Here is a 72,089-nt window from a genome sequence, read left to right as displayed (position 1 = left end):
CCATCACCAATTGGAAGTTGTGGGGGTGGAGTGTCCGATGGTAGAAAATACCCAGGCAGGTGCTTAGTTTTGGTGGGGCTGATGGTAAGGCCCCACCTCTTGGTGGCAAGCTCCAGGTTCAGCAGTAGCACCTCGAACTCCTCCGAGTGAGCAGCAATTAGCAGATCATCGGCATACATAACGTGGTTGAGCAATAGGGAGGCATCCCTTGACCGCACCCGGGCATCGATCAGCCTCCCATTGTATCTGTACCAGATGGAAATTCTAGCGGTACAGGCATTGATGGCTTCACGAACTACGTGGTCCAAATATATGTAAAATAATGTGTGAGCCAGAGGACATCCCTCTTGCACCCCAAGGTGTACAGGGAATGGCTCTGACTCACGGCCACGTAGTTTGATGCAGGGCCGCTCACCATCATGAAGGTTCTTAAGGATGGTGAGCAGTGGGTGAGGGACTCGTAAAGCATGAAGAACAACCCAGAGGCCAGGCCTACTGATGGTATCATAGGCCTTGAGCAGGTCAATAAAGCACACACATGGACTAAGACGCACACATGGGCCTACAGACACGCAAAGAAATGGACTTACACTGACTAACAATGGAGGCATGCACACACAGCAACTAACACACATGCACATGGATTTTGACACACACACATATGGACTCACACACACAAACACATCGACTTACACACACACACATACATATGGACTGTCACACACAGACATCCACTTGAGATATACACACATGGAGTTGCACAAACATATATGGACGTGCACACATACAGCGACTGACACACACACACCGACCTTCACACAGCAATAGGTGGACTCAAACACACATTGACGTAAACACACACATATGTACTTACACACACACATATGGACTAAGACACACACACATCAACTTACACATACATAGACTGAAACACACATAGCCCTACACACACATACACATATGGACTGTGACACACTGATATCTACTTTAGATACATAGACATGGATTAACACACATATGGACTCGCACACAGACGCATTGACTTACACACACACACATCGAGTGACGCACACATGTATAGACTTACACACACATGTGGACTAACACACACACATATGGACTGACATACACATCGACGTACACGCACACAGATCGACTGACACACATATGGACTCAGACACACACATGGACTCACACACACACACATCGACGGGCACAGCAATCCCCGATGATGGCACAGCTGTCAGTATTGCAGTACTACGTATGAGTAAATAGCGTGACGTGAGCGATGGAAACAATAGAAATGTATTGAAGAAATAAGCAGAAATCACATACTGGCAGTAGACTGTGGCAGCGTTATAAAAGCGCAGCAAAAAAAGGGGAAATTGAGCAACCCAAAAATCCAAAAAGAGTTTTGTGTACACAAACATAATTATTGTAACATGTCAACTTGTTTCATAATGGTAAACAATGAACCTGAGTTGTTATTTTCATAAAAAACAATATTATTGTAACATCTGTGAACTTGTTTCATAATGTTGAACAATGAAGCTGAGTTTGTATCTGCACACAAACATTATTATTGTAATGTTTGTCAACTAATGTGTTTAACAATAGTAAACAATGGGCTTGAGTTGTTAGCGTAAGAAGCAAGGAACTTTGTACTTACCATAGGCCTGTTGAGGCCTTGTGCCATGCGTAGCCCCCGTCCTGGCCTACATTGGCGAGGCGGTGGAGTTGGCACTTTGGCAGGCTAGAGGCTGGGCCGCTACCCCCCCTCCCCAGCATCATCTGCCAGTGCAAGAAAAATGCTATGTAAGCAGTAAAATATTATTATATACGGAGTCTGTAGTATAAACTGGACGCATCGTGTTGGGGGAGGGGGGCGAAGACGACATGACACTGTGAATAAATATCCGCAGCGTGATGTTTGTATGTGTTGGCTGTAAAACGCATAAAAGAAAATGTCCCCCGTGAGCTGGAGCGAACGCGCGAATCACTTAACAGGGTCCGCCCCCCCCACGCAATTGGCGTCACTTGGTACGGTCGATGTCGTGCAATAAGTAAATAATGAATAATAAAATCGGCACAAATGTGTTAGTTCAACTACTTTAAAGTTTACGGATGGGAAAACGGAATAGCCTAATCCCAGCACAGGGCTTAGGGCGTGCCGCCTGGCAAATAATTTCGGTCTTAAACCCCACCGTCCGAGAGCCAAATCCCCCGCAAGCGCGAGCGCACGGAGACTTTTATATATAACTAGCAGAAGTACCCGGCGTTGCCCGGGTGAAAAATATATTTCTTAATAACCTTACATATATACACAGATACTAAGGTATTGTCAAAGCCCGGTGGGCTTTGACAATACCTTTCACCACTCACCACTCACAACTCAACCTCACCACTCATCCGCACCACTCACCACTCCCACTCACTACTTACCCTCACCATTCACCCTCACAACTCACCAATCTCCCTCACCAATCTCCCTCACCACTCACCCTCACGACTCACCATCACCACTCACCAATCACCAATCACCAAACACCCTCACCACTAACCCTCACCACTCACTCTCACCATTCACCCTGACCATTCAGCCTCACCACTCACCACTCACTCTCACCATTCACCCTGACCATTCAGCCTCACCACTCACCACTCACCCTCTGCCTCACCACTCACGCTTACCACTCACCCTCACCACCACCACTCACCCTCACCACTCACGCTCACCACTCACTCTCTCCCTCTCCACTCACCCTCACTACACACTAATCACCCTCACCCTCACCACTCACCCTCACTACTCACTAATCACCCTCACCACTCACCACTCATCCTCACTACTTACTACTCACCTTCACCACTCACCTTCACCACTGCCCCTCACCACTCACCCTCACCACACATCCCCACCACTCACCCCTAACCACTCACCCTCACTACTAACCATCACCACTTACCCTCACCACTCACCATTCACCACTCACCCTCACCACTCACCATCACCATAAACCCTAACCACTCACCCTCACCACTAACCCTCACCACTCACCCTCACCACCAACCCTCACCCTCACCACTCACCCTCACTACTCACCCTCACTACTCACCATCACCACTCACCCTCACCACTCACCCTCACCACCACCAATCACCGCTCACCACTAACCCTCACCACTCACCCTCACCACTAACCCTGACCCCGCACCACTGATCACTCACCCTCCCCACTCACCCTTCCTACTCACCACTCAACCTCACCACTAACCCTCACCCCTGACCACTCACCCTCCCCATTCACCACTCACCCTTCCTACTCACCACTCAACCTCACCACTCACCCTCACCACCCACCACTCACCCTCACCACTCACCTTTCCTACTCACCACTCAACCTCACCACTGACCACTCACCACTCACGCTTACCCTCACCACTCACTCTCACCACTCACCCTTACTATTCACCACACACCCTCACCACTCACCCTCAACATCAACACTCGACCTCACCACTCACCATCATCACAAATCCTAACCACTCACCCTCCCCACTCACCCTCACCCCTCTCCCTCACCACTCTCCCTCACCACTCACCGTCACCACTCACCACTCACCCTCACCACTCACCACTCACCCCTCACCATCACCACTCACCCTCACCACTAACCCTGACCCCTCACCACTGACCACTCACCCTCACCACTAACCCTCACCATCACCACTCACCCTTACTACTCACCACTCAACCTCACCACTCTTCGTCATCACTCACCCTCACCACTCACCCCTCACCCTCACCACTCACCCTCACCACTCACCCCTCACCATCACCACTGACCCTCACCACTCTCCCTCACCACTCACCACTCACTCTCATCATTCACCCTCACCATTCAGCCTAACCACTCACTCTCACCACTCACCCTCACCACTCACCACTCACCGTCACAACCACCACTCACCCTCACCACTCAACCTCACCACTCAACCTCACCCTCACTACTCACCATTCATCCTGACCAATCACCACTGACCAATCACCACTCATCACTCTCCACTAACCCTCACCACTCAACCTCACCACTCACCCTCACCACCCACAACTCACCCTCACCACTCACCCTTCCTACTCACCACTCAACCTCACCACTCACTCTCACCACTCACCCTTACTATTCACCAGACACCCTCACCACTCACCCTCAACATCAACACTCGCCCTCACCACTCACCATCATCACAAATCCTAACCACTCACCCTCACCACTCACCCTCACCACTCACTCTCACCACACCCTCAGCACTCACCCTCCCCACTCAGCCTCACCACTTAACCCCACCACTCAACCTCACCACTTACCCTCACCATTCACCCTCAACACTCACCCTCACCACTCACCCTCACCACTAACCCTGACCCCTCACCACTGACCACTCACCCTTACCCTCACCACTCACTCTCACCACTCACCCTTACTATTCACCACACACCCTCACCACTCACCACTCACCCTCAACATCAACACTCGCCCTCACCACTCACTTTCATCACAAATCCTAACCACTCACCCTCACCACTCACTCTCACCACACCCTCAGCACTCACCCTCCCCACTCACCCTCACCACTTAACCTCACCACTCAAACTCACCACTCACCCTCACCATTCACCCTCAACACTCACCCTCACCACTCTCCCTCACCACTCACCGTCACCACTCACCACTCACCGTCACCACTCACCACTCACCCTCACCACTAACCCTCACCATCACCACTCACCCTTACTACTCACCACTCAACCTCACCACTCTTCGTCATCACTCACCCTCACCACTCACCCCTCACTCTCACCATTCACCCTCACCATTCAGCCTCACCACTCACCCTCACCACTCACCCTCACCACTCACCGTCACAACCACCACTCTCCCTCACCACTCAACCTCACCACTAAACCTCACCCTCACTACTCACCATTCATCCTGACCAATCACCACTGACCAATCACCACTCACCACTCTCCACTAACCCTCACCACTCAACCTCACCACTGACCACTCACCACTCACCCTTACCTTCACCACTCACTCTCACCACTCACCCTCACCACTGACCCTCAACATCAACACTCACCCTCACCACTCACCATCATCACAAATCCTAACCACTCACCCTCACCACTCACTATCACCACACCCTCAGCACTCACCCTCCCCACTCACCCTCACCACTTAACCTCACCACTCAACCTCACCACTCAACCTCACCACTCAACCTCACCACTCACCCTCAACACTCACCCTCACCATTCACCCTCAACACTCACCCTCACCCCTCTCCCTCACCACTCTCCCTCACCACTCACCGTCACCACTCACCCTCCCCACTCACCCCTCACCATCACCACTCACCCTCACCACTAACCCTGACCGCTCACCACTGACCACTCACCACTCACCCTCACCACTAACCCTCACCATCACCACTCACCCTTACTACTCACCACTCAACGTCACCACTCTTCGTCATCACTCACCCTCACCACTCACCCCTCACTACTCACCCCTCACCCTCACCACTCACCCTCAGCACTCACCCTCCCCACTCACCCTCACCACTTAACCTCACCACTCAAACTCACCACTCACCCTCACCATTCACCCTCAACACTCACCCTCACCACTCTCCCTCACCACTCACCGTCACCACTCACCACTCACCGTCACCACTCACCACTCACCCTCACCACTAACCCTCACCATCACCACTCACCCTTACTACTCACCACTCAACCTCACCACTCTTCGTCATCACTCACCCTCACCACTCACCCCTCACTCTCACCATTCACCCTCACCATTCAGCCTCACCACTCACCCTCACCACTCACCCTCACCACTCACCGTCACAACCACCACTCTCCCTCACCACTCAACCTCACCACTAAACCTCACCCTCACTACTCACCATTCATCCTGACCAATCACCACTGACCAATCACCACTCACCACTCTCCACTAACCCTCACCACTCAACCTCACCACTGACCACTCACCACTCACCCTTACCTTCACCACTCACTCTCACCACTCACCCTCACCACTGACCCTCAACATCAACACTCACCCTCACCACTCACCATCATCACAAATCCTAACCACTCACCCTCACCACTCACTATCACCACACCCTCAGCACTCACCCTCCCCACTCACCCTCACCACTTAACCTCACCACTCAACCTCACCACTCAACCTCACCACTCACCCTCAACACTCACCCTCACCATTCACCCTCAACACTCACCCTCACCCCTCTCCCTCACCACTCTCCCTCACCACTCACCGTCACCACTCACCCTCCCCACTCACCCCTCACCATCACCACTCACCCTCACCACTAACCCTGACCGCTCACCACTGACCACTCACCACTCACCCTCACCACTAACCCTCACCATCACCACTCACCCTTACTACTCACCACTCAACGTCACCACTCTTCGTCATCACTCACCCTCACCACTCACCCCTCACTACTCACCCCTCACCCTCACCACTAACCCTCACCACTCACCCTCACCACTCACCCTCACCACTCACCCCTCACCATCACCACTCACCTTCACCACTCTCCCTCACCACTCACCACTCACTCTCACCATTCACCCTCACCATTCAGCCTCACCACTCACCACTCTCCACTAACCCTCACCACTCAACCTCACCACTCACCACTAACCCTCACCACTCACCCTTCCTACTCACCACTCAACCTCACCACTGACCACTCACCACTCACCCTTACCCTCACCACTCACTCTCACCACTCACCCTTACTATTCACCACACACCCTCACCACTCACCCTCAACATCAACACTCACCCTCACCACTCACCATCATCACAAATCCTAACCACTCACTCTCACCACTTACCCTCACCACACCCTCAGCACTCACCCTCACCACTTAACCTCACCACTCAACCTCACCACTCACCCTCACCACTCACCCTCACCATTCACTCTCAACACTCACCCTCACCCCTCTCCCTCACCACTCTCCCTCACCACTCACCGTCACCACTCACCCTCACCACTCACCACTCACCACTCACCCCTCACCACTCACCCTCACCACTAACCCTGACCCCTCACCACTGACCACTCACCACTCACCCTCACCACTAACCCTCACCATCACCACTCAGCCTTACTACTCACCACTCAACCTCACCCCTCACTCTCACCATTCACCCTCACCATTCAGCCTCACCACTCACCCTCACCACTCACCACTCACCACTCATCGTCACAACCACCACTCACCCTCACCACTAACCCTCACCATCACCACTCAGCCTTACTACTCACCACTCAACCTCACCCCTCACTACTCACCATTCATCCTGACCAATCACCACTGACCACTCACCACTCACCCTCACCACTAACCCTCACCATCACCAATCAGCCTTACTACTCACCACTCAACCTCACCACTCTTCGTCATCACTCACCCTCACCATTCACCCTCACTCACCCTCAACACTGACCCTCAACCCTCTCCCTCACCACTCTCCCTCACCACTCACCACTCACCCCTCACCATCACCACTCACCCTCACCACTAACCCTGACCGCTCACCACTGACCACTCACCACTCACCCTCACCACTAACCCTCACCATCACCACTCACCCTTACTACTCACCACTCAACGTCACTACTCTTCGTCATCACTCACCCTCACCACTCACCCTCACCACTCACCCCTCACCACTCACCCCTCACCCTCACCACTCACCCTCACCACTCTCCCTCACCACTCACCACTCACTCTCACCATTCACCCTCACCATTCAGCCTCACCACTGACCCTCACCACTCACCCTCTCCACTCAACCTCACCACTCACCCTCACAACTCACCCTCACCACTCACCACTCACCATCACAACCAGCCCTCACCACTCAACCTCACCACTCAACCTCACCACTCACCCCTCACCCTCACCACTCACCCTCACCACTCACCCTCACCACTCACCCCTCACCATCACCACTCACCATCACCACTCACCCTCACCACTCTCCCTCACCACTCACCACTCACTCTCACCATTCACCCTCACCATTCAGCCTCACCACTCTCCCTCACCACTCACCCTCACCACTCACCATCACAAGCAGCACTCACCCTCACCACTCACCCTCACCACTCAACCTCACCCTCACTACTCACCATTCATCCTGACCAATCACCACTGACCAATCACCACTCACCACTCTCCACTAACCCTCACCACTCAACCTCACCACTCACCCTCACCACCCACCACTCACCCTCACCACTCACCCTTCCTACTCACCACTCAACCTCACCACTGACCACTCACCACTCACCCTTACCCTCACCACTCACTCTCACCTCTCACCCTTACTATTCACCACACACCCTCACCACTCACCCTCAACATCAACACTCACCCTAACCACTCACCATCATCACAAATCCTAACCACTCACTCTCACCACTCACCCTCACCACTCACTTTCACCACACCCTCAGCACTCACCCTCCTCACTCACCCTCACCACTTAACCTCACCACTCAACCTCACCACTCACCCTCACCACTCAACCTCACCACTCAACCTCACCACTCACCCCTCACCATCACCACTCACCCTCACCACTAACCCTGACCCCTCACCACTGACCACTCACCACTCACCCTCACCACTAACCCTCACCATCACCACTCAGCCTTACTACTCACCACTCAACCTCACCACTCTTCGTCATCACTCACCCTCACCACTCACCCCTCACCACTCAACCCTCACCACTCACCCCTCACCACTCACCCCTCACCACTCACCCCTCACCCTCACCACTCACCCTCACCATCACCACTCACCCTCACCACTCTCCCTCACCACTCACCACTCACTCTCACCATTCACCCTCACCATTCAGCCTCACCACTGACCCTCACTACTCACCCTCTCCACTCAACCTCACCACTCAACCTCACCACTCAGCCTCACCCTCACTACTCACCATTCATCCTGACCAATCACCACTGACCAATCACCACTCACCACTCTCCACTAACCCTCACCCTCACCACCCACCACTCACCCTCACCACTCACCCTTCCTACTCACCACTCAACCTCACCACTGACCACTCACCACTCACCTTTACCCTCACCACTCACTCTCACCACTCACCCTTACTATTCACCACACACCCTCTCCACTCAACCTCACCACTCACCCTCACAACTCACCCTCACCACTCACCACTCACCATCACAACCAGCCCTCACCACTCAACCTCACCACTCAACCTCACCACTCACCCCTCACCCTCACCACTCACCCTCACCACTCACCCTCACCACTCACCCCTCACCATCACCACTCACCATCACCACTCACCCTCACCACTCTCCCTCACCACTCACCACTCACTCTCACCATTCACCCTCACCATTCAGCCTCACCACTCTCCCTCACCACTCACCCTCACCACTCACCATCACAAGCAGCACTCACCCTCACCACTCACCCTCACCACTCAACCTCACCCTCACTACTCACCATTCATCCTGACCAATCACCACTGACCAATCACCACTCACCACTCTCCACTAACCCTCACCACTCAACCTCACCACTCACCCTCACCACCCACCACTCACCCTCACCACTCACCCTTCCTACTCACCACTCAACCTCACCACTGACCACTCACCACTCACCCTTACCCTCACCACTCACTCTCACCTCTCACCCTTACTATTCACCACACACCCTCACCACTCACCCTCAACATCAACACTCACCCTAACCACTCACCATCATCACAAATCCTAACCACTCACTCTCACCACTCACCCTCACCACTCACTTTCACCACACCCTCAGCACTCACCCTCCTCACTCACCCTCACCACTTAACCTCACCACTCAACCTCACCACTCACCCTCACCACTCAACCTCACCACTCAACCTCACCACTCACCCCTCACCATCACCACTCACCCTCACCACTAACCCTGACCCCTCACCACTGACCACTCACCACTCACCCTCACCACTAACCCTCACCATCACCACTCAGCCTTACTACTCACCACTCAACCTCACCACTCTTCGTCATCACTCACCCTCACCACTCACCCCTCACCACTCAACCCTCACCACTCACCCCTCACCACTCACCCCTCACCACTCACCCCTCACCCTCACCACTCACCCTCACCATCACCACTCACCCTCACCACTCTCCCTCACCACTCACCACTCACTCTCACCATTCACCCTCACCATTCAGCCTCACCACTGACCCTCACTACTCACCCTCTCCACTCAACCTCACCACTCAACCTCACCACTCAGCCTCACCCTCACTACTCACCATTCATCCTGACCAATCACCACTGACCAATCACCACTCACCACTCTCCACTAACCCTCACCACTCACCCTCACCACCCACCACTCACCCTCACCACTCACCCTTCCTACTCACCACTCAACCTCACCACTGACCACTCACCACTCACCTTTACCCTCACCACTCACTCTCACCACTCACCCTTACTATTCACCACACACCCTCACCACTCACCCTCAACATCAACACTCACCCTCACCACTCACCATCATCACAAATCCTAACCACTCACTCTCACCACTCACCCTCACTCTCACCACACCCTCAGCACTCATCCTCCTCACTCACCCTCACCACTCAACCTCACCACTCAACCTCACCACTCACCCTCACCACTCACCCTCAACACTCACCCTCAACACTCACCCTCACCCCTCTCCCTCACCACTCTCCCTCACCACTCTCCCTCACCATTCACCGTCACCACTCACCACTCACCCCTCACCCTCACCACTCACCCTCACCACTCACCCTCACCACTCTCCCTCACCACTCACCACTCACCCTCACCATTCAGCCTCACCCTCACTACTCACCATTCATCCTGACCAATCACCACTGACCAATCACCACTCACCACTCTCCACAAACCCTCACCACTCAACCTCATCACTCACCCTCACCACCCACCACTCACCCTCACCACTCACCCTTCCTACTCACCACTCAACCTCACCACTGACCACTCACCACTCACCCTTACCCTCACCACTTACTCTCACCACTCACCCTTACTATTCACCACCCACCCTCAACAACAACACTCACCCTCACCACTCACCATCATCACAAATCCTAACCACTCACTCTCACCACTCACCCTCACCACTCACTCTCACCACACCCTCAGCACTCACCTTCCTCACTCACCCTCACCACTTAACCTCACCACTCAACCTCACCACTCACCCTCACCACTCACCCTCACCATTCACCCTCAACACTCACCCTCACCCCTCTCCCTCACCACTCTCCCTCACCACTCACCGTCACCACTCACCACTCACCCTCACCACTCACCACTCACCCCTCACCATCACCACTCACCCTCACCACTAACCCTGACCCCTCACCACTGACCACTCACCACTCACCCTCACCACTAACCCTCACCATCACCACTCAGCCTTACTACTCACCACTCAACCTCACCACTCTTCGTCATCACTCACCCTCACCACTAACCCCTCACCACTCACCCCTCACCCTCACCACTCACCCTCACCACTCACCCCTCACCCTCACCACTCACCACTCACTCTCACCATTCACCCTCACCATTCAGCGTCACCACTGACCCTCACCACTCACCCTCTCCACTCAACCTCACCACTCAACCTCACCACTCAACCTCACCACTCAACCTCACCACTCAACCTCACCCTCACTACTGACCATTCATCCTGACCAATCACCACTGACCAATCACCACTCACCACTCTCCACTAACCCTCACCACTCAACATCACCACTCACCCTCAAAACTAACGACTCTCTCACCACTCACCCTCAGCACTCACCCTCAGCACTCACCCTCACCACTCACGCTCACCACTCACCCATCACCACTCACAACTGCCACTCACCGTCACAACAACCACTCACCACTCACCCTCACCACCACTACTCACCCTCACCACTCACCCTCACCACTCACCCTTCTCCCTCAACACTCACGCTCACCCTCACCAATCATCCTCACCACTCACTCTCACCACACCCTCAGCACTCACCCTCCTCACTCACCCTCACCACCTAACGTCACCACTCAACCTCACCACTCACCCTCACCACTCACCCGCACCATTCACCCTCACTCACCCTCACCCCTCTCCCTCACCACTCACCCTCAGCACTCACTCACCCTCACTACTCACCCTCACCACCACTACTCACCCTCACCACTCTCCCTCACCACTCTCTCACCACTCACCCTGACCACTCACCATCATCACAAAGGGTGAGTGAGGGAGAGTGGTGAGGGAGAGTGGTGAGGGTGTATATATTTGTGTCTATGATGACAGCAGTACATGCTGACGTTTTGTATGTTAAATGTAAAAGCAAAATGTGTGAATGTGTGTGTCTGTGACACGCAGTTTGTTAAAAAAAAACATGTTTAATTACAGAGTTTTATTTCCATAGGTATGTTATGTTTGAAAGTTTTCAGGAGTGTTTAATAATATTTTTGCCCAGGTAAACGCCGGATATTTCCCATTCGTAGCAGTTTATAGCGACTCTATAAGCAACTTATTTTAAAGGGGAACAGGGCGATTCTAAATGAATCTACAACCATCGATTCCTGTGCGCGATTCAGAAAATCGATTCTTGGCGCGTCGGGTTTAAAAGTAATTACACAGTTGTATTTTCATTGGTATGTAATGTTTGAAAGTTTTCAGAGGATTTTAAATGTATTTCCCCCCCGGGCAACGCTGGGTATATCGAGTTTATAGCACAAAAAGTCTTCTGCTGACACGTGTGGGGTGTCGAGGCCTAGTACCGTGCAGAGCCTCCGGCCTCGCCTAGATGGCCCACCCGTCTGAGGCTAGGGGCTGGGCCGCTACCCGCACCCCCCCCCCCCCCCCGCGCTACAAAAATACTGTATAATCGCTATAATTTTATTATCTACCGACCCTATAATAGTAAGTGCACACATTGGAGGGGGGGGGGGAAGTGAAACTTTGATGTATTTACCTCAGCGTCGCATGTTAATGCGTGTGCATATTTTTAATGGGAATTAAAAATGGCGTCCACCCCGCAGCGAAGGCGTCGCTACCCGTTGCCAGGGGCAACCACCGTGGTCAGCGCCGGTCGGCAATAGTAATAGTAAATAAATAAATAAAGAGTAAATAAATAAAGAGAAATCACACGAAATCGATAATCGGACCGATGTAAAGGCGACGGACGAAAAATCGGAAATGCCTACGTTCACCGCGGGGCCGGGGGCGTGCCCACCTGCAAAAATTTTTCTTCCTAAACCCCACGGCCCGAGTGCCAAATCCCTCCAAAGCGAGCGTACGCAGACGGACAGACAGACAGACAGATGGACAGACAGACGGACAGACAGACAAAAAGTGACGTTTATAGGTAAGATAAGAAAAAAAAGAAAGAAAAAAGAAGAAGAAGACTTTCGATTTAAAGCTTTCGTGACTGCAGGGATTCATCTTCTTGGTTCTTTCGGTAAAGTCACGTAGAAGGGAAGTAATAAAATAATAAAAATAAAACATAATAAAAATAATTCTCACGACGTTTCGGCCACAACGCAAGCAGCCGTCCTCAGGTGAGGACGGCTGCTTGCGCAGGTGAAGACGGCTGCTTGCGTTGTGGCCGAAACGTCGTGAGAATTATTTTATTATGTTTAATTTTTATGATTTTATTACTTCCCTTCTACGTGACTTTACCGAAAGAACCAAGAAGAAGAAGAAGACTATTGGGCCAAGTGATGTTTGTGAGCACCTATGAAGGCTGGTACGGCACACGAGGGGTGGGTGGCCAGCTCAACGCCCAACCGCCTTTGTCTCCCCAGTGGCGATGTTTATTCACCGCACCAGGTACTCGTTTGAGTCTGAGTCGCCTTAGAGGAGGCCCAGGACCGGTTAAGGTAATCGTCACTGGTGTTGTCCGTGAGCAGGAATCTAACTCGGGTCGCAGGGTTTGAAGTGCCGCGCACTAACCGTTGCGCACCCCTCCTCACGAGACACACACACAGACACGAATGCAGACACGGAGACAGACAGAGACGCACATAGACGCAGACACAGGGATACAATCACACATACACGGAGACAGACACAGAGAAACACAGACACACAAATACACTCACATCGACACTCCTCCCTCACCCACTGATTGCAGTGGCACCACCACTAGGCCCCCACTCGCCACCCACCCAAATCACGCGCTTACGCAGCACAGCACATGAGGAACGCATTCGATCGATCGGTGTCCACTCGTTCTGCGAACATTTGCTCGTTTTACTAATTGGGCTAAATTCAAATTGCTCGTATAGCGATTTCTCGTAAAAATAACGGTTGTCAAGTCATACACGTGCCAAAATTGACCTCTGTGGAGGAGGCTTGTGAAGGACGATACTGGGCAGTTGGAGGCAGTCGCCCTCCAGCAACGGTGGAGGGCAGAGGAGCGACGCTCACAACAACGAGCGGAGCGCCAGGCAGATAAAATGAAGCAAATTGGCACAGTAGGTGCATCTACTGGTCATCTCAGACAGTAAACCCATGGCACCTGGGTCTGTCCCATGACCCCCTGTCAGCGAGCTTTCAACACTTCGTGGCCTGAAAGTGCACCTGGCCTGGTACACGCCCCGTGGTGACGTCACCACCACTTAGTGGCGAATTGCGGCTGTTGTTTACGTATAAGTGTGTAATGTGAGGTTACACCTGCATGATAATGATGGTCTCTGCCGGTCGAGGACTGCCTTACACGGAAAATACAGTAGGGCCACAGTACTAAGCAGCAATTAATTAATCGAAATGTCACAAAACTAATTGACCCCAAGGGATAGGAAAAACTCGATCCTCGGTAAGAGCAGGCTCTGTTTCCGGCCTACCCTGACTTTCTACACTTTGAGTCCTGCCCCCCAAGTCACGAATGCAGCAGCATGTTAATGCGCCTACCAGGTGCTGCAATTGCGCTCCGCTTTGATGTTCACTAAATGGCGGGCGGCTGCGCTGGAGTGCAGTAGGCCCGACGTGGGCCTACTTCATGCGCTATCACACGCGTACACACTTTATCACCCGACACACGTGTCATTATCCAAAGGTCAGGCTCAATACCCTAAAGGCCCACGCACCCAGAGTCCATACAATGCACAGTACGTGCGATGCATGTGTCGCGGCAGTACAAGGGAACTCAGATCCGACACCGCCACTTACTTTGAAGTATTCCTGGACCTCCAGTTTAAGGCTGAAGTTAAACGTACAGGGTATTGTGGTGCATTTGTGGAAAGCACTTCATGTGTATTGGGTGCAACCTTATGTATTTATTTGGCAAATGGAAACCAATGCAGCTTAGCGAGCACTGCACGGACATGGTCGGATCTTGCAGTACCCGTCACAACGTGCCAGAGAATATTGTACATGCTGCAGCTTGGTCATGTTTTTCAGAAAAGTCCCATAGAGTAGTGAGTTGCAATAATCGAGCCTGCTATGCTACACGCCACCGTGTTTGCTATGTCATGACTCTATAGTGGCCAAATGTGTCGTAGAGCCCTGATATGAAAATTCAGGACCTGACAATATTTTGCACGTGGTGATCAAACGACATTCTGGTCAAGTATGGTGCCGAGGCTCTTTAGAGGAGTAGAACACTGAATCCTGGAGTCATCGACCACTACACCTGATCCTCCCATGGACTCTCTGCCGCGAGGCAATAACATTGCCCTTTTGCTCGATGGCACAAATGAGGGGTTCACTCCATAGTGCGCTGCGTTCAGGCCACAATGCCCCGTGTCTACCCACAAATGCCAAGCTCATGCTTAGGCTGCACTGTGGCCGCCTCAACGATAACAGAGAAGGGTGGCTTCCAGCTACTCTGACATCTCTCTCTCTCTCTACGTCATACCCGTTCTCAAATATGTAGGCAAATATGACCGTTCCATTTGTAATGATCGAAATTAACAGCACTCACCTCAAGCCAATGCGCTGCAAAACGATTATTCAAAAGTAGGCGAATGTCTCCGATTGGCAGAAAGAAGCCTCCACGGTGATTGGTCGGGAGGCAGGCTTTTGAAGTGATTGAAAGAAAAGGTTGAACGGAAATAGACGGGAAACAGAGTGGAACCCAGAGGCGACAGCTATCAACCGTTAGAGGACAGGGATTGGCTAAGGGGAAAACAGTGAGGGGAGATTCGAGAAAGGGGGCTCGAGGGATATAAGGGGAGAGCACAAGAGGAGGGGACCTTCAAGGGAAGGGACGAGCTTCAAGACCAAGCATGAAGCCCGGACCTAGTGTTCTAATTGTGTTCAACAAAATAGGCACCGAGTAGTCTGTCGTCCGAGTCATTTTACAGTTAACCCTGTCCATGATATTACTCAGAGAACTGTGCATGAGATACCCCAGTTGCATTCAAATAACGGGGTCCATTTTGCCTATGTAGTGTTGTAAAGGACGGACTTCTAAACTTCTTAATGGCACACACTGTTTATTATCTTAACACACAGTCTCCTGACCCTGCACAGCTCACACTCACTCTTCGCTCCTATTCTACGAAGGTACAGCCTTCGGACTTCTGTCTATCTAATCTTCTCGCTAGCCTAGCGTCCTCCGGCTGGGACCTAGGGGAGGCACACTGACCCGCCGCTGGCCCGGCGGGTCCCCGACCTCTGGTCGTTTAGGACCTCCGCCCTCACAAGGGCGGGAAGGCTGGGAGCCAGGGTCCTATCCAGGACCTATCTCCCCTGACCACTGGTTACACTGAGCCCCAGCCCTGACAAGGGCTGGAAGGCTTGGTCCAGGGTCCTAGCTGTCTTCAGCCGACTTGGGTCTTCGTGTAGCAGAACTAACCAAGAGCTCTCAGCGCTCTGGCTTTTATACCTGTTCGTGGCCGGGTTGTCCAATCCCCGGCCACCTTGTGGAACCCTCCGATTGGTCCTTCCCAATCTGGCGTTTGGATCCTACCTCACCCCATTTGACCCTGACCGTTTGATTGAGCGGGAAAACCTTGTTTACGATCCGCTCTCTCATTTTGCGAACAGCGAGTAGTTAACACCACTACACCTACATGACGTTATTAGTTGTGTTGAAGGTAACACGAAAACACGGAACAGGTGTGCCACCACATGAAGGATATCGTGTGCCAAGATAGTCTCAGGCTTGTTGTAAATGTGCCTTTTTCCAAAAATTTATATTAAGAATGATTCTGCCCAAATGTTTTTTTAATTGATCTGGATGTAGCGTGGGGGCGTGGAGGGGGGTCACCCGTCACCCCTCACCCTGCTCCCTCTTGACTCGCCACACAAAAATGCAGAGGAGGGAGAAGCCATAAAATGCAATAAAAACCCCGGTGCAAGGGGGGGGGCGAATGAGACTCTGGGAAATCTCCACCGGGCTTCAAAGGCCGCCATAAAACACGGACAAACAGCAGGGGCGGTTGGACATTACAACGGGCAGTTTTCTTTTTAACAACGGTAAAAGTTCGAAACTTAGCGATAAGAATAAGTCGACATTTAAGACTGCCAGTACACTCACTCAGATTAAGAATCAGGCTGCAGTCTACATTAGTGGCTTTTATTATTATTTTTATTTTACTTTTATTCACCTATTTTAAATATATTTTTTCTTCTACGTTACTTTACCGAAAAAAACAAAGAATATGAATTCTGGCAGTCACGAAAGTTTAAGTCAAAACTTAGTTATATCTTCAACCTCAGGATATCAAAACATAACTCGAGAATAAGAAGCACGAATCCCTGGCGACACAGACGGGGAACAAAGGTTAATACAACCCTCGGAATACCTGTGGTAACAACTATGGTATATCACAAATCTTGGTTAAACATAAACCAAATAATAATTATGAAGCATTATACCTAGGGTCATTCAGAAGAGATACAAGGCAACATAGGTAAATCACGCACGACCAAGATAATATATATTCCATAGGATCAGAGCATCACCATCTGCCTTCGTCTTCCAGCAGCTGACAACACATGGTAGTAATAAATCACGTATGAAGGATGGGCACCTCCCCTTGAGATAGCAAACACAATAAAAAAAATTCCAAACCGCGACGGAAGGGCTGTAAACTCTGCTCAAAACATACCTTGAGCTACTTGCAGAGTCAAAACTGCAGAAAATTGAAAAACTAGTAAAACACACTTAGGGGCAATTGAAAATCATCTGTTTCCACAGATGGAAAGATGGCTGGAGAAAGGGGACAGGAACCAGGCCTTGATGTGACTTAACAGATTATTTAAATAAATTAGAACACACACACCCGGACAAACAGTTGCCCCTTTGTGAGGAGGCGAGCCGAGGTGGAATATAACAATGAGCAGAAACCACACATATCAGTACTGCGAGTGGCAAGCATTGGCCTCGAGATCAACCATGGGTGTCGTGTCTCGCAGAGAAAAGGGATGATGTATTGTTAAGAGCCGAGTTCGGCATGGACCGACAAGTACCACTAAAAGTTGTATTCTACATTGAGTGCCAGCGAAGCTGACAGCTGCCCGTCCAGGGTAAAGAGCATGGAGCAGTGGAAAGAGCCTGAACCAGCGCAGCCCTGAAGGGGGGGGGAGAGGCACCCCCGGGTGCCCGCGCAAAGCTGGCAGCTGCACGCCAAGGGAGAGAGCACGGAGAGAGCACGAAGAGAGCACGAAGAGAGCACGGAGCAAAGGAGAGCGTGACCAGCAACCAAGATAGAGTGTCGGCGCAGTGACCAGCGGACAAGCTGCGAGCGCAATCGGGCACCGCCAAAGGCGAGCATTGTGCCGACTTAACAATCATCCAGCAGTAGAGAAGCCTGGAGCTGCCACCAAGAGAGAGAGAGAGCGCCGTGTCTATGACACACCTACACACACACATCGCCCAGCAGGGAACCGAGGTATTCTCGGTACAAGGAACGCCCCACCTCGGCGCCCGCTTAACGCAAAGAGTTGAGCATGAAGACAATACACTCACACATTACGCACATATCGGGACTCATAAGATTTTTCCAGAAGTTTTCTTTGTGTTTCGAAAAGGGTGGCCATCCTAAGGTGGTGCGTTAACTATAAGCTAATCGTGAAAAATATTGCTCGGTCCATTGAGCTGCATGAATAAGTATTTTAGTAATTCGGTTACCAATGATTAGGTTACCAATGAATTAATTGATGCTAAACCTTTATAAGCATCGATGTTACGAATCTACACACTCGCAGGAATACTATTGTGTTGAGATTTATTTATTTTGATCACGTAATCTTGCCCACGAATTAATTGAAGCCCATTGATAAGCATCTATTAGGCAAACAGGCACACTACCGCACACTATTGTTCCAGAGTATTTCGTTAATTCCATAATCTTACCAATGAATTCATTGAAAACTACTTTTGCCTTGGGCACATGTTTCTCTACTGCTGGCTGGCGGCATGCCGAGGATGGCGATGGAAATCCCGCAGGAGATCTTCCATGTGGCCGGATGACAGAGAGAGATGAGGGCAAGCAGCGACGCAGCCAGGACCCAAGAATCCACACGCGAACCCCGAGCCCCGGGTCCGCTCCCCCTTATATCCCCCCAGGCGTGGCTAGGCCCCGCCTGCGGCCACGCCCTCTCGTGGAACCTTCGAACAGGTTCCCGGAAGATCTCAGCTAACCCCACCTGTTACCTTTGCCCCAGATACCTCTCCTTCTCTGATTGGTTGTTACTTTAACCGTGCCCGTACCCGTGCTTCCCTTTCCCAGCCAGCAGATGTCACCATGTCATTACATCACCCCTCCCCCCCCCCCCCTCATTAAAAAGATGGCCGTCCCGGCTAATACTAACAAATTTCCAGGCAAAGGAGACCCCAGTACAGCAATAAAAGATTTACGAAGCAACGACTCCGGTGTTTAAAAAAAAAGGCAGAACAATCCGTAGGAACAATCAAGAAACACTTAACAAGGAGAGAATAACGCGACAAAAGAAGAATTGTGCGAAGGAGAACAAGACGGGGGGAATATAAAACAAAACTCAACAACCAACCACAATACCCCCCATCCTCAAGCAACACCCAGGAACAATGAATCAACGGAATCACAAGCATTTAGACCGAGTTCACGATGCCGGTCCATCGACGGGGACAGTCTTCCTCTCCTGCCCGGGGGATGTGCACACCACCAGAACCCCCGGAGAAGCAGGTGGCAACATCAGCTGCACAGGCACTGCAGGCTCGGCGGCAAAAGGCGCACAACTCAAAGACAATGCACCATCAGAGTATGAGAGCTCGGGGTAAGCATTTACACCATTGGAACCTCATTTGCCAGTAAAAAATATGATAATTGTTTTTTTACCCTTCTATGGCGTCATCTGGTCCAACCCATGTGAGACTAGGCTCTAAGGAAAGCTGTCTCGGGTGTGGACCAATCAACTTCAAGGACAGTGCATATATTATCAGAGTTATGTTATTTGTTTGCATTATGGCTGCAGGTATTGTGGTCTATGCAAACAAGACTCCTTATAAAAAAAAGGTGTCAGTTTTGTTACCAGATAGAAGGGTAAAAAACCAATTATCATATTTTTTACTGGCAAATGAGGTTCCAATGGTGTAAATGATGCCTTGTATAAAGGTGTCAGTTTTTGTACCAGTTTAAAGGGTAAAAACCTACTACTATATTTTGCCACTGGTAAAGGAGGTCACATCGTGTAAATGCCCACCGTCAGGGGTTTACAACGGCCCGCCCCGGATGAATATGCGCTGCTTGACGATTAAGGCAACCGGGACAACGCCGTCAGCGTTCCAATGCCAACCCCCTTTTCGATATATCACGCGGAACGAGAATTCCTGGAGAATTTCAAGCCAACGCGAAAGTTGGCCAGAAGGTTGTTCAACCTTCAAGGAGTACTGAAGGGTCGCGTGATCCGTGCGGACAATTAATTATCTGCCGTAGAGGTAAGGCCTGTACTGTTGTATGAAACAAACCATGGCCAATAGTTCTCTGCGATTTACACAAGAACGCTGTTCTGCGGGGGACAGGATGCGGCAGCAATACGCGACAACTTTTTCTACCCCATTCTTAACCTGGGACAGGACGGCACCTATGTCCATATCGCTAGCGTCTGTGTCAAGAATAAATGGCAGGGACAAATCAGGGTACTCGATTGTGGGCGCGGACAAACGCTTTCTAAGGGCTTAGAATGCAGCCTCTTCCACTCCCCATTGGAATCTCTGGTTCTTGGCTGCCAAGGCGTGCAAGAGCTTGGCAACCGTGGCAAATTGTGGTACAAACCTGCTGGTAGTACGACGCAAACCCGTCAAAGCTGCGCACATCTCCCACGGACTTGCGGGTTGGCCAATCACAAACACAAGCCGTTTTCTCGGGATCTGTGGCTATGCCCTATGTGCTAACAATATGACCCAAATAGCGCTAAGAATTCTGCAGCAAATTACATTTCGCTGGTTTAAATTTCAAATTGGCTGATCACATTCTAACAAAAACATCTTCGCAGCCGACGGAGATGTTCGTCAAAAGTGCGGCTGAACACAATGATATCGTCAAAATAAATGAGATACGAGTCCCACTGCAGGCCAGTCAAAACGAGTTCCATAAGTCGTTGAAAGGTGGCCGGAGCCGAATTAAATCCCATCGGAAGGCAATTAAATTGGAAGAGTCCCTGGGGTGTGCGGAATGTGGTGTTGGGCTTTGACGACTCGTCAAGGGGAAGCTGCCAAAGCCCCGATGACAAATCGAGTGTAGAAAAAAACGTGCACCGGACAAGGCATCCAGAGAGTCGTCCATGCGCGGAAGCGGGTATGCGTCGGCTACGGAAACTTTGTTCAACTTATGGAAGTCAACGTAAAACCGAATACTTCCATCCTTTTCTTAACAAGCACTATGGGCGCTCCAAGGGCTGGTAGATGGAGAAATAATATCGGCGGCCAACATGTCGGTTGACCACCCATTGCACACGTTCCTGTTCTAGTGGACTCAATAAAAACGAGTTCTGAGGAATAGGGCCGGCCTCCCTCGTGGCGATACGATGTTGCAATTAGAAGGTACGGCCAATATCAAATTCACTTTTTCTGAGCACGTCAGAGAATTCACACAGGAGCGATCACAATTCAGCTCGCTGCGCCGAAGACAACTGCAAATTCTCCTGACATAGCACTTCTGCCCACATCCCGTCCACAAATCCAGTCTCTTCCACTGCACCACCCCCCCCCCCCCATGCATCGCCATTATTCTCACAAAATGCGGTCGTAGCGTTAGACAATACTGTACCCGCTTGAACCGTAACCGTACACCGACCCACATTAAGCACTTCTAAGAACGGTGCTATGTCGGGGTGAAAGACCGTCTGTGCACCAACTAGCACCAATCCACGGGTCGCCGTATTCGACGGAGTCAGAAGGATGCCGCCTTCGGGTCAACCTTTCCCAACTGTTTGCGATAGCGTAATGGTACAAGCACCTGTGAGCCCAGCGGGATCTCCACCGAGTCCCTAACAAGGGCTTGGACCGCGACACACGCTGCCGTACTCACATGCGGTGACGCCAAAAAAAACTGTTTGCGACCCGGTGGCATTTCCACACAACCCTGATCAACCAGGATCTTAACAGGCATTTTTCTTAGAAAATCGGTACCAAAAGACAGGGTACTGCCAGCGTTTTAGAGATTAATACGGGCCCGACCACAACGATCTCGCCAATTTCAATGCGGGCATCCATTTGTCCAACGATGCCCATGCTACCACCATTCGCCATGACACAAGCATTTACGAACAGGTCGTACTTGTCGTGCAGACATCAGCAACAATAAAACAATAACATCGGAAATAATGGTGGCCGAGGCTCCTGTGTCCACCAAGACACGAACCTCAACACCCTGAATAGAGCCAGATACCGCTGAGGAACCCGCAGCTGCCGTGACCACCCAACGTGCCAATTTCCTCCACTGCATCCCCAAGCTAATCCACCCATGCCCAACAGGATTTCACTGTCTGGTGTCAATGTGTGTGTCATGCCGAGGGGAGATGACCCCTGAATCCTTAGATGTCTGAGATTGCAAAATGGGTCGGGTGTCTGATGTGTCTCGACTCGCCTGTTGGGGTTGAGATTGAGCCGTCAGAGGAGCAGTGAGTGTCGGAGTCGTGGTCGGTGTCCAAGGACGGTTCTGACATCCTCGCGTGAAGTGCCCCGGCTGGCCACAGTGAAAGCAGGTGAGGGCATCTGCGCCATACAATCTTCCTGCTGACGCGGTCTCCACCTCAACTGACGCCGCACAGCATCTCCTCTCCTCCGATTCAACACTGGGAGCGCAGCAGCGATGTCCTCCGAAGTCGCATCAGGCGGAAGCACCACGACTTTCCATGGTGACCACCCTTTCGGCTCCCTGCCTCAGCTGGGGTCCCCTCGCCACGCCGCCATTTGAGCCCATCGCTGCAGATTCTCGTGGGCCTGAAGACACCTGCGGCCCACCGGGACATCTGTATGTCTTCATCAGACACAGGTAAGACCACACCAATTTATCGCGCCAGTCCCAACATTCTTTCCATGACGAGCGAGTCGAGGGCTTCAGGATCCACTCTTCGGGCAAGCTGCTCTCGCCAGCGCCAACAGCACGCTGCGGTAGGTGAGAGGCGTCTCAGCCCCCCCTCACCTATGCTGAAGAAACTTCCTGCGCATGTCGGAAGGCGGCTCGTACACATCCGCCATCTCAGCATAAGCACCTTGAAGTGTGGCCTTCTTAGCAGCGGGAATAGCTCTGAAGACAGCAAGAGCATTGTCGTCCAAAACAGTCGGCAGAGCAATTAGTGTCTCATCTTCTGTCCAATGTACCGATCGGAAAGCCGCTTCAAATCGCTAAGTGAAGGCGCTCCAATCGCCTCCTGCCGCGACGAATTTTGAAATGAGGTAATCTGCGAGTACATTCCGTTCTTCTGTCCTCGTTCCTAGCGGCGGGTGCCGCATCTTGCGTATCACGCTTGCTTCGTAAAATTGCGGACTCTGTACGCGTCTCCATGCTGCGGGAAATGGTGGCGTCTGCCTGCGCGACCTCCTCACCACGTGTAATGGCAGCTGTCGCACATACGAAAGTTCCCGCCAGGACGTCAACTCCGGACTCCTGGTCGTTCCTTCCCGGCGATGGGAATCAGAGTTTGATTCCCACTCATAGCTAACATCGGTGGCAGTGAATATATGAACCGGTCCTGCACCTCATGTAGGTAGATTGAGCCTTAAATGATTACCTCTTGCAGTTCGTATACATCATCGTTGGAGAGACGATGACAGCCAGGTGCGGTACTTGCCATGAGTAGGTGCTGGGTATGAGCACTTGCACGAACAGAATATTTTATCTTGATTTGAAGGATATTTTATGTCGGTGTACTTTGTTCGAGCATGTAATGAGTACGTATATTGTGTGTGTGTGTGTACTTTGTGTGTAATGTGGGAAGTAGTAGTGCAGTGGTTAGTGTGCTTCACTACAAACCCAGACACCCGAGTTCAATTCCAGATCATGGCCAACATCTGAACCATTCCTGGGCCTTTCCTCGGTCGACTCAGCGTACAATAAGTACTTGGTGTTGTGCAAGCACAGCCACTTGGATGACAAAGGCACCTGGGCCTGATGCTGACCACCCACTCTCGTGCCCCGTGCAGGCCTTCATAGGTCCTCGCTAATAGCAATTGCTCCAACAGTCTTTTATGGCTATACAGGAGAGTAGGGGATCCTTGCCTCTGTAATGTGTGTATATTATGTGTAACATGTATGTGTTTCTGCAGAATCTATCGCATGGAGAAAAGACCCTCGGACACAGCCCAGTGCTAAAATGCACAAATGCGACAAGTGTCAATACAGCACGGATCGCCGTAGACATTTGAAGCAGCACCAGAGAACACACACGGGCGGGAAGCCCTCCAAGTGCAGTGTGTGAGAAGACATTTTCTCATTCACATGCTCTTCAAATTGCTGTACATGTCGGATTATGAAATTTTGATAAAAATAATAAAAATCAAAAAAATGTAAAAAGGCGTAATTTGCACGAAATATGCTAATATATGTAATTATATGCATAAATTATGATAATCACGGAGATAATCGTATTAATTTATGCGAATGCTTGCGATTATGTTAATGTGTGCAGTTATGATAATTAGGCTTAGCTTCGTTATCCAGAGTTGTATCAATCGGGATAAAACGATTATCGTTGATTAAACATTTACGGATTATCTTAGTGTGTTTATGTTATGTTAGGTCTCCAAATTCATATCTCATCGCAGGATACAGTTCTTATGAATAAGACAGTTTTGCATGGACTTAGAAAGAAACACTCGAGATACTTCTGTGTTAACAATTTGTATTCTAAACTAACATATTACACTCTAATATGCAAAGGCAAGAGTATACATCAATAGATTCATTGGCGAGATTATGCAATTAACGAAACTGAAGGGCTAACACTCTTCTAACAACCATAATTTCTACTTTCGCGCCAGACATCTCAGTAGTTCCCCCATGTATCGAGCACAACCGGCGACTGGCAGAGTTTTAAAACAGGCATGCAACGATATTCATATGACGGGCAATAAAAACACTTATTGTACCCCGAAGGCGAAGCATACGTCAATCGATTCGTCGGCAAGATTATATTTGTTAACGAAATGTTTGAGACAATGGTGGTTGAGGGCGTGTGTTTGTGTGAGGGCGTATCTGGCTCTGCTTTAATTAATTCTTCGGCGAGACTCTATGACAAAGAAACAGGTTTGACACGATATTCTCTCTCTGTAAACGTGTCGATTCGCAATGAGGATTTTGAGAGTTTTAGTTAGCATCGATGAAACTATTGGTCATTTATGCGATAAGAGAAACGAAAATAAAAAGGCAAGAAAAAAACTTCACACTCTTATAACCGACGGATTCTTAATTACTCAGAGGGCCACGATTCCTCGTGGCCAGCTGGTGTTCCAACTTTATAATTAGTCTTCTGATGATTGTCTAGGGTGGGTCCCATTGTGAAAAAGGTGGATTGTCTCTTGGATAAATTCTTGCATGCCCCGCGGGAAGTAGATGTGTGCGTGTGTGTGCATGTGCTTCCTTGAGGTTGTGAGTGGGGGAGGTGATACGACCGACTCGGAGATTTTCCTCTCGCCCGTACGGGTTGGAGCCGCGACTTTCTCCGCTGAGAGATGAGCGGCGTTGGCCCGCTGCGGTTTGTGGAGAGGCTTGCCTGCTGGGTGGTGCCCGGCGGCGCTTGGCGGTGCTTGGCGGCCCTCGGCGCAGGCACCTGTATTCTGTGACTCTGACGGCGTGGTGGCGCGCGCGTTCTCTGCAGCTCTGACGGCACGGCGGCGCTCGTTCGGCAGGCTCTGACACTCTCTCTCTCCACTGCTGGATGACGAGTCGGTTCTCGTTGGTGCTGGTCGATCTGTGTGTGCGTATTGAACACGGCGCATGCGCTGGCACTGTCCTCTTCCTCACGGCCGTTCGATCAGGCTTTCTCCACTGCTTCGTGCTCTCTGCTTTGCTCGCTTGGTCGACGTTTGGCGATTTCCGCCCTTTCTCCAGGTTGCTTACTGGTTGTCGCTCTGGCGATGAACGATCCTTCGTTCATTGCTGGGTGGACGTTGGGTGTCTTTGTTGGCTCGAGAGTGATAGCTGGAATCTCCGTCAGTTTCACTCGCAGCTCGGCGGCTTAGGGTAGCGATTCTTCTTAGGTGGTGCAGACCTCAGCTTGTCAATGCACGTCGCTACCCCGCGAACATCGTCATTCTGGATGACGAGAGAGCTCCTTCGTAGGCGGTGGCGAGACGAGGTGGGGGCTGTGCCCCGGTGGTACCCCCGGTGGGATACCGTTGAAGGGATTTTGCCTCGGCTTATATCGGGAAAATCCACTCGGTTTTTTTTCCGAGTTGTTCAAAGGCCGGAACCATATAACTTTTTTTGTTTGTGTGTGTGGACACATCTGCGTCCGTGTGTGTCGTGTGTGTGTCGTGTGTGTGTGTGTGTGTCCGTGTGTGTGTCTGTATGTGCGATTTATTGGAGGAATAAGGTTCTTCAAAGACACAGCTGTCCGTAATAATTCTGGAAGGAGGGGGGGGGGTTCCTCGCGAAACGGCGTTACATATGAGTCATCAAACTAAACCAGACTGACGATTCGCGTTCGCACCGAGATTGCATCATCATACTGGGTTTTTGGGTTTAGATTATGAATACTATTGGTCGCGAAAGCCTACGCGTTCAGCGAGTTCCATAATCCCTTCCCTCGCTCTGGGCGTTTATCCTTTGTTTCACACAGCTTTAAGTTGTTCGTTTGGTTTGGAAGTTAAAATGAGACTCACTTTGCTTAGTATTATTGTGATTTGATTGTAAGTGATTCAACGTATGTTGTAGCCGTGTTCACGGTATTTCCATCGTGGTTTGATTTCTTTATGGGGAGATGCTATTTGCTCGTGTGCGCAAATCTTGCTATCCGTGCTGCGGGGAGACAAAGACGGCTGTGCCCCATCGTTGGAGCACACTGCGCGTGTTTTATTTTTTTATAGAGGCATCTGTTGATTTCCTTTCTCGAGCCGTTGCCCGCTCGCCATGAACTTTCATGAGGGCCATTTCCCGGCTTTGTTTGTGCCTGCTCTGTGGCCTTTTGAAGCGAGGTGTGGTGCATCTGTTGTGGAAGTGGGGGAACGGGTTTTCGCTCGTCTTTGTTTGCTACCAAGTTGCCACCGGTGGCTGTTAAAAAGAAATATAGTATTGGCAGAATTATTCTTAAATATAATTTAAAAAAGGGGTATAGATACAACAATATCCATCAGAGAACACACACGGGTGAGAAGCCCTTCAAGTGCACTGTGTGTGGGAAGGGGTTTGCACGGTTAGAAGCCCGAAAGAAGCATGAGAAGACCCACATGGAGACGGATGTGGAATCGAGAAGTAAAAGTCAAAGTGCTGCACTGATCCCATCTCGCATGAAACAAGAACTAGAAGACAACCCCAGCTTGGCAACATCACCAGCAGTGAAGGTGGAATGTGAAGATTTGACTCCAGAACCCGGCCTCCAGGTGGATAAAGACAACGTGAAGCAGGAGAAGCAGGAGAAGCAGGAGGATTTTGAGGGAGAGCGAGGTGACTCCCATAGAGTTTGTGGATGTGGAGGTGTGGGTGGAGTTTTTGGGGGAACGGTCCTGGAGCGGTTAGCGTGCTGCGCAACACACACACACACTTACAGAGTGTACACAGTGGAGGTGAAAAAAATTTGTGAAACTGAAAGTGCTGCAATGAGCCTATCTCTTGTGAAACAAGAACCAGTAGAAATTACATCTTGGCAACATGGCCAGGAGTGACGGTGGAATTTGAAGATCAAGATTCGACTCCAGGAACCGACCTACAAGTGGATGGAGGCAGCGTGAAGCAGGAGAATTCTGATATCCAGGAGTTTGTGGAGGTGTGCGTGAACTTTTTGGACATAGCTGAGGAGGAGCCGGTACAACGGTGCATCCTTTTGGGACATGATTTAGAGGGTTTCGGTCTTTTCCCGAAACCCTAGCTAGCATGGCTGTGGTTTATATAGTGGGGCCCCTGTTTCACGCGACGCCCCAAATGACCATGTGTAGAATATAACAAAGACCACTGCCCGTATATTCCAGATTTATAGTGTTTACTTAGAATTAACATTTTATAAGTTATAAATTGTCAAATGGTAACAGGCCTGCTATTTCTCCGGAGGAGTGCACACATCACGAGCAATTATACCAACCCAATTGGTCTTCGCAACAGCACAACAACCCGACGACCACGGCTTCACAGATTTCCTCCACCACGAGCAATCCCCAAAGGCACGCACAAAGTATCACCCGGCTCTGGAACAGACCAAACAAAACGTTCCAAGTACCACCTCAAAGGATCACCTCCCTTCCTCCCCACATGTCCCAGCTGTCGACACCCCGCAGTCCTCACTAAGCGTTCCCTTCACGGCAGCAGCAGGTGGTTCCCCGTGATTCCCCACCCCTGGCTCCAAAAACAATTGTAGCGGAGACGACCCACTGGTGAATGGACCAACCATCCACTGCAAAACCCCAGTCAATCGCGCCCACCGGCCAGCAAGTGGTTATCACCCCCAGGCTGGACTCCAAGGCGATGGTTGTGGAGACGACCCACTGATGAATGAAAGATGGCATCGACTCAGGGGAATCCTTGGAAGCCATTGACTACCTCTTCCCAAAATTTCCCCCAGCAGGCATTGAGGGATGACTGTTTCACCTCATCAACGAACTCCTTAATGTTTATGAAGCAGTTTGCAATATTGTCATTCTTCCAACATTGTGTCACCGTCAGTTGACTCGCTTTCCATGGCGTCGAGGATACCTGCAAAAGCGCGCTGCATATAATAGCTATTACAGCACTACGCTTTGACTGCTGCACAACACTAAATTTACAAATCGAATTGTCAAATGTGGCTGTATCCTGCACTAATCTCCCACTTCAGAATATATGTTGAAGGAAGACGTATAATGGAGGAAACAAGGTTGTTCCAAAACATTGGTCAAGGCCTATGATACCATTAATAGGCCAGAGCTCTGGGTTGTTCTGTGCTTTGGAGTCCTTAAGACTTTTTAACACGTAGGCTGTCGCGCCAATATCCATAATATAGGCTTTTTGGATTAGATAGCGTAAATATGTCGTTAAACCCACCACCACCCGACACAATCAGCAAGGCCTGTCACGTAGACAGAACACGCCAATTCGTCACTAGTACAGCACAACGGTGTTAGAGAGCCAAGCCACATTTGCAATCTGAGTATTACGCTTCGCCAGGAGGACTTCTCCACAAATCTGGCTGTTGCCTGATGAAGCTAGTTGTAATTATTGCAGCTTATATTACTCGACCAGAATAAGCTGCAACGCCTCCAAAATCACACTGCCCGAGTTGTCTACGGCCCCTGCAACCCTCACCCTGTTCATCCTTCGTGCCCTTCATTAACTGCCCATTTATAGCAAAATTACCTTCAATATCGCTTGCCTCTGCAAACCCCACCATAACACACAGCTACCCACTATTCCTCTGCTGATGCCTTACACTTAAATAAATCGTAAACAACTTCGCAGTGCGTCGCAGAACCTCCTTGAAACTCCCAGGACAAGGACTGTAATTTCTTCTCGTCGTTTCTCCATCACTGCCCGTCATTTAGAATGTCATCTTTCCACATCCGTAACGATACATTATTTGCATCGTTCATAAAACATCTAAAGATACATATCTTCAGCTGGACATTTAACTCACTGGCCCATGCGACGTGATCTGACATTAAGCTCCGCGCCTAAAAATTGCATCTGTGGTCCGCAACATTGCCACACTAACAAACTCACAGACTAACACACTCAATCACTCACTCACAATCTGCAGAGCCAAGGTGAACATACACACAAAATATACAACGGATATTGCCAGGGTCCGGAATCCAACCCACAAACTCTTGCATACCAGGCAAAAAAAAACGTAACATCTCACCACCCCGGCTCAATCACGGTTTCCATTCCTGAATCGGGTGCCGTTCTGCATGGAGGTTGTATGATCTCCGCCTGTTCTACAGAGTGGACGTTGTATGACCTCCCCCCTGTTCTACAGTGTGAGTGGAGTTTGTATGTTCTGCTGTTCCGCAGAGAGCAGTTTGTATGATCTCCCCTTGTTCTATAGTGAGTGCTGTTTGTATGATCTGTGTTCTGCAGTGATTAAGTGGAGTTTGTTTGATCTCCCCGTTCTCCATGGGTTTCCTTCACATTATCTGCTTTTCTCCCATAATAAGTAAAAAAAACCCATCCACATGTAACTCTGCGGCATTGTGATTCGCAGTGGACGCTCTGTGACCTCCTCTATATCATGACGGGGCAAAGGTCTTTGTACGTGAGAAGACATTTTCACTATAGGGCCATTATCATTGACAAAGTGACTGTCCACGTAGATCTGCTCTTTGTCCGACCTCTTGTTTATGTCCGTTGCACAATCCTAAAAATCTGCGACTAGCATATGATTGTCTATGAAGTATCTGTGTGGAGAGTCCAAGGGTCTGGTCTGAGTCCATGGGTCTCTGTGTGAGTCTGTTAATTAATGATTCCTCGCAATTTGCAAGCAACTTCGGATCAAATGCATTTATTTTAGTGTTTTTATTGTGTTTATCCATACACAATGGCACTGACGACAGGAACTCCAACACCTTCACGATGAGCAGCAACAGATAGCAAAAGATGACATGTCTTCAGAGGAGGGAAGGGATCCTGCCCCAAGTTCACTGATGAAGGAAATGATGGCAAAATGGGCTGAGTTACACAATTTTGTAGAAAATATCATCCAGATAAGGCAGTAGTCAGCAGAGCAGGCGATTTTCATAATGATAATGCATTGAGTCATTTCAGAAACATCTTAAAACGGAGGCAGAAACAATCCTGTCTTGATCAGTTTTTAGTAAAAAGGCCCTCAAGTGAATCACAGTTCGTGCTAGAAAAAAGGCAAAGAAAAGAACCCCAGAAGGGCAGTTACCCGTTTTATGGAGGGGGGCTCCCCTTCCAAGCAACACTAACACCTCCTCCTCCCCTCCTCACCACCTTCCACTCAAGCCATCCGCTCTCCTTACTACAGGTAAAGTGAAATTCAATGTTCATTTATTATATTAATTATAACTGTTTTTTGTATGCTTTTATGTACTGTACTGAATTTTAATATTGTAAACTTTGTGTAAAAATGGCCCATAATAGGAGCATCCTTGGGTGGGGAACTGATTAATGCTATTTCCATTCATTCTTATGGGGAAAATTGATTCGGTGTTCGAGCAAATCGGTGTTCGAATACGGTTTTGGAACGAATAAAGTTCGATCGACGAGGTACCACTGTATAACACTGGTCTAGGGCCAAAATGCTTCCAAAATAAATAGTCCAACTTTACTAATTCTGGGCCAGTGAGAATGAAAATGATGCTTAAACTTGTTGATTGGCTCCAGTTTTTAAGATATGCTACTGGGTCAGTATATACAACCCTTGACTTGGGAATGGTGGAGGATAAGTGAGTTATTAAGGGAAGGGACCTACATTTAAGCCAGAAATGACTAAAATACATCTTTGACTGGATCTATGAATAAATATATGACTGGGTTTGGACAGTACTGGCTTTTGATTTAAAGCTTTCGTGACTGCAGGGATTCATATTCTTGGTTCTTTCGGTAAAGTCACGTCGAAGGGAAATAATAAAATAATATAAATATAAAATATACTGGCTTTTTGAGCAAAACGATGAATGATGCAATCTGAACCTGGTATTACGTCATACATATCACGGATGACGCAATACTATACGAAAGACTTGGTTGCAACATGTCACTAAAAGATACATTTTTTGCACTCCCACCGAACTGCGGAGTAGTGAGCGACGAGCATGGCGATCGGTTTCACCAGGACATTGCAACAATAGAGAAACGCTATCAGGGACAATGGAGGCCATCGATGCTTGCAGACTATTGCTGGACAGTGACACGAGATGCTCCATTTAATGAATACAAGAGACAAGCCAAGAAGCGCTGAGTAGACACTGAATAAGAACTAAACTATGTACTTATATAAACACAAGTGTTTTGCCTTGTTTCATAATAAATGTTATTTATAAAACCCTTTTGCTGCTTTTTTAAGTGTTACATGAACAGGACAGGTGACATGTTATACTGGTAGGAACGAAGTGGACCAGACCACCAATAGATTAATGTGTCCGTCCGTCCGTCCGTCCGCGTTTGTCCATCCGTCCGTCCGCGTCCGTCCGTCCGTCCGTGTATCAACATCGCCCCCTACTGCAAACACTTGGCATGACCCTGTCCGACAAGATGGCCGCCCGCTCCCCCTGCGATCTGTGAATTAAACAAGATGGCCGTCGCTTCCGGCACATCACGGCAAAACTTTAAACTTCGCTTCAAAATTACTTTACTGAAACGCAGCACGTTTATTTAAAAAATTACTTTACTGAAACGCAGCACGTTTTTTAACACAGAAACAAGAAACATTTATTAACACAGAGACGAGATACATTTAATCGCCTTATTTGTGCACGAAAAGCATGGCGCGAGGCCTAGTGCGGCAGGCTTCACGAGGCCTAGTGCGGCAGGCTTATTAACACAGAGATGAAACGCAGCACGTTTATTTAAAGAAAAAATACTTTACTGAAACGCAGCACGTTTTTTTTAACACAGAGACAAGAAACATTCATTAACACAGAGACGAGATACATTTAATCGCCTTATTTGTGCACGAAAAGCACGGCGCGAGGCCTAGTGCGGCAGGCTTCGCGAGGCCTAGTGCGGCAGGCTTCGCGAGGCTTAGTGCAGAAGGTGGTGGTGGGGGGTGGTGGTGGTGGGGGGTGGTGGTGGTGGGGGGTGGTGGGAGTGGTGGTGTTGAGGGTGGTGTTGGGGGGTCTTTAAATCTCACAGCGTTTCTTGTCAAAAAAACACTTTTAATTAACGTTACACTAGAATACAGTAATTTTTTCTTTAACTCCTCTATACCCGGTCGATATCCCTGTACCGGTACTAAGTATTATTCCTACCAGCCCACCCCGCAGGGTCCTGTTACTGGTAGGAACGAAGTGGACCAGACCACCAATAGATTAATGTGTCCATCCGTCCGTCCTTCCGTCCGTGTATCAACATCGCCCCCTACTGCAAACACTTGGCATGACCCTGTCCGACAATATGGCCGCCCGCTCTCCCTGCGATGTGAATTAAACAAGATGGCCGTCGCTTCCGGCGCATCACGGCAAAACTTTAAACTTCGCTTCAAAATTACTTTACTGAAACGCACGTTTTTGAAAAAAATTACTTTACTGAAACGCAGCACGTTTTTTTAACACAGAGACAAAAAACATTTATTAACACAGAGACGAGATACATTTAATCGCTTTATTTGCGCACGAAAAGCACGGTGCGAGGCCTAGTGCGGCAGGCTTCGCGAGGCCTAGTGCGGCAGGCTTATTAACACAGAGATGAAACGCAGCACGCTTATTTAAAAAAAAATTACTTTACTGAAACGCAGCACGTTTTTTTTAACACATAGACAAGAAACATTTATTAACACAGACGAGATACATTTCATCGCCTTATTTGTGCACGAAAAGCACGGCGCGAGGCCTAGTGCGGCAGGCTTATTAACACAGAGATGAAACGAAGCACGTTTATTTAAAAAAAAATACTTTACTGAAACGCAGCACGTTTTTTAACACAGAGACATAAAACATTTATTAACACAGAGACGAGATACATTTAATCGCCTTATTTGTGCACGAAAAGCACGGCGCGAGGCCTAGTGCGGCAGGCTTCGCGAGGCCTAGTGCGGCAGGCTTCGCGAGGCCTAGTGCAGAAGGTGGTGGTGGGGGGTGGTGGGGTTGGGTGGTGGTGGTGGGGGGTGGTGGGGGGTCTTTAAATCTCACAGCGTTTCTTGTCAAAACAAACACTTTTAATTAACGTTACACTAGAATACAGTAATTTTTTCTTTAACTCCTCTATACCCGGTCGATATCCCTGTACCGGTACTAAGTATTATTCCTACCAGCCCACCCCGCAGGGTCCTGTTCATGTAAACTGTAAAGCAACCATAAACACATGAAAAGACCGAGGTTTACCATGTGAGTTAAACTATCTACACAATATACATAGACGTAAAATGTAACTTTAATATATTGTGAACAGTAGCCAATCAGTTGTTTTAATTGTCATATTTGAATTCAGCACAATACTCAATATTAAACAACGCATCTCATCTCTGAGGAAGACGTCTAAAACATTATGGACCAGTGTAATCAGGCGAGAGCAGGAGGCAAGCCTCGCGTAGCTAGGCCCCAAGTTGAAATGTTCCAACCTGAACATCGATTTCATACTTGCTGCTACTCAATTGCTATCCCTGCGAGAGAGATAAGAAGCGAGGCTGTATCTAGGCAGACGACAACAACAACAACCATCTCCATCACCACCACGATGTGAACATTATCGGGTCACACGGCAACAGCCGAGCTCCATAGAGACTTCTCGATTTCACTTCCTGGTTCTCGGGTTGCGTGACGTCATCAGCGCGAGCCGCGCTCAGTGGAGGGTGAGGGGGGGGTGAGGGGGGGGTGAGGGGGAGGTGAGGGGGGGTGAGGGGAAGGGCGAGGAAGCGGGGCGAGGAGGCGGAGCGAGGGGCGGGGCGAGGAGAGCTTCCCCCACTACGACGTCACCCGGGAACTCCCCCCTCCCCCACGCGCCTCCGTGTGACGTCACGAGATCCCGGAACCAGGAAGTGGAGCAGGGAGTCGACTCGTGGCTGTGTTCGCCGCTTAATTTGATCCGCGAGGTAAAAGTTCGCATTGTTGTTGTTACGTTAATTTACCCAGGAAAGCCTCGCTTATTCTTTCTTGTGTCTGAATAGCAATTTAGTAACTGTGAATCGATGTCCAGGTTGTAGTATTAAAGCATCACAATGTGGGGCCGACCCCATGCAGGGCTCGCCTGCTAAGGGCCATCCATTTAGTACGTATATGGGGGAGGGGTGTTAACCCAAATGCGTTTGCTTGCGTATGGGGGGGGGGTCTAATCACAACGTACGCATAGGAAACGGAGGGGGGGAGGGTGAAGCCTCAATAATTTGTCGACATTGGCCTTCAAATGAGACAGTTCAGTTTCTTCAGCTGTCAGACAAGTACTGCCGGGAGAGGTGGGACTGTGGGAGAGGTGTCACTCGTGTGCCACCGTGCCCCTGACTGCAGCTATCACGCAGCTCAGCAGTGAGTCCTGACATAGTCTGGCGGCCTGCCCCATCCTCCAATCTGGCCTCACCGCAGACTGCCGCTGGCTCAAGGTGTTAGCTGCCGCGGTGCTCTCTCTGTTCGTGCTGCTGCTGCCCGGACCTGAGTACTGACACTGCTCTATACATCGAGCGACTGTTACAGATGTTCAGTCGACGCACGTGTTTTTGAATAACCAGTCAGGATGGATAACACGGTCAAGTATAACTGTAAAAAGCTGTGTGAAGCTCGGTCGCAAGCTAGTAAACAAGAACACGTTAATATTATTATTAATCCTTGATCGTTTATGCATGGATTAAATATAGGCCGTTCTATAGGATTCGGGGGGTGCGTCAAGCGTACGTACGCAGTTGGGGGGGGGGGTGTAAAAAGTACGCGTGCGTACAGGGAGGGGGGGAGGGATCAAGTTGACATATTTTTGCGTACCTACTAAATGGATGGCCCCTAGCTTGCCCGCTGATTGGCTTTGCTTGTAATTTGTCTCGGCCTGGCTTACTGCTTTACCTCACCGAGCAGTTTCTCGCCGAATCTCAAGACTTTTTTCCCAAGAGGTTCCTGCCAAGTTTGCCCCAGTAGGGGGATGTTTTACCGAATGTCGGTAATCCCAATTGAGTAATGTCCCGGTTATTATTTCAGCAGTGGGAACTTTTGGGCAAAACCAGCTACGTTGTTTGTAGGGTTAGCTTCAAGAAGACACCAGAAAACCTGGAAGAATCCCACGCAACACAGGGAAAGAACATACAAACTCCACTGTCTCACACAGGATAGAGACAAAGATGCACCCTATAGCTTTAACATACTGTTGGGGCAAGTGCTGCTAGCGACCACCTATGAAGGTTGGCATGATACACCAGGAGGTGGGTGGCCAGAACCACGCCCGATCGCCGTTGTCTCTGGCCGTCTCGACTGTATGTGTATCATTTTGTCACGAGCATGTGAGAGGCGAATGTGGGGAGCGGTGGCTCAGTGTTAAACGCATTTTGCGACCAACTCCGTGGACAGAGTTTTATTCCCACTCATAGCCAACATCGCTGGCAGTGAATATATGAACCGGTCCTGCACCTCACGTAGGTAGATTGAGCCTTAAATGATTACCTCTTGCAGTTCGTATACATCATCGTTGGAGAGACGATGACAGCCGGGTGTGGTACTGGCCACGCTACATCCCTTCTTGCCATGCCAGCATGAGTAGGTGCTGGCTATGATCACCTGCACGAACAGGATATTTTATATTGATTTGAAGGATATTTTATGTCGGTGTACTTTGTTCGAGCATGTAATGAGTACGTATATTGTGTGTGAGTGTACTCTGTGTGTAATGTGGGGAGCAGTAGTGCAGTGGTTAGTGTGCTTCACTACAAACCCAGACACCCGAGTTCAATTCCAGATCACGGCCAACATCTGAACCATTCCTGGGCCTTTCCTCGGTCGACTCAACGTACAATAAGTACTTGGTGTTGTGCAAGCACAGCCACTTACATGACAAAGGGCACCCGGGCGTGATGCTGACCACCCACTCTCTCGTGCCCCGTGCAGGACTTCATAGGTCCTCGCTAATAGCAATTGCTCCAACAGTATTTTATGGCTATACAGGGGAGTAGAGGATCCTTGTCTCTGTAATATGTGTATATTATGTGTAACGTGTATCTGCAGAATCGATCGCATGGAGAAAAGACCCTCGACACAGCCCAGTGCTAAAAGGCACCAATGCGACAAGTGTCAATACAGCACGGATCGCCGTGGACATTTGAAGCAGCACCAGAGAACACACACGGGCGAGAAGCCCTTCAAGTGCACTCTGTGTGGGAAGACGTTTGCAGAGTCAGGAACTCTTAAGAAACATTATAGAACACACACGGGTGAGAAGCCCTTCAAGTGCAGTGTGTGTGAGAAGGCATTTTCTCGTTCACATGCTCTTCATATCCATCGGAGAACACACACGGGTGAGAAGCCCTTCAAGTGCACTGTGTGCAAGAAGGCATATGCTAATTCAAGAAATCTTCCTTTTCATCAGAGAACACACACAGGTGAGAAGCCCTTCAAGTGCACTGTGTGTGGGAAGGGGTTTGCACGGTTAGAAGCCCGAAAGAAGCATGAGAAGACCCACATGGAGACGGAGGTGGAATCGAGAAGTACAAGTCAAAGTGCTGCAGTGATCCCATCTCGCGTGAAACAAGAACTAGAAGACAACCCCAGCTTGGCAACATCACCAGTAGTGAAGGTGGAATGTGAAGATGAATATTTTACTCCAGAACCCGGCCTCCAGGTGGATAAAGACAGCGTGAAGCAGGAGAAGCAGGAGGATTTTGAGGGAGAGCGAGGCGACTCCCAGGAGTTTGTGGATGTGGAGGTGTGGGTGGAGTTTTTGGGGGAGCGGTCCTGGAGCGGTTAGCGTGCTGCGCAACACACACACTTACAGAGTGTACACAGTGGAGAAGGTGAAATACATTTTTTTGAAATTGAAAGTGCTGCAATGAGCCCATCTCTTATGAAACAAGAACCAGTAAAAATTATGTCTTGGCAACATGGCCAGGAGTGACGGTGAAATTTTAAGATCAAAATTCGACTCCAGGAACCGACCTACAAGTCGATGGAGGCAGCGTGAAGCAGGATAATTCTGATCCCCAGGAGTTTGTGGAGGTGTGCGTGAACTTTTCGAACATAGCTGAGGAGGGGCCAGTACAACGGTGCATCTTTTTGGGACATGCTTTAGAGGGTTTCGGTCTATACCCGAAACCCTAGCTAGCATCGCTGTGGTTTAGATTATAGTGGGGCCCCTGTTTCACGCGACGCCCCAAATGCCCGTGTGCGGAATATAACAAAGACCACTGCGGCCGTATATTCCAGATTTATAGTGTTTACTTAGAATTAACATTTTATAAGTTATAAATTGTCAAATGGTAACAGGCCTGCAACTTCTCCGGAGGAGTGCACACATCACGAGCAATTATACCAACCCAAATGGTCTTCGCAGCAGCACAACAACCCGCTGACCACGGCTTCACAGATTTCCTCCACCACAAGCAATCCCCAAAGGCACGCACAATGTATCACCCGTCTCTGGAATGGACCAAACAAACCGTTCCAAGTACCACCTCAGAGGATCACCTCCCTTCCTCCCCACATATGTCCCAGCTGTCGACGCCCCGCGGTCCTCACTAAGCGTTCCCTTCACGGCAGCAGCAGGTGGTTCCCCGTGATTCCCCACCCCTGGCCCCAAAAACAATTGTAGCAGAGGACGACCCACTAGTAAATTGACCAACCGTCCACCGCAGAACCCCAGTCGATCGCGCCCACCAGCCAGCAAGTGGTTATCACCCCCAGGCTGGACTCCAAGGCGATGGTTGCGGTGCTGACTCACCAGCACGGCTGGGGAGGAGGAGTTTCCCCGTGGTCGGCACAGTCTCACGTCTCCAGCACGGCAGCCGCATCGAGCAGGATGAGCGGAATGGAATCCCCACCCCTACAGTCTCCGCAGCGTACCCTTTATTGAGTCGCACCCTTGTTTTTTTTTTCCATATTGATTAGCACGGCATGCCCATGAGTCCAAACCCTCGTGCTCCCGAGCTGATCTAATCCCCCGCACACCTGCAACCCAGAGGTGTGGACTCGAGTCATGTGACTTGGACTCGAGTCAGACTCGAGTCATGAATTTGATGACTTGCGACTCGACTTGGACTTGCATAACAATGACTTTGTCCCACCTATGAGATGTGGACTCGAGTCATGTGACTTGGACTCGAGTCAGACTCGAGTCATGAATTTGATGACTTGCGACTCGACTTGGACTTGCATAACAATGACTTTGTCCCACCTATGAGATGTGGACTCGAGTCATGTGACTTGGACTCGAGTCAGACTCGAGTCATGAATTTGATGACTTGCGACTCGACTTGGACTTGCATAACAATGACTTTGTCCCACCTCTGCTGCAACCACTTTCGCACAAAGCCACCCCCGCGCGTCCCTCGCTCAATCAAAAGACACCCTGCCCCCAAAGCTATCACTCTAACTGCCACAGCCAGCATGTGTGAAATTGCGTCCAGAGAAGATGTGTAACCGAGAGTTTGAGACCGATGTTCCATAGCATTCACATACAGGTGTAGATGTCATCCAATTGGAGATGAGCTTTCTGTACTTATGATGTAATTAATTGCAGAAGAAAATTAGTCGATATGGAATGCATTATTTAGGGGCATATTTTGATATGTATGAAATGATTACATATACATTTTAACTGTTGGACATTGCTATTAAAATGACTGCCAGGTGTGGCCGTGATGTTTTTGTAATTGCTTTTTAAATGCACTTTAATACAAAAAAGTTAAGCAATTTCATATTAATATAAAAAATATTTAATGTCAGGGCTACCTGCTGCACTTGTTTTAGTTTGAATCCATTTGAGTTTCATTTTAATGGTCTTAGCCTGACATAACTTTACATTTTATACGATGGTAACAGCAGGGGTCTGGAAGCCTATTGTACACCCCACCTGCTGGCTATGCACACTCGCCATGCGCAGTGTAGTTATGGTTTATAGTGCAGTGTAAAGCGTGCAGCACATAGTAAATAATAGTGTAGAGCAGTGAAATACGCGGTGCGCACAGTTAACCAAGGGCAACTGAGGGCAAACAGGTGCATGTGAGGTTTGCACGGACAAACTGGCAGTAGTAAGGGACAAAGCAGGTGCAAACGGGTTTAACTGGTTGTGCACATTGAGACCAGATGTGTTACCAGGGAGACGGGAGGTAAAGGTTGATTGATGGGCCAACAGGCGCCAGCCTGGTGAGAGCTTAAAGAGACGCACGAGAGGACTCGGGAAATTAGCAGGGGGATATAAGGGCGTGTGCGTGAGCGCAGCAGGGAGTTGTTGCCGTGGACCAAGAGTGAAGACATCTCGCCGCTGCCACTCCAGCTGTCAACGGGACCTCAACCCTCACGCCGTTGCCGGGCGGGTGTTTGCTGATCCTCCCGCCCAGGACAGACAGGTGAGCGGGTCTGAGGAGAGCGTAGGTTGGGGCAGCGGTGGAGATGTAGATTCGCTGTGTGCGGAGACGCTTTGTGCGGAGATGCTGTGTGCGGAGTCGCTGAGAGCAGAGCTACTGAGTGCAGGATAAGTGAGGTGCAAGGTAGATAAGAGTGGGGAGAAGTTAAACAAGTGACCGTATAGATAGTTATAGGAGTGCCTACAACTGGTGCAAGAATAGGTGAATAAAGTGTAAGCAGGTGACTTGTTACAACGTGTCGGTGTGATTAAGTTTTGAAGACCCTACATTTGGTGTAAGAATTGCCAACGAACCCTCGCCGTCAAGTCCCAAGTCGGCAATGAAACTTAAAAACCCACCTGTTGCATCCAACGATGACGCCGAGCAAGATGTCCCTCCAACAGCTCCGGTTGCCGGAGCTCCGAGCGCCCGCTACGATGACGGGCTTCAATCGACTCAGGAATGCATGGTGAGTCCAACCAGCCACCTCCGCAGAGCTGGCTGGACATCGCCGGTCACCTGGGGAGGTTTCTGTCGGCCGCCACTCATCTTTTAGAGCGGATGACTTCTGCGACTTCAACTGGACACCAAGACGCGCTTCCCACTGCTGTCATGACTGAGGCGACTGGAGCGCTGGACCTTCCCACCATTTCCGGGACTGCAGCCATGTTCAACTCATCCGCCATTTCTGGCGATTGGCCCGTGCTGCAGCAGCAGCCGCCGGCTTCCAAGGTGGAAGTCGTTCCCAAGTTCCAACAGCTGCCGCCGGTGCGTCAGTTCACTGCTACAGGAGGAGATGGGACGGCTTTTCGTCGTCGATTCGAGGCCGCCTACATCTTAGTGGGATGGACATCCCAGGAGGCACTTCAAGCTCTTCCCACGGCCCTCGACGACAACTCGTTAGCCGCCTTTTTCACCATCCCCGAGTTGGATAGAGCGACCCTCGCGCACGTCTACACCGAAATGGCCACTATTTTTGATCCCCCGTCTAATGTTTGGAGACGATTCAGGCTGCGGAAATGGGGTGAGAGCGAGACGCCGCTGGCATATCGCAGTGCTGTCCTCAACCTTAAAGACTGGCTGGCGGTGGCGGCCGGTGCAACGAAGCCGGACGTGGACGAGCAGGCGTGTGCCTCCTTCGTCCCGTGAACGGAGGGAAGGAGCGCTGGCCTGCGCCCATCAGCACGGGAATGGCGCCCCAGGCTGAGCCAGCCGCCTGGGCATCCTTACCATACCTGCTACAGGTGCGGCTGCACGGGCCACATCGCCGTCGACTGCCGTTGCGGGACCGGAGGATTCTCTCTGCATCCATCCTCCGGCTTCAACAACATCTCCCGCAATCCACAGCCGAATCCGGATGCATCAGACACACGGCCGTTTTTGTCCCATCCATCTAGCATAGGTCGCGTGCGGACTCATCTTGTAAAACCGCATCCCGTTGCGACTCGCACATGGGGTGTGTGGTCGTTAGCGTATTGGCCACGCGGCGTCGCGCAGTGGAACACACTGGCTCATCGCGTAGTGGGCGCCGCGGCGGGTTCTTCGACTATTATGGGGTTGGCGTCCTCTGGTCGAGCACCAATTGGGTCGAGGCTCAAAAGAAAGCCGTCCCTTGGTGTGGACCAATCAGTTTCAAGGACAATGCATATATTATCATAGTGTGTTTTTTGTTTGCATTTGACTGCAAGTATTGTGGTTAATGCAGACATGAATCCTTGTTAAAAGGTTTCAGTTTTGTTGACAGAAAAAAGGGGAAAACCCCTATTATTATATTTTGGTACTAGCAAAGGAGGTCTAATGATGATGGTATTATGGGGTTGATTCAGGGGATCCAGGTTCGTCGGTTGATAGACACGGGCCGTTGCAACTATGGTCTCCGAGGCTGTGTTTTGTACGTTTCCTTCGTCCGATCATCTTGCCCCCATGGAGAGCGCTTGTGTAGCGGCTAACAGGGGGAGTCTGGGTATAATGGATCAGATGTTGGCCTCTGTGCAAATTGGGGAAATCTTTTGGAAGGCTAGATATTGGTTTCACGGACATTGGCCATGCCCTGTTTGCTGGGCACCAATTTTCTAGGCAGGATGCCCTTGAAAATTCTCATCGACCAGGGGTGTATTGAATTACCATCGGGACAGTGGTTGCTGTTTCTGAACTCCCCTGGTCAACAGCCATCGCAGAATGCTGTCATTCATGTGATGGCTAGCCACACCGTTAAAGTACCTCCGGGTTCTCAAATGCTCGTGCCATTGCGATTGTGCAAAGAGTTGCCTTTACCAGGCCTGGAAGAGGAGATTCTTCTAACCCCTTCTAATGCCGTGTCACGATCTCCTTCCCTGGCGGGGGCTATGACTTGTATCCGCCGAGCAGATGCCATTCCTACAAGTTCTTCATGCGGGGCATGCGCCGGTTGTGATTCAGGTGGGCGCTGTCCTGGCGCACGCCTCGGCGGCCCAGTGTTTTGATAATGCGTCGGGCTGTGACGGTTCCACCTGAAGACGGAAGCTTGTGTTGCTTCCGAAACGTCGTGATTTTTATTTTATTTTACTTTTATTAATTTTAATGTTTTACCTACGTGACTTTACCGAAAAAACCTAAGAATATGAATCCTTGCAGTCACGAAAGCTTCAAATCACCATATCATCCGCAAACTGATGGGATGGTCGAGCGGTTACACAGGACCCTCACTGCCATGCTATGCCAGCAAGTGACCATGGGCCAGTCGGACTGGGATCTTCACATTCCAGGGGTCCTAGCTGCTTACAGACTAGCTCCTCATTCCTCGACAGGATTCTCGCCATTCTATTTGATGTATGGGAGGGAGCCCGAACCCCCAGTGCAGGTTCAGTTGGGATTGCGCCCTCCTCGGAAGGGGTCGGTGGTGCCGAACCCCATGTCGCAAACGCTTGAGCAGCTGCGGTTGGCCCACGAGGCCGCTAGGAGCAACTCTGCCCGCAGGCAGGCCGGGAACGAGCGGCTGCGGGAACAGGGAGGGCAGGGGGTGCCTTGGAAAGAGGGGGACATGGTGTGGTTTCATTGCCCTTAAGTGCCCATAGGCACGTCCCAAAAACTGTACCGTCCTTGGCAAGGACCAGTCGCGGTTTTTGAGGTCCGGCGGCCGCAGTGTGTGCGTATTCGGTTGGGCCAGCGGCGCTGGTTCGTGCATCGGTCACGGTTAAAAAGATACGTCTCGACCGGTCCTGTCGATTCATCTCCACGTCCCTTACGGCCAATGTCTGATGTGTCTGGCGCGCCGACCGCCACGCCTGAGGAAACGGGACGTAAGGAGGACCGGAGAGCCTAATGGCCACGGACGGTGCGATGAGTCCTGCAGCGGGACCATTCTTCACGCCCGAGCGAAATTGTCTCTACCCGCGGGGACGGTCCTGCCGCACTTCTCGTTAATTAGGACGGTTTGTTCATGCCGTCACATTTCTTTTGTTACTGTTTATTGTTTTTGTTCGTTGCTCTTCCACGGTCACTGCTTACGATTATGCTAGTTAATGGGTCAGTCACGACACATAGGCGCACGTTTGCATATATTGACAGCTAGGACGGCTGCGTTTTTATTCAAGGGGTGGGATGATGTAGAGTAGTGAAATACGCGGTGCGCATAGTTAACCGAGGGCAACTGAGAGCAAACAGGTGCGCGTGAGATTTGCATGGACAAACCGCCAGTTGCAAGGGGCGAAGCAGGTGCAAACAGGGTCGACCGGTTGTGCACGTTGAGACCGGAGGTGTTGCCAGGGAGATGGGAGATGAGAGTTGATTGATGGGCCAACAGGCGCCAGCCTGGCGAGAGCTTGAAGAGACTCACGGAGAGGACTCGGGAAATTAGCATTTAGGTGAGCGGAGTGGGGAGTTGTTGCCGGGGACCAAGGGGAAATCGGCCGCGGACGTGTTTGATCGCCACCCGAGTATGTGTTCGTGACCAGATTCAAAGAATTTGTGAATTTTTTAGTCGGAACCCGATTTGGTCGTGGTCAGAAGCGTTCGTGACCAGAGGTTCTACTGTACCTAAACGTTTCACTCAGGGCAGCTGTTCCCACCTCACCTGGAAAGAATAATCCTCCGTTTTCCGAGAGTGAACCATTACCTCTGATTTGGAGATGCAAATCCTCATCCCAGCCGCTTTACACTCGGCATCAAACTGTTAAAGTGCATGCTGAAGATCACAGACCGATGAGGCAGAGGATAACATTATCTGCAAAAAGCAGCGACGCCACCTCCATACCCCAGTACTGGATACTCTCCATATCTCGGCTGCGCCTTGATATCCCGTCTATGAAAATCACAAACAGGAGTGGAGACAAGACACCCTTGGTGGAGTCCAACACCCAAAGTGAATGACTTTGAATTAAAACCAAGAATACTGATACAGCTGTCACTTTGGGAATAGAGGAACAGATAGCGCACACAAGGCATTGCGGGGAACACGGTCATATGCTTTCTCCAAGTCTACAGAGAGGTAGACTAGAGAAGCATACTCCCATGACCCCTCGAATATCTGTGAGGAGGGCACGTCCACCGGTTTGAGAAGCTCCTTAAAGTGTTCCTTCCACCTCTCGACTATCTCCTTAGTTGAGGTCAATGTTACGCCACCCTCACTAAAAACAGCATGGGCCACGTCCCGTCGACCCCACCCCAGAACATATTTGAGGCTGCCCGGTAGTCCCTCTCCACGGCCTCTCCAAACTCTTCCATGTGGACTTTAGGTTCAGCAACTGCCACAACTTCCGCCGTCTTGGCAAGCCGATACCTCTCAATCGAGTTGGGAGACCTTTTTAAATTTTTCAAGCATAGCTCGGAAAGCCACCTTCTTCAACTTCACAGCTTGGTGATAGTTATTCAATTATGTTCATGCGTGTTAATAACTTGCTTATTTTGATTAATCTAACTTGAATCAATAGATATAACTGAGTTGGAATATTCTTAGAATGTTTTAGTAATGAAAATAGAAGTAGTTTTTGTGATAGTTGATTACATTTAGTGTTACTGTGTTGCATTGTGCTGTTCATAAAAAAAATAGCCACCCTTGATTCGGATATAAGAAAGAATAATGGTTTCATGTCTATTGTCAGTAATATGTCCCTAATTTACATAACAATTGGGGGGGGGGGGTGCGGTATTATTAATTATACGAGTGCATATTGTTTCGTTAATGCAGTATAATTAGGGACTGTAGAAAATGTAGGAAGCACATCTTTTGGGCAGATGTTTGATGTTAAATATGGAAATATTTCTTGTTAAAAAATGTTTCCAAGTTTTTAGATTTAAGCGGTTGATATTATTATTTACATTTGGAGTAGATTCTATGCTGAGGGACTGAGCTGAGGTGTTGTGTGACGTGGAGGGTGATAGGGGTGTCTGGTCATGATTGCAGATACGCAAATGCTCCTCAGAAGAACATTTTGAAGTAAAGTGCTGCCATTTCACAAACCCCTGGCACCCATCTTTTGTGGAGTCGCCCACTTCTCCGGAAGACAGAACACAATGCAGAGTATCTACTTATCTTTTCCGACCTCTGTTATTGTTGTCTAGTTAGCCGACCTGTCCCCTTTTTACGATTTACAGGAGAGGGGCCGACTACACATGGGATTTCTCCACAGTTTATGTGCTATGCTAGGTGCACTTTAAAGCCACATGAATTGTCCAAGGCCCGCCGGAAAGTCACAGAACAGACCCAGGTGCCATCGGTTGACTGAGGTGACTGGCAGATGCACCACCTGTGCCCCCACTATGTCACCTCGCTGCGTTTTATCCACCCGGCTCTCCGTTGTCAGCATTGCTTCTCCGCCCTCCACTGTTGCTGGAGGACAACTGCCTCGAAGTGCCAATGAGTGTCCTTTATGAGCCTCCTCCATAGAAACCAATCTTTACACCTCTGGTACCAGTCATCAACAAGTTCACTCGGCTCCACATCCTCCGTAACAGGGCACCTCTTCTCTAACCTGCGCCATGCCCGTTTAGCCCCCTCTCAAACAGAAGCTGCTTGGGCATGTGGTGGCTGGGCATGTGGACTACGTGACCTAACCACAGAAACCTTGATGGGGATATGTCCAGATTTTTCAAGGATCAGAGTTTCTATCAGTGCAATCCAATCATGTTCAACCCAAGAATCGATCACAGGCAACGTCCACCCGTTCCTCTCCCTCCTCCACCGCGTTGGGCTGCTCTTTCCTGGCACCCACATACCGAGTAACTGGGCCCCCTTTGTTAGCGCCGTCCCCAAGGGACATTCTGTATTGCTGGCCATTGCCACGCGGAGTTAAAACACCTGCCCGTGGACACTATAATCCAACATGCTAATCTAAGTTAATTTCCTTTAACATGCCACGCTATTTATTACCTTTACACTATAATTCCCCATTAACACTACTTCGGCTACATTTGTCTCAAAAACTTTTTAAAAACTCTTGCTGGTAACAGCTTCTCTTCACAAGGCAGCAGACATCGTGCTGCTCGCAGCAGACATCGTGGCTGTCGCGATCTTCACCTGAAGACGATGGCTTGTGTTGCTATCGAAACGTCGTGATTTATTGTTTTATTTCTACCTACGTGACTTATCGAAAGAACCAAAAAATATAGACACACTTGACTTCGAAGACAACACGTTTATTTCCTGACCACAACGGGGTAACTATATAAACGTACACGGGATAACTATATAGGTGGCAACCACCATGGGGTAACTACATAACCACACAACTGGGATACTATAGTGGTAACCAACACGGGGTAACTATATAACCGGGTCAGGTCAGTTAACACACTGCCTGACCCACGATGCGGAGCGCGAAGACTGAAGAGACGTAGCACAGCGGGTTCCACAGCCCTGATTGGACTCCGGGACCTGGCTTTTATGCCCTCCAGTGTGGCCTCGCTCCGCCTTGACCATGCCTCCCTTCTGGCACTTACCAGAAGACCGCGGGCTCTATACCACGTGTCCCATTACCTTTACCCTTGGTCCACATCCTTGCTCTGTCCGGTCACATGTCCACGCCAGCCAATCAGGCTGCTACGTCCTGACATGCCCTCACCCCGCCAGCCACCAGAGCTATGCCCCTCAGGGACCCTCTTTGGTGCCATAGCACACCCTGCTGCCACAGAGGGCTATCTACACTCCAGTTCTCATTAGTAACTGGCGATGAGTGCCGTAGTGACCCAATATACGTCACTACACTTTTGCAACAAAGCTTCGCCAGTTGTTGAACAAGAAAAATAAATCTATGCCTTTTGCAGTACCAATGATTTGGAGAAAGCCAACAGGTCATATCAGCAATTGTTACTTCTGCATGGCGCCTCCAGTTGGAGGTGTCAAAGAAAAAAAAGTGGACTGTGCATTTTCCAAACATTCCATCAGCTATACGCCCAGTTCCCCACGGAGGACTGCTGGTTCCTGATGTACCAGAATCACTCACTTGAACCATCAAGGTCACATGATCCAGATTTTCTCCCATCCCCCTCCTCTGAACCACACCTCAACACAAGGTGAACTGAAAGACCTTGTCAAAAATGTTACCTACCCAAGAGTAAGGCAGAGCTGTTGGGCTGCAGACTGCAGCAGTGGAATCTCGTGGCAGGTGATGTTAGGGTATCCATGTGCCACGGCCGTCAAAAGGAAATTGTCCCATTATTCTTCATGGAAGGTAATCTTGTAGCCTGCAACAACATCGATGGTGTGATGGCAGCCCTCAACATCGTTCATGATCCAGATGAGTAGAGACTGTCCATTGATTAATCGAGGATGAGTCTTAAAGTTGCATAATGGCAATGTTTTGCCATCAATTCCAGTTGATCATGCAGTCCATATGAAGGAAACCTATGACAACATGAACCAACATCAAGATAGATTGGCCATTCCGACAGTCATTGGAGCCTGGGAGAAAAAGTGTTCAGCATCCACCACTTGTTGAATCAAGGAATATTTTGTTACCACCCTTACACATCAAGCTGGGTCTGATGAAGAACTTTATCAAAGCCATGGACAAAACACAAGCAGCTTTCAAATACCTCCGTGGAAATTTCCCAAGGTTAAGTGAAGCTAAAATAAAGGAAGGTGGTCTTTGTTGGTCCTCAGATTCGTGAACTTCTTCGAGATGATGCACTTGACAGTGCACTGCGTGGCAAGGAAAAGACGGCATGGAAAACCTTCCAGTTAGTGGCAATACATTTTCTTGGAAACAACAAGGCACACAACTACAGGGAGTTGGTGGAAAACCTCAAGACATGCAAAAGACTTGGTTGCAACATGTCACTAAAGATACATTTTTTGCACTCTCATCTAGATTTTTTCCCACCGAACTGCGGAGCAGTGAGCGACGAGCATGGCGAGTGATTTCATCAGGACATTGCAACAATGGAGAAACGCTATCAGTGCAAATGGAGCCCATCAATGCTTGCAGACTATTGCTAGACATAATAAACGTTTTGGGTTAGATCGCGTTATTTATAAATGTGTCGTAACCCTCCACCACCCGACACGGCCAATCAGCAAAAAAGTGTCACGTTGACAAAAGACAAATAGTTCACTACTTTAGCCCACCGGTGTGTTGAATAGTGAATCCACAACATTTACAGTTTTTTTAGTACGACGTTTCGCTGGTAATTACATCCAGCATCATCGGCCAATTACATCCAGCATCATCGGGCAATTCGCCAGAACACAACCACTACTACAACACCACAACCACTACAACACCACCACTACAACCACTACAACACCACCACAACCACTACAACACCACCACCACAACCACTACAACACCAAAACCACTACAACACCACCACAACCACTACAACACCACAACCACTACAACACCACCACAACCACTACAACACCACCACTACAACACCACCACCACAACCACTACAACACCACCACCACAACACCACCACCACAACCACTACAACACCACCACAACCACTACAACACCACCACAACCACTACAACACCACCACAACCACTACAACACCACCACTACAACCACTACAACACCACCACCACAACCACTACAACACCAAAACCACTACAACACCACAACCACTACAACACCACAACCACTACAACACCACCACAACCACTACAACACCACCACAACCACTACAACACCACCACTACAACACCACCACCACAACCACTACAACACCACCACCACAACCACTACAACACCACCACAACCACAACACCACCACAACCACTACAACACCACCACAACCACTACAACACCACCACAACCACTACAACACCACAACCACTACAACACCACCACAACCACTACAACACCACCACAACCACTACAACACCACCACTACAACACCACAACCACTACAACACCACAACCACTACAACACCACCACCACAACCACTACAACACCACCACCACCACAACCACTACAACACCACAACCACTACAACACCACAACCACTACAACACCACCACAACCACTACAACACCACCACCACGGTGTGGACTTCCCACCTCGGCAAGTGACCAGCAAAACGGGCAGCTCCTCAGATCACGTGACGTCACGTGGAAGCGCGCGGAGGGGGACATGACATGACGTCACTTGCGGGGACACGACCCCCACTGAGCAGCTGTTTAACTGAATAAATTATGTTAATGATGCAGGCCCATACATGGAGTGATTGGGCGTCGCTTTGCCCAAATAAGGATGTTATTTTAACGGAAATTGGCAGTGTCCAAGGAGACGTGACGTACCGCGCGGTTGACGGGTGGGGGTGACATGCCGTCACTGGTGGTGTACGCCTCCGATTACGTCACGCGGAGTGGTGACGTCACGCCGAGTGATGCACCTGGCCTGGTACAGGCGGTCTCGTGCGTGGTAGTGCCGCCGGCCCCTTTGTGCCGAACAGCGGCGATTGGTAATGGCGAGGAGAGTTCTTGTCGAGTTTGAGTTTATTTAGATCGATGGTGTCAGGGAGTCGACTCCGTGGATCTCTCTGCTGCTGCTGCTGCTGCCGCCGCTCTCACCCGAGGTGAGAAGTTCACATCGTGGTGGTGGTGTTGGTTGTTGTGGTGGTGATGATGGTTGTTGTGCTCGCTAACAGCACTTGCCCCTTACAGTCTCTTAAAGCTATACGGGGGATATTTGTCTTTGATGGTTGTTGTTGTTTCATCAGGTACAGCCTCGCTCCTTCTCTGTCTCGCTCGTAGGGATATCAATTGAGTAGCAGCAAGTATGGGTTGTAACATGTTAGCGTGAGGCCTAGAGATGCAGGCCTAGCCATGCCACAAGAGTTCAGACAAATGAGCAGATCTATGGGGACGGTTGCCTTGTCTTTAAGAATGGCCCTGCAGTGAAAATGTCTTATCACGTCCAATGACCTTTGCCCAGGCATGCCATAGAGGAGGTCACGGCGATGCGGCCTGCGATACGGAGCGTCCGCTGCGAATCGTAATGCAGCAGAGTTCCATCGCTGTGTATGGGGTTTGTTTTACTTTGGGAGGAAAGCAGAGAACAGGGGAAGATCAATCTAGATTTGACGTTTTCGTGACTGCAGGGATCCATACTCTTTGGTTCTTTCGGTAAAGTCACGTAGGTAGAAAATAAATTAAATCACGACGTTTCGATTGCAACACAAGCAATCGTCAGGCGGAAAAACCACAGCAATAAATATTTGCTGTGGTTTTTCCACCTGATGATTGCTTGTGTTGCAATCGAAACGTCGTGATTTAATGTATTTTTTATACCTACGTGACGTTACCGAAATAACCAAAGCGTAGGGGAAGATCATACAAATTCCACTCCTTCTGTAGATCATGGGTAGATCATACAAACTCCACTCTCACTCGATAACGGGGAGAACTTATAAACTCCACTCACTCTGCAGCACATGGGGGGAGACCATACAAACTCCAATCTTTCTCAATCTGTAGAACAGCTGGAAAATATACAAACTGCACTCAATCGCCCTCTTTGTAGAATGGGAAATCATACGAACTCTACTCTCTCTCACGCTGTAGACCAGGGTGAGATCATACAAACCTTTCTTATAATAAAACAGGTACAGTATTAACATGTTCAAACAACCTTTTGTAATTATATTCTCAGGTTTTTTCGGTAAAGTCACGTAGGTAAAAACATTAAAATTAATGAAAGTAAAATAAAACAAAACAAAAATAAAATTCACGACGTTTCGGAGGCAACACAAGTCTCCGTCATCAGGTGGGACCGTCACAGCCGAATTAGCTGCATCAAGTGAAGCAATGATTCAAGATGTAATCCCTTATAAGCAAGTTGAAGGGAGGTGGAGAGGGGGGAGAGCTTATCAGGCTGTGGTAGCCAATGAATGGAAACGTATCGGGAGGGAGGAGGAGCGGTGATCAAAGACTGCACGCAGTGCTCAACATAATGAATGGAGACGTGTCGGGACGGAGGGCGAGCGGCGATCAAAGACTGCACGCAGTAATTCTAGATTTGAAGCTTTCGTGACTGCAAGGAATCATCTTCTTAGGTTTTTTCGGTAAAGTCACGTAGAAAGTAAAATAAAATAAAAACAAAAATCACGACGTTTCGGAGGCAACACAAGTCTCCATCATCAGGTGGGACCGTCACAGCCAGATTAGCTGTATCAAGTGAGGCAATGATTCAAGATGTAATCCCTTAAAAGCGAGTTGAGGGGGGAGGGAGAGGGAGGGGTGAGCTCATCAGACTATGGTAGCCAATGAAAGGAACGTATCGGGAGGGAGGGGGGGCGAGGCCAAAAGGGTGGGCAATGGACGTGGAAGCGCTTGTGCGCAAGCGGCCAATTACTGCACACGCCAACACAATGGAGCGATTGTGCGCAAGCGGCCAGCCACTGCACCCGCCAACACAATGGGCAGAGAGGAGGAGGGGAGGTCTAATACACATGATAGACAAAAGAACGAAAATGATGATGGGTACAAACTTAGGGGGAGCTCATCAGACTATGGTAGCCAATGAATGGAACGTATCGGGAGGGAGGGGGGGGCCGGGGGGGGCGAGGCCAAAGGGTGGGCGACGGACGTGGAAGCGCTTGTGCGCAAGCGGCCAATTACTGCACACGCCAACACAATGGAGAGAGAGGGGGAGGGGGGGGTCTGATACACATGATAGACAAAAGAACGAAAATGCCCATGTTTATACCAATGCTGGCTGAACAATGAAGAGAGTACTGTTAAAATAACTGGGGATGTTAACACTCGGTAAAGTACAGTAAAATAGTGCTCAACACAATGAATGGAGACGCGCCGGGACGGAGGGCGAGCGGTGATCAAAGACATCACGTAGTGCTCAACACAATGAATGGAAACGTGGCGAGCGGTGATCAAAGAACAATGAAGAGATTACTGTTAAACACTGTGGATGTTAACACTCGGTGAAGTAAATTAAAATAGTGCCTGTCAGATAAGATGGTCCAAAAAGTGTAATTAAGTCTTTTTTGCGTGGTTAATAACATCTTTCCAGTGATTACTGAGTTTGTACCCATCATCACGGTTGAAATTATGTCTGTGTTTGTATATTTGTATGGCTTCGTGTACAAACCTTTGATGGTAGCCCGGAGGTTTTCAGAGAACCTTGGTCTCGGAAAAGACAATTTCATGAGAGCCCGCCGAGTTGTAGCAATGATCGGCAACGGCCGAAGAATCAGTTCTGCCGTGTTTCAGATCTGACTTGTGCTCGCGGACACGATCAGCAACATGACGTTTTGTTTCTCCAATGTAGCAATCACCACAAATGCAACTCAATTTGTAGACTCCAGGATACTGTAAGTCAGGAACGACATCCTTCACAGATGGAATCAGATCACGGATTTTATGCACTGTACTGAATCGGACTTGGATCTTATGTTTGTTTAGAATTTTGGAGATCTTTTTGGTCACGCATGCTATGTATGGTAACGTGATAGTTTTGGTCGGAGTTTCATGTGGTTGTTTCTGTGTGGTGGGAGAGACAGCTTGGCGGATAGTGCGGTCAGAGTATCCGTTCATCCTGAGGGCCCGATGTACATGTCTTAATTCATCAATCAGGTGGTGTTGGTCAGAAATGCCATGGGCTCTGTGGTATAGCGTTTTGATGAGAGAATTCTTTTGAGATGGGTGGTGGTGGGAATCCGGTTTCAAGTAGGAATTTGTGTGGGTGGCTTTCCTGTAGACAGAATGTCCCAAGGATCCGTCAAGCCTCCTCTTAAACAGAATATCCAAGAATGGTAGTTTACCGTCTTTCTCCACTTCCATGGTGAATCTGATAGATGGGTGTCTAGAATTGATGTGGTCCAAGAAGTGGTTCAATGCTGGGAGGCCATGTGGCCAGATGACGAAAGTGTCATCCACATATCTCTTCCACAGGGAAGGACGCAGGGTGGATGTCTGGATGGCGTCTGATTCAAACTTTTCCATGAACATGTTGGCTATAACTGGTGACAAGGGGGAGCCCATAGGGGTACCCTCATTCTGTTTGTAGAAGGTGCCATTCCAGGTAAAATAGGTGTTGGTGAGGCAATGCCTAACCAGCGCAGGTACATCAGAATTCAATCCATGTTGGACTAAGTCCTCAATTATTGTTAGGGTGTCCGGTACTGGGACTTTGGTAAACAAAGATACTACATCAAAGCTGACGAGCTGACGAACCTTTTGTAAGGCATCAAATCAGCATTAACCACACGTATTGTGGCAAAACATACTTTGATAATATATGCATTGTCTTTGTAACTGATTAGCCGACACCAGAGGCAGCCTTCTTTATGCACGTTTCAGAGCATTTATAGCACGGGTTGAGCAATTTTATCTTTGGGACCTTTTTGCCAGTATCAAAATCATGAAACGATAAGAATAGGTTTTGACCCTTTTTGGAAATAAAACAGGTACTAAAATTCTAGATTTGAAGCTTTCGTGACTGCAAGGATTAATATTCTTAGGTTTTTTCGGTAAAGTCACGTAGGTAAAAAATTAAAATTAATAAAAGTTAAATAAAATAAAAAATCACGAAGTAAATTTACTTGATACAGCAAGCGTGCTGTGACGGTTCCACCTGAAGACGGAAGCTTGTGTTGCCTCCGAAACGTCGTGATTTTTATTTTATTTTTTATTTCATTTTACTTTTATTAATTACATTTTTTTACCTACGTGACTTTACCGAAAAACCCAAGAATAGGTATTAAAATGTTCAAACACAAAATACATGCCTTTTTCAAGGCATCAAGCCTGCATTAACCACACGTGCTCTTGAAAAAAAAACATGCATTGGCCGACAAACATTTTCTTTACTTATGTTTACTCAAAAAAGCCTAGCTTCTTTATTTTGTGTGAATATCAATTGAGTAGTAACTGTGAATCGATGTCGAGGTTGTAATTTTCAAATGTGGCAATGTAGGTCCCAGCCAGAAAACAGCTTGCCCGCTCCGCTGTTTGGCTTTGCTTGTAGTTTATTTCGGCCTGGCTTGTAATTTATTTCGGCCTGGCTTACTGCTTTACCTCCCTGAGCAGTCTCGTATTTCAACAGGGCATGTTGTGGGCAAAACCAGCGACGTTGTTTGTGGGTTTAGCTATAAGAAGATACCAAAACAACTTGGACGAGTCCCACGCAAGACAGGGGTAGAGCATACAAACGCCACTCCATCACATAAGATAAAGACAAAGATGCACCCTATAGCCTTAACAGACTGTTGGGGCAAGTGCTACTTGCGACCCCCTGTTGCATGATACATTAGGGGGTCTGTGGCCAAAACCACGCCCGACCGCAGTTGTCTCTGGCCGTCTTTCGATTGTGTATCATTTTGTCACGAGCATGCGAGAGGGTAATGTGGGGAGCAGTGGCGCAGTGTATAACGCATTTTGAGACTAACTTCGTGGACAGTTTTTGATTTCCATTCAGCCAACATCTGTGGCAGTGAATATATGAACCGGTCCTGGACCTCTCGTGGGTCTACTCGGCCTTAAATGATTACCTCTTGCAGTTCAAAAACATTTTCGGAGAGACAATGACAGCCCGGTGTGATACTGGCCATGCTACATCCCTGTGTGCCATGCCAGCATGAGTAGGTGCTGGCTATGAGTAGTTGCACGAACAGGATATTTTCTGTTGGTGTACTTTGTGTTCAAGTGTGTAATGAGTATGTACATTGTGTGAGTTTTCTCGTGTTGTAGCGTGGGGAGCGGTAGTGCAGTAGTTAATGTACTGCCCTACGTACCCAGAGACCCGAGTTCAAATCCCGCTCACGGCCAACGCTAGTGATGATTATCTGAACTGTTCCTGAGCCTCCCCTAGGTCGACTCAGCCTCAAATAAGTATCAGGTGTGATGTGTAACCATCGTAATTAGGGAGACGCAGACGCCCGGGCATGATGATGGCCACCCACCCCTTGTTGCCTATGCAGGCCTTCATAGGTGCTTGCTAACAGCACTTGCTCCAACAGTATTTTATGGCTATACAGACAGTCCAGGACTTATGGACATAAATAGTTCCTAATTAAAATGGTTCGTAATTAGGACCACGATAATATACTGTATTTAAATGCCCATCCGGTCAGTGTTATGAAAAGTGTTACAGTTCAACAAAAATGGAAGAAGTGTGAAACTCATAACCAAGAATAAATATTGTACATTTGCATGTGACACTGTAAAAAAATACTGTAAGTAAATAAACATTAAATAAGTAACTGTTTTATATTCACTTACCGTGAGTTCTGATGCCTGTTGGCTTTTCGGAAGGGGCGCAATGAGTTACCACAATAGCACACACACTTGGCGTGCATGCAAGAACAACAACAACCACCATTCTTCACTAAATGACAGTGATGTCAGCACCACACCTGTACCAGGCCAGGTGTACTTTGAGGCCATGTGAAGTGTTGAAGGCTCGCTGACAGGTCAGGGGACAGACCCAGGTGCCATGGGTTGGCTGACTGAGAGTACCGGTAGATGTACCAGCTGTAACCCCTACTGTGCCAACTTCACACTATAAAATATTAATCATATTTTACGTTCAAAAACTTCCCATTTTGTGTCTGGATCGGTGCAGGGTAAGGGAAAAATCAAAGCAGGAAGGTTTTATGTATTACAAGCCAGGAATTAAAGCAGAGATTTCCCATTTCCCTTCAAGTTTGCGGGTTGCAGATTTTCCAATTGCGGCAATATTCAAAAATGTAACTGGACCCGCCGCATTGGGCTATGGTTTTTGTTTTTATTTTACCAGCTAAGGCCCACTGAGCTATGTAAATCTTATTCAGAAGCGACCTGACCACAAAATATATCTCAATCAAGTGGCTCATCATGTGGAAATGTATAGCAACTAAATTCTCTAAACGTGTGACGTGGATTCTAAATATGGAGGGAAAAACTGGAGGACCCAGAGAAAAATCCACACGACCATGGGTAGAACATATCAATTCCAAATATACAACAGGCATTGGCGCCTGGATCGAACCCACAATCTACTGTATGCCAGGCGAGGTAGTTAGCATCTTCTAGTCACTGGCGTAAGATGTGATAGTGAGCTGTATTCGTGTGTGACGTATTCCTATATTGTCTGTAAGCGTACAGAGTGTGATGCGTATGCATATTGATGTATATTGTTGAAAATTTGTGACTATCTGCAGAATCAATCCCATTGATGGAGAAGAGACACTCGGCACAGCCAGTTGTGAAGAGTTACCAATGCGGCAAGTGTACGTACAGCATGGATGACATCGGTGCGATGAAGAATCACCAGGAAACACACAATGACGAGCAGCCCTTCAAGTGCACCGTTTGTGGGATAGCGTTCGCACAGTCATCACATCTCAGCAGACATGAGAAGACACACACAGGAGAGAAGCCTTTCAGGTGCACTGTGTGTGGGATGGTGTTTGCAGAGTTGTCAAATCTTAGCAGACACCAGACAACGCACACGGGAGAGAAGCCCTTCAAGTGCACCGTGTGTGGAAAGTCCTTTACACAATCGTCAAATCTTTTTGTGCATCAGAGAATACACGTAGGAGAGAAGCCGTTCAAGTGCACCGTGTGCGGAAAGTCGTTTAGCCGTTTGTCAATTCTTAACGTACATCATACAACACACACTGGCGATAAGCCCTTGAAGTGCACCGTATGTGGAAAAGGATTTGCAGAGACATCACATCTTACCAGGCATCAGAAAATCCACATTGCCGAGAAGCTCTTCAGGTGCACTGTTTGTGGGAAGGCATTTGGATGGCCATCAAATCTTGACTTGCATATGAAGACGCACACTGGCGATACGCCATTCAGGTGCACCGTGTGTGGGAAAGCATTTACGCGTGCAGGTACTCTTAAAAGACATCAGAAAATACACACAGGCGAGAAGCCTTTCAAATGCACCGTGTGTGGAAAGGCGTTTGTACAGTCATCACATCTTGACGCACATGAAAAGATGCACACGGGAGAAAAACCTTTCAAGTGCACCGTGTGTGGGAAGGCGTATACACGGTCATCGTATCTTCACAAGCATCAGAGAACACACACAGGGATGAAGCACTTCAAGTGCACTGTACCTGGCAAAGCATTTGCATGGTCAGGAACTCCTAATTGTAACAAGCGAGCACCGAAAGAACCAAAGAGTAAGCGAGCACACACAGGAGAAAAAGCCTTCAAGTGCACCATGTGTGGAAAGTCATTTTCACGGAAATCAAATCTTGATGTGCATCAGAAAATACACACAAGAGAGAATATGTTCAAGTGCACTGTGTGTGGAAAGTCATTTTCACGGTTATCAGTTCTAGAAATACATCATTCAATACACACTGGCAATAAGCCCTTCAAGTGCACCGTTTGCGGGAAAGGATTTGCAGAGAATTATCTTCTTAACAGACATCACAAAATCCACATTGCTGAGAAGCTCTTCAGGTGCACTGTGTGTGGGAAGGCATTTGGATGGTCATTAAATCTTGACTTGCATATGAAGACACACACTGGCGATAAGCCCTTCAAGTGCATCGTGTGTGGGAAGGCATTTACGCGGTCGGCATATCTTCACAAGCATAAGAAAATACACACAGGCGAGAAGCCCTTCAAATGCACCGTGTGTGGGAAGGCGTTTGTGCAGTCGGCACATCTTGATGCACACGGGAAGATGCACACAGGAGTTAAACCCTTCAAGTGCACCATGTGTGGAAATAAATTTTCGCGGAAATCAAATCTTGATGCACATCATAAAATACACACAGGGGATAAACCCTTCAAGTGCAACATGTGCGGGAAGGCATTTACACGGTCGGCATATCTTCACAAGCATCAGAGAACACATTCTGACGAGAAGCACGTTAAGTGCACCGTGCCTAGTCAAACGAATTCACGGTCAGAAGTTGGAAACGGACCAGAGCAGGTCCAGGGGAAGCACAAAGTGACATTGCTTAATGAGAGTCAAAGTTCTACAATGAGTCAGTCTCCAGTGAAACGGGAACCAGATGAGAATGTCGACGTTGAAACGTGGCCAGAAGTGAAGGTGGAATGTGAAGGAGTGAAGGTAAAATTAGAAGGAGTGAAGAAAGAATCTCAATATTCAACTCCAGGACCAGACTTTCGGGTGGATGGAGGTTGCTTGAAGCGGGAGGAGGAGAATCCAAACTATCACGGAGCGAGAACCGACCCCCAGCATGTTGTGAAGGTGGAGGTATGGGTGGACTTCTTGGACAAAGCAGAGTAGTTGGGGCAGCAGGTGTCCAAGTAGCGTACGGTTAGCACGCTGCGTTTCAAACCCGGCAACCTGAGTTCGATTTCTGCTCATGTCAGCACCAGTGATGATTACACTATGTAACGTAATTTTTGTTCCTGGGTACTTAGTGTGGCAGTCAAAGTGATAGCTTTGGGGGGCAGGGTGTTTCTTTGATTGGGGAGAAGTGAGGGACTTGTGTAAAAGTGGTTGCAAGGGTGTGATTGAATAAAAGGCCCTGCCACGGGGAACCAAAGGAAGGGGGCGCGGGATTTCATTCCGCTCCTCGTCTTGTTTGAGGCGGCTGCTGTGCTGGAGATGGAGACTGAGTCGGGCGGGATTTTATTCCATGACTAATCCTGTTCAAAGTGGCCTGCTGATCCTGCTCGAGGTGGCTGGGACTGATCCTGCTCGAGATGGCCAGGACTGATCCTGCTCTAGGGGAAAGGGGACTGATCCACTGAGAATGTTCTGTTTCTGAGCCGGGCGATGCTTCGGGCATGCCTTCGGGGTTTTGCTCAGCAGGTTTTTCTCCCCCAGCATTCGTGGTGGAGGAAGTTGGTAAAGCCGTGGTCATTGGGTTGTTGTATGACGGTGTTGGTTGTTGTGTTGTTGCGAGGGTCATTTAGGTTGGTATCGTGGTTGTGATGCGTGCACTTCTCCGGGGAAGTAGTAAGCCTGTTGCCCTTTGACAATGTAAGATTTGTCTAGACATTTAATTATTAGTAAACCCTATACATTTGGAATATACTGGCAGAGGTCTTGCTTATATTCCGCACATGGTCAATAGGAGTGTCGCCTGAAATAGGGGTCCCACCATAAACCAAAACCCGCTAAAGCATTCAGTTAAATTTATTAGGTATAACCCTGTGAGCCATGCGGCTCTTGACTCGGGTGCAACCGCAACAAACATGAACAAGAAACATCTTAAAGTGACTACACGCAACAGAAACAAACAGTCTTCCAGAAAAACACCATATTCCAACGCCGTGTGCAAAAATCCCAGTGGGATGCAAGTCAAACAATAACAACCATGAGACAATTTAGATTCGGTTTCATTTATTTGGTATAGCCCTGTGAGCCATTCGGCTCTTCAATCGGGTGCAACCGCAACAAACAAAACATGAACAAGAAACATCTTAGTGACTATGCACAAACAGAGAAATCCAGGAAAAAACAGCAAAGTCTTCCAGAAAAAGAACTGTATATCAATGCTGTGTGCAAAAATCCCAGTGGGATGCAAGTCAAACAATAACAACCATAAGACAATTTAGATTAAAGTTTTCAGTAACTCTGTACTACAACACACAATTATGGCTAAACCAAAACTTTTTGAAATAAAAATAAAGCTATGAATGCAATGTAACAGTGATCATAGGAGCTGTGATTGAAATTTTACAATAAACGATATACATAACATGTACTACCAAACTTTGCAGCCATAGCTGGCTGCATGAGTCACTCTATAACAGCAGGAGTATCAAAAATTTTCAATGCACCTTTAAGATCAGCACACTATAATCAAAACACAAGATCATACTTTGCAGCGGTCATCCGGAGCGAAACATTTGATTTCAGGCCACTGAATAGCAGTGGCAGCTAGGGGTGTTACACTTTCCCCGTGCAGTTTTGAGTGAAGATCTCACAGGTAGTGATCCAAGTTGTAGTTTATTGGCGATAGCGTTCCAGACCCTGGGGGCATCAATAACAAAGGCCCTTCCTCCAGTATTTGTACGGCAATAAGGAATGTGAAGCTGGTAAATGAGCGAAGACTAAATTAAATTAAAGTTATCAGGCTAACTCTACTACAAGAAACAAACATGGCTAAACCAAAACGTTTTCAAAATCACCAAAATAAAGCTATAAAAACAATGTAACAGTGATAATAGGAACTGATTCAAATTTAACAATCAACTATCCATAACATGTGTGACCAAACTTTGCAGCCATAGCTGGCTGGATGAGTCACTCCATAACAGCAGGAGTATCAGTAGCAGTATCAACATTTTTCAATACACCTTTAAACATCAGCACACTATAATCAAAACTGAAGATCATACTTTGCAGTGGTCATCGGGAACGATACATGTTTTTTTTTTACATAAAGTATGTCCCAAAAGGATGCACCATTACACTAAGTGTTACTTTTTTGAATTGCTTATGCCTAAAAAGTATAGAAAATGGCTATTATTCCCCATACACTTTGCTTTTGTGACCAGGCCTTTACGTGAACAAAAAGACACCAATTCACCCGTTTTCTCATTGAATATAGGTAAATTTATAAATATCACTGTCTTGAAGGCAAGTGAATCTGTTCAGATACACTTAACTCAAGAGGCAACACGTTTATTCTACGACCACAATGGGGTAACTATATAAACGTAACCACAACAAGATAACTACATAACCGGAAACTCCCACGGGGTAATTACATAAACGGGTCGGGTTAGTCGGCACTGCCTGACCTACGATGCCGAGCACAAGTCAGATCTGAAACACGGCAAAACTGATTCTTCCGCCGTTGCCGATCATTGCTACAACGCTGTGGGCTCATGAAATTGTCTTTTCTGAGACTAAAGTGCTCTGCAAGCCTCCTGGCTACCATCAAAGGTTTGTACACGAGGCCATCCAAATATACAAACAGACATAATTTCAACCGTGATGATGGGTACAAACTTAGTAATCATTGGAAAGATGTTATTAACCATGCAAAAACGATTTAACTACACATATTTGGAGCATTCCTGGCAGCGATTTAAGCCGCACCACCTCTATATAACAATAGGCTCAGTCAACCATTCTACACAACAAAGACTCATTTCCTGGCAGCGATTTAAGCCGCACCACCTCTACATAATAATAGGCTCAGTCAACCATTCTACACAACAAAGACTCATTTCCTGGCAGCGATTTCGGCCGCTTTATCTCTACATAACAAAAAGGCTCAGTCCCTTTTACACGCACCTTTACATCAGCCGCACCTAGTTTACACAACAAAGGCTCATTCCTAACAGCGTGCTTCAGCCGCACTGAACCTCACAAAAATAATATTCAGGGACTACCTTGGCTCCTCCCACCCTCAACCAGTATATATACAAGGACTGTTTTCTTGGAATTTCTCTCACTTGATACAGCTATCGTGCTGTGACGGTTCCACCTGAAGATGGAAGCTTGTGTTGCCTCCGAAACGTCATGATTTTTATTTTACTTTTATTCGTTTTAATTTTTTACCTACGTGACTTTACCGAAAAAACCTAAGAATATAGTAGCACGGCGGGTTCCGTCCAGCAGACAGCCCCAATGGGACCCCGGGACCTTTCTTTTATGCCCCCTAGCGTGGCCTGGCTCTGCCCTCGGCCACGCCCCCTTCTGGAACTTACCAGAAGATTCTGGGCCATACACCATGTGTCTCTTCTGTCACCTTTGACCCACATCCTTACCCTGTCCTGTCACGTGCCCTTGCCAGCCAACCGGGCTGCTATGTCCTCAGATGCCCTTTCTCTGCCAGCTACCAGAACCATGCCCCGTAGGGACCCTATTCCATTACATAGCACACGCTGCTGTCAGAGAGGGCTACTACACTACCAATTCCCCTCTATCAGTAACTGGCGCTAGGTGCCATAGTGACCCATTATATGTCACTACACATAGGTGGCACGAGTGGCAAGGAAATTCTGTTTGCTGCTCTAACAGGCAGCTTTATAAATGACTCGCATCAGATGCCAGACTGCTGCACACTCGGGTGTGCTCGCATCATTTACTGTGATGCTTTGCCAGGATGGCATCTGCAGACAGCCAAAGCGAGTAGTGAGATGATGATCTGACTGACCTAAATTTAAAGTAGTGTGACGTTGTTCAGAGCGGCCCTGAGGTCTTGTTCTGCTTGGTTGGCACAGATGTTTGGGTCAAGAGAAGTTTATGCAATGATTGGATGTTTTCAAGTGAGAGCCTGAGGGTGCGATGGTCAATGCCCTTCAGGTTGAGTAATGCAGGATGAGTTTGCAGCAGATGGCTTGGGTGAGTGGAGGTGTATGAGGGCGGAATGTTGATCCGAGAAGGTGACCTTGGACTGGCTAGATATGGAGATGTGACGGTCCGAGTCAGATTTAATGATTAGGTCCAGTATGCTCTCAATACCAGTAGGAGAGGGTCAAGTGTGGCCAGTTTACAACGGCCAGGTTGTGGTAGACTAATAGGTCAGCCAAGCATTGATCAATGGAATGTATGGAAGGACCGGGCAGTTCAAATCACCAGTGAGTATGAACCTGTGCGGTGATCTGGGTAAGTAATGGATGAGATTCGAGAGCTCACTGAAGAACATGGAGATGCTTCCTTCTGGGGGACGGTAGATGAGTTTGAGTGAAAAAACAGGTTCTAGTGATGAGGAACAGTGACAAATTCGTAGGTAGATGAAATTATCGATATTTATTATAGAGGTTTGATGAAAATGACAGCCAGGCCCCAGCCTTGGCGATCCATCGCGTGAGGGACACGAAGGGTGCTGTAACCGGGGGGCGAAACTTCTACTGTAAGAGCAGGAGGGAGGTCTGGTATGAACCAGGTCTCGGTGATGAGCAGATCAATTTGGTGATCATGGATATCGTAGATGAGGGCAGATTTATTTGTGATTGAGAGGGAATTTAGGATGAGGTAAATGAAGGACAAGGTAGGTGAATGAGTGTGATGCAACCTTGGTCCAGGTTTCTTTGTAGTAAGTGGAGAGTTTTGCCGGGAATCACAGCTCCTGCCACCCCTGCAGCCACGGGACCGACGATAGTGACGATGACCATAGAGGAGGCCGAGGTCGGCGAGCTTGGAGATGAGGCTGGTGTCGGTGTATAGACGGTGCAGAGTCGCGGCGAAATGGAGGTTCAGGAGGTCAAGGTAAGAGAAGCAAGCAGGACCTGGGTTAGGGTGTGGAGGTTGATGGTGGGTGAGGAAGTGATGACAGCGGTAGCAGCGCGGCGCCCAAAGCCGTAGTAGTCCGGTGGGTTCGGTAGACCGTGCAGTTCGGACACGTGCACAACCAGGGAAGGCGAGCAGCTAAGCACCAACGTTGTGCAGTCCAGTGGTGCACGCCATTAGCATGTGCTCCTACACACATGGTGGGCACATATACACATATACGTCACCATTTGTTGAGCGTGTACATGCGCAGACACGACACGGGCACGGCGCCTACGCTGGCGGTCCCGATGAAAACGAGGTCCAGTGAAGGAGATAAAATTAGGAAATAAAGAGGTAAGGCATACAGTGAGGGAAAAAGTATTTGATTCCCTGCTGATTTTGTACGTTTGCCCACTGACATAGAAATGATCAGTCTATAATTTAATGGTAGGTTTATTTGAACTGTGAGAGACAGAATAACATCAAAATCCAGAAAAACGCATGTCAAAAATGGTATAAATTGATTTGCATTTTAATGAGGGAAATAAGTATTTGACCCCTCTGCAAAACATGACTTAGTACATGGTGGCAAAACCCTTGTTGGCAATCACAGAGGTCAGACGTTTCTTGTAGTTGGCCACCAAGTTTGCACACATCTCAGGAGGGGTTTTGTCCCACTCCTCTTTGCAGATCTTCTCCAAGTCATTAAGGTTTCAAGGCTGACGTTTGGCAACTCGAACCTTCAGCTCCCTCCACAGATTTTCTATGGGATTAAGGTCTGGAGACTGGCTAGGCCACTCCAGGACCTTAATGTGCTTCTTCTTGAGCCACTCCTTTGTTGCCTTGGCCGTGTGTTTTGGGTCATTGTCATGCTGGAATACCCATCCACGACCCATTTTCAATGCCCTGGCTGAGGGAAGGAGGTTCTCACCCAAGATTTGACAGTACATGGCCCCGTCCATCGTCCCTTTGATGCAGTGAAGTTGTCCTGTCCCCTTAGCAGAAAAACACCCCCAAAGCATAATGTTTCCACCTCCATGATTGACAGTGGGGATGGTGTTCTTGCGGTCATAGGCAGCATTCTTCCTCCAAACACGGCGAGTTGAGTTGATTCCAAAGAGCTCCAATTTGGTCTCATCTGACCACAATACTTTCACCCAGTTGTCCTCTGAATCATTCAGATGTTCATTGGCAAACTTCACACGGGCATGTATATGTGCTTTCTTGAGTAGGGTGACCTTGCGGGCGCTGCAGGATTTCAGTCCTTCACGGCGTAGTGTGTTACCAACTGTTTTCTTGGTGACTATGGTCCCAGCTGCCTTGAGATCATTGACAAGATCCTCTAGTGTAGTTCTGGGCTGATTCCTCACCGTTCTCATGATCATTGCAACTCCACGAGGTGAGATCTTGCATGGAGCCCCAGGCCGAGGGAGATTGACAGTTATTTTGTCTTCCATTTGCGAATAATCGCACCAACTGTTGTCACCTTCTCACCAAGCTGCTTGGCGATGGTCTTGTAGCCCATTCCAGTCTTGTTGAGGTCTACAATCTTGTCCCTGACATCCTTGGAGAGCTCTTTGGTCTTGGCCATAGTGGAGAGTTTGGAATCTGATTGATTGCTTCTGTGAACAGGTGTCTTTTATACAGGTAACAAGCTGAGATTAGGAGCACTCCCTTTAAGATTGTGCTCCTAATCTCAGCTCGTTACCTGTATAAAAGACACCTGGGAGCCAGAAATCGTTCTGATTGAGAGGGGGTCAAATACTTATTTCCCTCATTAAAATGCAAATCTATTTATAACATTTTTGACATGCGTTTTTCTGGATTTTGTTGTTATTCTGTCTCTCACTGTTCAAATAAACCTCCCATTAAAATTATAGACTGATCATTTCTTTGTCAGTGGGCAAACGTACAAAATCAGCAGGGAATCAAATACTTTTTTTCCCTCGCTGTAAGTATTATCCAAAGCTGCTCAAACTGCCGACACGACTTAAGTCCGTTATTTATCATAACGGATTGCATAATACAGTACAACTGCTCCCTTATCTTCATTATTATTTGTGACCGACTAATATCTGCAGCCAGAATCAATCAATGACAATCCTTTTACCTGCAGATATTTAACAGATGAGATGCTTTGCACCGTTAATTATTCCTCCTGTTTGATCATTATTCTCTTGTTCGTATGTGTAGTGCGTTCCACGGAGACTGGATACGTCTTAGAGGCAACACGGTTTATTTATAAACTTTAACAAGACTCCCCTTAACTGCCACTATCTAGGGAGGTATAGCCTCCAGGCTAGCGTGCCCTCACACTGGGATTCCTAGCTCTCAGCCCTCCGGCTATCTGTGCCCTAGGGGAGGCTAACTGACCCGACCCAGCCAAGGTACGGGTCCTGACCACTGGTCCGCGATCGGCCCCGGCCCTTACAAGGACGTCGGGTCCCGTTGGTCCCAGGGTCCTAGCCTAGCTGGTCTTCTCTCTTTGTCTTCGGAACACTTCCTCGGGCTGTGCTTGAGGTGCCCCTTTTTATACACTTCCCGGAGACTCTCCGCCCCCGGTACCGCCCCCTCTCTGGAACCTTCCAGGGGACTCTGGAAGAACCCCCCCAGCCCCTCACCTGGGGTCTGGGGGGGGGGAGAACCCGGCCCCTCAACGGTCTGGCTCTCTCCGACCTTCCCCAGCTCAGGGTGGCACCCCCTATGGGCCTGTGCCCGCAACTGCAGGTAAGTATATACGGACGGTATACGATATGCATTTCCGACACAACATATGCATCTAATCATATAGGTGTTTTTTTGCGGTTAAGCCATAGTCCCCACATACCGCTCATATCAATGTGGATAAGAGGAGCGGCGACCCACTACTATGTAGAGTAACATTGGTATAAACGCTTGTTACGATATGAGCAGTGCATTGAAAATGCGTACTATTTTATGTACTGTTTAAAAAGTGTGTTCACAAATCCACGCTGAGAAACACGATGATTGACAAAGGTGTAAATACATTTTCGATAGTGTATTTAAATCGAGGTACTGCAGGTAAGTAGTTTTCAGTTTTAAAGGCATAGTTTAACAAGACAACACTTGCCACCATCCTTCAAACCTATTGGTGAAAAAGAGCAATTTTTTACATGAAAATATGTTTGTGCGAGAGCCGGGGGCTTATGGGACCCTGGGGTCCCACCATAAGGTTCAAATGTTGGTAATGCTAACACCAGGCTACTGCATGGATAAATATTCGACCATAGGAAGTGATACCAGCGTGGCACGACTCCTATCTGATAAAGTTGATGCATGGGCGAGTGACTGACAATCTGTGTATGAAATGGCCGAGCGTGAGTTTTTGATTGTGTGTTTGGTGTAACAGCTTGTTCGAGTTGTGCCAGCACTCTGCCTTCCTTATCTGTACTATCCGGGGTGAGCTCGTTTAACAGTAAAAACTAATTAAACTTTTTATTTTATTTTACCAGTTAAGGCCCATAGCTCTTTTTCAGACGCGACCTGGCCACAAATGATCCCAATTAAGTCACTAATCACGTGGAAATTTATAGCAGCCAAATACTCTTAAACACATGTTTCGAAATGTGGAGAGAAAAACCGGAGGACCTAGAGAAAAATTCCCACGACCACGGGAGGGAGCAAAATTGATGCAAACCCCAAATATACGGGCGTTAGGTTCGGAACCAAACCCACGGACCTCCTTCAAACTAGGTTAGGTAGTTAACTTTTCCAAGCAACTGTGGCACCCTAAAGTGAACTAGAAATTCGGAAAGTTTGTCACCCCCACCCACAATTCTGCGTGTATGTTAAACTTTTATAGAGTACTAGGTGTCAGTACCCAGTGTTGCCCGGGCGAAAAAGACAGACACACACATCGACTTACACACACTTTCCAAGTACATGAGATTAGCGGAAGAAGCAAGGAACATAAATATTAGTTGTAATATTACCAAGGTGATTATAAAAAAAAATAGGTTTCTATCAACGTGATATGACACAACAAATATATCAGTGCAGACCAAGTTATGAATTCATAATTCGTTGTGAGCACACAAACGAAAATATGTGAATATTTGTAAGGTGATTAATACAATAACAGGCTTGTATGTACATGAGTTGAGTGAAAGAAGCAAGGAATAGAAAAATGTGTTGTCTGCACGCCAACATTATTAATGTACATTCATTGTGTCTTTTGGTAAAGTCACGTAGATAGAAAAATAATGAAGTGTAAAAAATGTCAATACCATACAACAACTAAGTGGCGGTGACGTCACTATGACGTTCGTGCCAGGCTATGTGCACCTTGAGGCCACGTGAAGTGTTGAACGCCCGCTGGCAGGAGGTCACGGGGCAGACCCATATGCCACAGGTCGACTGACTGAGACGACTGGCTGATGCACCACCTGTGCCCCCTCAGGTAGCTTCCACACAGCGTTACGCAACCGATGAAAAGATTATGCCGCTCGACTGATTAGGAGTGAGACCTCTGCTTTAAAACCGGAGGTCATGAGCACACTGTCCAGGTATGGTATTGTGTGTATAGCATGGTGTGTATGGTATTGTGTATATGCTATGGTGTGTATGGTATTGTGTATGATATTGTGTGTATACCATGGTGTGTATGGTATTGTGTGTATACCATGGTGTGTATGTTATTGTGTTTCCCATGGTGTGTATGTTATTGTGTGTTTCCCATGGTGTGCCTAGTAGGGTCTTTACTGTATTGTGTGTCTGGTATTGTGTGTATAGCACGGTGTGTATGGTAGTGTGTATAGCATGGTATGAAAACATGGTGTGCATGGTATTGTGTATATGGTATTGTGTGATTTGTATGGTGTGTATGGCATTGCGTGATGAATGTGATATATTTTTTTAATGTTTCTAGCTACGTGACATAACAGAAAGAGCCAAAGAATATGGATTCCTGCAGTCACGAAACTTGTAAGTGAAGATTAATCATGTAATATTAGCAAGGTGATATTTTTTAAAAAGGTGTATTTGAACGTGCGTTGACACAATTATGACGATAAAAGTAATGGCCAAGTTATGAATAAAATACTTGTTGTGAGCACACTAAAATATTGGAATAAGATGACGGACGCAACACAAGCGTCCGTCATCAGGTGGGAAAGCATGGTCTGCTGCTGAGGCAGACTGTTGTAAAAGTTTTGAAATGGATGTAGCCCAAGGGTCATAAAGAAGTGGCCGGGGCAAGTGATGTTAATGTGATAAATTAGCATGTAACTGTAAGATAGGAGAGCGGCCTCCTCGACGAGGGAGTGCAACCCAACGGGTGCAATCCAAAGGGCATGTGAGTGTGATGCTGCCGCCACGAAGCCGTTCAGCGGACACCCCACCCCGACCTCGCCACCACCAAGTGACGGAGCCGACCCCCGCGTCCCCCTCACCTCACATAAACGCACCCGCATGCATTTCCCCCCCCCCCCCCCCCCCCATAGAGCTCCGAGGGGAAGTCACCTGGCCGACCGGTTTTAATCCGAGAAGCCCTTATCGGGATTAACCTTCACAGTTTCCGGCGACCAGGGAATTGGACGACCTCCCCCGATGCTACTTTGCACCGCGGCGCTGTGACCGGCATTAAGATTGCATGGTCGCGGCGAGGGGCATTCGGCCACCGCGGTTGAAACGCATCCCCCACACACACACCCACGTATCGACGAGACAGGCAGAGGAGGGACGGGACGGCATAATTTTGCATGACAAAAGGGCCTCGAGCGCGCAGGCGCCATTATTAGGGAAATTAGGAAAGTTAAAGGATAAAGCTGAAATTACGAATAATCAGAGGTATGCGGAGGTCCGTGCATAAATTCCCACGGCAAGCTTTTGTGATGGATGCCGCCGCATAATTAGCATGATAATCAGAGGTACGCGGAGGTCCGTGCATAAATTCCCACGGCAAGCTTTTGTGATGGATGCCGCCGCATAATTGACTTAACAAAGGCATGCATGAGAATGGGATGAATTAGGATAAGCGCCGGAGGGGCGAGTAAGGGCTCGGGAGGCGGGGCCTGGGTCGGGGAGATAGGATAAAAGCGATCGTAGCAAGGTAGAGAGAGATCTCACTCCAAGAGGCCCGCGTTCAAGACGGCTCCCCGCTCTGCCCTCCGGACGTCCGTGCGACGGGTCGAGACGAGCAGCGAGGAAAACCCACGGGACGCTGAATACTTCGAACCGTGAGTAAGAAGGTGAAATAGTATCGTAAGCAGATAAATAGGGAATAGGTCCAGAGGTAGCAGAATAGGCCAGCCTCATCGAATCATACTGATTTAGCAATAATTCCCAGGTAGCCGAGAATAAATCATTAATAGCTGATCGTGGCCTCGTGTGATCTCGCTGAGAAGTGTGAACGCGTGTGGTGCGGTGTATACAGCGGCTCGCCTCGTGGGAGGGCTGCGCAGAGCGGCGCAGGAGAGGGTGTCGCGTTTGGAGTGCACGGAGCTGCGTGTGTGTGTGCGTACGTTCGCTACGCGTATGATACCGGTGCGCAATCGTAAAGAGGATATTCAGTGTTGAGCGCGTGCCTTGGGGGGCTGTATAAAGGGGGAGTATGAATGCGAGCGGGGCTGTGCATATGTATACTCGTAGTGAGTGCGTGCTGCGCGAAGCTGTGTGAGGGGGAGTATGGCGTTTGATTGATGCTGTGCGTACGTAGTATGGCGTTTGATTGATGATGCTGCGCGTATGTACGCTCGCAGCGAGGGAGTGCGGCACGAGGCTGTATGAGTAGGGGCGTCGCGTTCGAATGCCGGCGAAACCCTAGCGGGTATTAGGATGGTGTGGCAACGCAACCGGAAAAGGGGATGCGTGAGGGAGAGACCCCGGGGGCCAACGGCCCCCACATATTGGTGTCAGAAACGGGACGATCCCCCACACCCCGAAGGGAAAGAGGCCCCCCAACCCAGGTTAAAATAAAATGCACATTTACAGGCAAAGGAATTCCATCATGGAAATCGTTTGCCCGCAGCATCAAGGGGGCTAAAAAGGTTAATGGGTGGACAGACGAGGAGGTGTTGCAGCAGTTAGAGCTATATTTGGATGGGCGGGCAGCTGACTTTGTGGAAGCTTTGCCCGCAAGCGCACAAACTCAGTGGGAGGAATTAATGTGCCAGCTCGAACGGCGCTTCGGCACGTATGACGAGGAGGAGGCACAGGCAGCCTTAGAGGCATGCCGCCGCCAACCCGGCGAGGATTTGCGGGATTATGCCGAGGACGTACGCGCGATGACCCAGCTCGCGTACCCGGAGCACGAGGAAAAAGTAATTGAGAGCCTCGCCGCCGGGAAGGTCCAGCGATATTTGGCATGCACCCCGTGGTGGCAGCCAAATGTAGACGGTGCACGCCTCTCCTTTAACACCCTTGTCGAGCGCGCGCGTAAATGCGAGAAGCTCTCTGGTGAGCGCGCGCAGCCTTGAGGGAGGGGACGAGAGTGCGCCGTAGCAAGCCTACTCTCAGATGAGGAGGAGGAGCTCGCCATCGCAGTAAGGGGACGGGCAAGAGAGCCCCAGAAACCCTGCGAGACAACCCCGGGGTGGGTAGCCGGGCTACAGACCGGCATGGGAGATATTGCTGGCCGGGTAAACCAAATGGACGGTAAGATAACCCAAGTAGGTGAGGGTAACCCAAGTAGATG

The 72,089-nt window shown here is 48.9% G+C and overlaps 1 protein-coding gene and 1 long non-coding RNA gene across 2 annotated transcripts; one reads left to right on the top strand and one right to left on the bottom strand.

Annotated features, from left to right (window-relative positions):
* Nucleotides 1–31,375: 31,375 nt before the first annotated feature.
* Nucleotides 31,376–50,678, bottom strand: LOC144951200 (uncharacterized). The gene is made up of 3 exons (XR_013640457.1): nt 50,623–50,678; nt 48,427–49,019; nt 31,376–31,397 (listed from the first exon to the last, which is right to left on the bottom strand). It is a non-coding gene; the product is annotated as an uncharacterized LOC144951200 (long non-coding RNA).
* A 100-nt stretch (nt 50,679–50,778) lies between these two features.
* Nucleotides 50,779–60,294, top strand: LOC144951189 (uncharacterized). Its single transcript, XM_078881331.1, has 2 exons — nt 50,779–50,900; nt 57,483–60,294. Exon 2 carries the CDS (start codon nt 57,497–57,499, stop codon nt 59,540–59,542), a length of 2,046 nt encoding a protein of 681 aa, XP_078737457.1. The 5' UTR covers nt 50,779–50,900; nt 57,483–57,496; the 3' UTR covers nt 59,543–60,294.
* The last annotated feature ends 11,795 nt before the right edge of the window (nt 60,295–72,089 follow it).

This window comes from Lampetra fluviatilis, chromosome 61 (genome assembly GCF_964198595.1).
Source record: "Lampetra fluviatilis chromosome 61, kcLamFluv1.1, whole genome shotgun sequence".
NCBI classification, from domain to species: Eukaryota; Metazoa; Chordata; class Hyperoartia; order Petromyzontiformes; family Petromyzontidae; genus Lampetra; species Lampetra fluviatilis.
This window is presented reverse-complemented; position numbering and strand designations above follow the sequence as displayed.

Bases quoted from the DNA above. Each gene is read 5' to 3' on its own strand.
- LOC144951189 (XM_078881331.1), top strand. From the start codon at position 57,497: ATGGAGAAGAGACACTCGGCACAGCCAGTTGTGAAGAGTTACCAATGC.